A 72,089-nucleotide genomic window follows, 5' to 3' on the forward strand; every position below is an offset into this window, starting at 1 on the left:
GCACATGGCGCATAGACTCATTATCTCCTTCAATACTGATTTTTCTGCCTTGTGTTGTCTCTGCAATTCTCATCATCAAACATTGATAAGGGTCAGGTCAGCTAATAACAAGGCTCCCCTTTTTGGGGGGCCTTATTGTGGAGGAGCGAGTCAACCTGTCGCGCACCGTTGAGACCTGGTTGACTCCGGAAGAGGGAGTCCCCTTTCAGAGATGTGTCCAGATGGATTTAGGGTTTGGGACCAATGAGAAGAGGGGTAGCACTTGTCATCCAGAAATCTCTCTTAGCCTTCCGGGGCCATGCTCCCGGGGTTTATGGTTGCAAGACCATAATCACGAAGATGGGCATGTGGACTCAATTGGGTCTATTGTTACCGTACCAGCCTCCCTGATGTTTAGCTTCTGAAGGCCATCTCAGGGTTGGCAGTATAATTCCCCAGGCTGATGGTCGTGGTGTCAGGGTTCCAAATAGCATCCAAAAGTAAATCAGAGTCCAAGGCAAAGTATTGCTCAAAGTTCCAATTTATCAAGAGAGCCATGTTGGCACATCTGGGGAAACCCGAATCTGAAACCTTCCCGGTTTTCCCCACCCAGTTGAAAGTTCAAGATCTTGCCCCCACACCCACAAGTCCATTACATGGTCTAATCTTCCACTGCCATGCTGGCAGTTCCACCCATCCAGTTCCGGACAGATGCAAAGACAAAAGATGACCTTGGCTTTCTGGAAAGAATGTTGTTATGGCTACACAGCATCTAACGCCATAAAATCCCCCCTCCCATTTTCCCCACAATAGAAAATGCATAGTAAAATAATAGAAAGTGTGGCGGGCCAAAGATCCAAAAGAAAAGATGGCTGCAGGCCTGACACCTGGAAGATCCTGGGATTGATGTCAGAAGCGGCTGAAGAGTTCATGGCCACCATGGAAACCATGGGCCTATCCCAGATCATCCATTGGCCTATCCCAGATCATCCATCGGCCTATCTCAGATCATCTGCCCTTCCAGTTGGGTTTCCAGCCTAGTTAAGAGCCGAGGTGGCGCAGTGGTTAGGGTGCAGTACTGCAGGCCACTTCAGCTGACTGTTATCTGCAGTTCAGCGGTTCTAATCTCACCAGCTCAAGGTTGACTCAGCCCTCCATCCTTCCGAGGTGGGTGAAATGAGGACCCAGACTGTGGGGACAATATGCTGACTCTGTAAACCGCTTGGAGAGGGCGGCATAGAAATATAATAAATTCAATTCAATTCAATTCAATTTATGAAGATGCCGACGACACTTGTCAGAACCACCTTAAATGACCTCACACACAGCACTGGCATGCATAAGAATAGGATGTCAACTTGTTTTTTAAAGGGCATCTTTGGTTTGCGTTTAAAACAACTTCAACACACGCAATGTTTTGATTGCACCACAAACGCAGTAGTCACCCTTACCTTTCACAGAGGCACTGAGTTTTATAAATAGGAGCATGATAGTGTGGAATAATCATATCCAAGGACCAGGGGTGGGTTTCAAAAAATTCTTTGCAACCTCTTCTGTAGGTGTGGCCTGCTTTCCGGGTCCACTGGTGGAACCTCTTCTAAGCGGTTCGGTAGATTTGACGAACCGGTTCTACCGAATAGGTGCAAACTGGTAGGAACCCACCTCTGTTTACAACCCGCTCTAAGCAGTTGAGAGAGTCAGCATCTTGCCCCCAACAATCTGGCTTCTCATTTTACCGACCTCAGAAGGATGGAAGGCTGAGTCAACCCTGAGCCTGGTGAGATTTGAACTGCCAAATTGCAGGCAGCCAGCAGTCAGCAAAAGTAGCGTGAAGTACTACATTCTAACTGTTGTGCCTTAAAATAAACCATATTTACATTCAAAAAAGCTACAAAGGAAACAAAGAGACTAGAACACAGCTTGTCCAAAAACTAACACTCGAATAGGAGGGGATTCACAAGCAAACAATCAAGCAGAAAATAATAACCTGATCAATGAACTAACAAGTGGTTAGTAGTTTCTACTACTACCACCTATCCTCCGCGATCTGCACTGGCTACCTATTAGTCTCCGAATCCGCTTCAAGGTGCTGGTCGCTACCTATAAAGCCCTACATGGCATCGGACCTGGGTACCTGAGAGACCGCCTCCTGCCGATTACCTCTCTCAGACCAATTAGATCGCACAGGTTAGGTCTCCTCTGGATTCCATCTGCCAGCCAATGTCGGCTGGCGACTCCCCGGGGGGAGAGCCTTCTCTGTTGCAGCTCCGGCCTTCTGGAACGAGCTCCCTGTTGAGATCCGGATCCTTACTACCCTCCCGGCCTTCCGCAAAGCCACCAAGTCCTGGCTGTTCCGGCAGGCTGGGGGGGAGCTGAGAAACATCTACCTCCACGGAAATTGTGAATGTTGGTTTTGTTTTTAATATGTTGTCTTTGTCTTGTTTCTCCCCTTTCCCTTGTCTTTTGTGAGCCGCCCGGAGTCCTCCGGGAGTGGGCGGCATACAAGACAGATAAATAAATAAATAAATACTATCCTTATGGAACTGCTGCCCCCGCCTTTGGGCTTTCTGGCAGGGAATTAAAATTTGGCGTGACTGTTTGGCCTGGAGCCCTTAGAGAGAGGGCTCACTGCTGAGGTGGCAGGATAAGACATCCTGTCCATCTTAGTTGCAATAGTTTTTAAATTTTAACATTTTAAGAGGTTTCAATTATTTCTCTATTTGTTTTCTAACCTGCAAGCCACCCACTTGCATTACAGGAGAGATGGGCAGCATCAACATTTAAGAAATATAAGTAAAATAAAGACAAACGCCACACATGGCAAGCTACTGTATATAATAAACAGAGAGCAAATCTCACGTTCCCTAGCATGCATGATGATATCTACCATATTTTTCGGACTATAAGACGCACCTTTTTCCCGCAAAAGGAGCTGAAAATCTGGGTGCATCTAATTCACTGAATACAGCATTTCAGCGGCCTCCTGAAACCCCGCCCCCCCTTCACCAAAATGGCTGTGCATAGCCTTTAGGAGGCTTATAGAGTGCTCCTGGGGGCTGGGGAGAGCAAAATGGGACATTTGTTGCTCGTTTTTGGGGGGAGCCTACCCCCCAGGAGCACTCTACAAGCCTCGTAAAGGCTATTCATTTTTGAGAGGTCGAAGAGTGCAAAAACTTTTTTTTAAGAATTGCCTCTTCAAAATCTTGGTGCGTCTTATACTCCGGTGCATCTTATACTCCGAAAAATTAAGTGGTGAAAAAAGAAAAAGAAAGAAATGTTAACTAAACTGCATTAAAGTCAATCAAGACTTTATTTTACATAAAAATAAAAGGAAAATATTTAGAAAAGTTGCTATTAGCTTAATGGGTTATTTCATTGTCTGCAAGCTTTTTGAAAAATATCCGCAAAATTCTATACCACGGTAAACACAATTAGAAGTTGCTGGATCTACTACTATTACACTACAATTTCTATTATTACCATTTTAACTTTGTCCCTATTTGCTTTTTTATTTTATTATTATTATTTCCTATCTTTTTTTATCTAATTTCTTACTGGTGCTTTGCTACCTATGAGTTTATAAAATAACATGAAAATCTTTAGGCTGTGCCCAGGAAACATAGAAATCTGACTAAATCGATTCTAATTTGAACTACTGACTCTTGGGGGGAAAATATTAGTGAAATTTCCAAGCAAACCTATAATTCTACTTAAGTCAGGTAAACAAAAGATTTTATAAGACTTTTGTTTATCGTACAATATAAAACCAAGACAAAATATTTGATTAAATACCTATGGGCACATCAAGTGTAGCTGAAGATTTGCCAGTAGTGGGATCACTGATAAGCACTGCTTTGATGCCATTTGCCAGTTCTAATCCACGATATTCTCGTTTATCTTCAGGTGATTTGATCATTTCATTTGATCAATCGTTTTGTAGTATGTGAGGAGATGGTGAGGAGACAAGAGGCGGGTGGAAAACAGGCCCAAGGCCTGCACGGACCCTGAGTTGTGGGAAGCAGAGCATAGGGAGCTTAGGGGTTAGGTGAGGTCTTGGGATGCCCTGAGCAGACCATATGAGATTCAGGGAGGGTCTGCAGTATGGGCTTCAGCCAGGCCTGCCCGATCCTTCCCCCACTCCTGGCACTCCTTGCCCCACTTAACGACATCAGGGAGAGCAGGCATAAGGATTGTTAAGCGAGGCTATCATGTAGCCACCTCACGTAACGACTTGCAACCATAATGGACAGGCTCCATTACTGTCATAAATTATAAAGTGGTTTTTTTCCCCGCCACTTACTGCAATTAAACCATATAAATAAAGACACATTTAAGAGATCTCTGCTGCTATCCCAGCTCTGGATGTTACCTGATCTTACAAAAAAAATAAATAAAGCCAAGACTACTAAATAATGATAGTTATTCTTTATTACATTTCAAAATCTGCAAAAACACAAAAAAAATCGAACGAATTACATTTTATAAAAGGCATCCCGTGTTGGTGAGATCTCTACCTATGCAATCTGGGACACGGACTACAAAGCCATGTGCATAACTCAAGCTAAGGAAGGAGAGGCAAGGACGGAGAGAAACAGAAGGAAGATATTGTACATTAGTTGAGACCTCTTAACGGATATTTTGACTTTGGGAGAGATGGAGTGGCCGAATCCTCCTCCTTGGCCTTTTTCAGAAAGAATGCCGGTTTGTTCTCTTTATCCTTTTTGACGCTTCTTTTATGCTGTAAAGTCAAAGAGCTTGCGTTATTCACTTCATTACTTTCACTAAGTGCTGGGAAAGCTTTATATTAGTCCCATTTTATAGTTGTGTCATCATTCTGGCAAATACATCGCCCCAAGACACTTTACTGGCAAACAGAAATACTCTTCGGCATACAAAAATGTCAAAACAACTTATCACCAAAGGTTTTTCAAAAGCAAAACTTCTGGGGGGAAAAAAGTTGTCCAGTGTAATTAGAAAGATCCTCTCATTAGAAAGATAATTAGTAATTAGAAAATCCTGTTTTATTTACAGGTGGCGCGGTGGTTAAATGCAGCACTGCAGGCTACTTCAGCTGACTGCTAGTTCTGCAGTTTGGCTGTTCAAATCTCACCGGCTCAAGGTTGACTCAGCCTTCCATCCTTCCGAGGTGGGTGAAATGAGGACCCGGATTGTTGTTGGGGGCGATATGCTGACTCTGTAAACCGCTTAGAGAGGGCTGAAAGCCCTATGAAGCGGTATATAAGTCTAACTGCTATTGCTATTTCAGGGCAAAGCATCTTTGAAGGGCCAATTGTTAAAGCTATTTTAAAGAAAACCTGATCTCTAGGTATGAGAAGTGATGGAGCTTTTTAACCCTTTGCTGGAAAACATTTAAGACTATGTCCAAATTCCTTTCAAGACAACTAAAATGGACGTGGAGATGGATGTAAAAATTACGACTTACAAGAAAGAGATGGAAATACCAGCTCCACAAGTGGAATTGAATAATCAGTCTACCCATCAAAAAAGACACGGAAATAATGTAACCAAAGAACAATGTGAACTATCCTTTTAAATGGAAATATAAGACATTTACTGGAGGTACAAATTGTCTTAGATCAAGGTGATAAGAACTTCAAGGGAAGGGCAAAGATACTAGAAGAACACGGAATTTTATCCAAGAGATTTAAGGATGGCTGAGTGGAAGAAGGAAAAAAATTATAAAATAATGAGGTGTTATCTTTAGTGATGTTTGATGATCATCTGGATTGGATTATTTCTCTTTTGGAAATGTTCAGTGGTGCAATGGATGAATTTGTAATATTTAGATTACCAATTTTTGATATCTAAATAAGAGGTTTCATTCCAAATGATGTTTGTTTAATAGCTTTCAATTTTTATTATTATTTTTGTAACATTTAATTATTAAGAGAAGGTTGAGGAGGATTTAGACTAAATGGAAAAGAGGATTATATAGTAATATACTGACGGGTATTTTTTCTATTTTTTTTTTTTAGTTCTTTATTAATCAATAAGGAGACCTAAAGATTTAGCAATAGGAAATGGGATGAGGCATGGAATAAAGATTTGGTTGTTGTTTAAGAGACAGCAATACATTATTAATGTTCAATAGTATCTTGCTGCAGAGTTTGAGGGAAGTTTTTTTTACCATTTTTGGTGGTGTTTCCTTTCTACAATTTATCTTTCTTTTTTAAAAAAACAAACACATTCTTGTATTAAGTTCCTTGTTAGTTTTATCTGTATAGTTCTTAATAAAATTACTGAAAAAAATATACATGCCCCAATCAACAGGGCTAATTTTTCCCCCTCCAAATACCTGTGGGGGGATCCGTTTTCAGATCCTCAGTCAGTAAGCTATTAATCTGAATTAAGCCATCCTCTGCTTCTTCAAGGAGTAGGTCTTTCTGTTCGGTAAGCACCTCTCGGTCATTCTCCAAGTGGTCAAGAAGCCTCCGGAGGGCAACATATTCGGCCTCTTTTTGCCTCTTCATGTGGTCTGTCACATTGGCTTCTGATGCGTTACATTTGTCATGGAGATCCTGGAAGCAAAAAATCTTAAGACTTAAAGTATTATGTCAGGAAACCGGATCTGCAACATTATAAACTGCAGGTTTGACTGAATGAAACTTATTGTACTCAATCTATGACAAGAATTTATGGTCCTTTCCAAGTATACGAACCGTCATTATTTCTAGAAGAGAGACTGTTTGAGGGTGGGAAAACATGGCTCGGGTCCTTCTTCCAGGCTTGAAGGCAGACAGCCATCAATAGCCATTTCAGGGAAAACACATTGTATCATATGATCTAAAACACAGGTATCAAACTCGATCGCGTCACGGATTGTGACGCTGAGATGGGTGTGGCATGCACGTTTACCCATATGGCCGCCAGTTTGACATGCCTAGTCTAAACAATTATATACAGGTCATGCTTGACTTACAACCATTTGTTGAGCGACCGTTTAAAATGACAACAGCACTGAAAAACGTGATGTAATCAGTTTTTCCACTTACGATCTTTGCAGTATCCCCAGGGTCACATGATCAAAATTTGGATGCTTGGCAACTGGCATGTACTTATGACAGTTTACACCAGGGGTATCAAAACAGGATTTCTTCAAGGTCTGGATCACAATTGTAGTTCTCCTCCCCCGTGCCCTATTTTGGCTGCCAGAGGGACCGCGGGCCATTTCCAGGCCGGCCCCTTGGGCCAGATTTAAGCACCCCGTGGGCCGATTTGACACCCCTGGTTTACACTGTCTCGGGGTCATGTAATCATGTAACCTTCTCAGCTTTATGGGGATTCACTTAACAAATTCAGTGATTTACTTAACAACTGTGACCAAAAGGTTCATCACTGAGGCGCAACTGCCTCGTTTAGCAATGGAAATTTTGCATTCAATTATGGCCCTAAGTCAAGGACTACCTGGATATACCTGTCATAAAATTCTATGTCTAAAAAGTCTTTGATAAACTTTGTAAGATTTAGAATTACCTTATACATGTTTTGTAGGTGTTCGTTCTGGCTGTTGAGAAACGCTCTCTGTTGATCAACTACACAGCCTATCTCTGCAGTTGCCGTTTCAGCCCAACTAGTTGCTTCTTTGCATGTCTTTCTCAAACTACTGCTCAGATTTTTACAGTAGTTGTCTGATTCCAGGAGTATCTTAACATTATCATGGCTGGATTGCTTGATCTCTTGGGAAAGGTCATCCAGAGCTGGAACCATCTTGTTCTGCTGGGAATTGGCAGAGTTGACAAGGCCAATAGTCTGCCTAAAGAAAAGGATTCAGCCAAGGATTATTCAAGCACTAAAATTTGTGCTTTATCACATACCGTATTTTTCGGAGTATAAGATGCACCTTTTTCCCTCAAAAAAGAGGGTAAAAATCTGGGTGCATCTTATACACTGAATACAGCATATTTGTCCTACCGAAACTATGTCCCCCTTTGCAAAAATGGATGTGCAGAGGGTTTGGGAGGCTTGCAAAGTGCTCTTGAGGGCAGGGAGGGGAAAAACATGGGTCATTTTTGCCCCCCCCCAGCACTCAGAACACTTTACAAGCCTTCCAAACCCTCTGCATACCCTTTTTTGTGCAAAAAACGGACTGATTTTGCAACTTCCCAGGCCCCCGAAGCACTTTACAAGCTTCCCAAAGCTCTGCATGCCCCTCCCCCCTTTTTTTTTGCAAAAAACAAGGTGTGCAGAGGGTTTGGGAGGCCTGCAGAATACAAAAACCTCTTTTAAACAAAAATCACCTCTTCAAAATCTTGTGTCCTATACTCCGGTGCGTTTTATAGTCCAAAAAATACGATAGGCTAAGTCTAAATCAGCAGCCAAATCAGTGTTATCTCTAAACTGCTAATTTCACCGATATTTATGAAAGCATCCAGTCATTCTGGAAGAATCCGTTATGGCATTATTTTAGAGAAAAAGTGGGAAAACATACAGTATTCCATTCCCCCCCCCCAATAAAAATGCTAAAAGCAAATGCATGCAAGCCTTATTTTAATTTGAACACCCTGAAATATTTTTTTAAAGTACTGCCCATCCCTCAAAGATGTCCACCACTGCCTTTGATTGTCAGAAGTGTTATTGAGATGGAGACCAACACCATGCACAATGCATAAAGGCAGTAGCAGTCCCTGGAATTGACACTAGCCAATAAAGGGGATTAGCAAAAAAGACATTTTATTATTTATTTCAATTGATTTTGAGTGAAATAAAATTCTGATTTCTAAATGTCTACCTTGACAATACAGTTATGCAGGTTTAGTCTGAAGCAGGGCTTCCCCACAGATGCTTGAGTCCAAGAAATATCGGAATGAATCTGACTCCCAAGAACTGCAGAATAGTAGAATAATCCTTCAAACATATTTCAGGATAAAAAATAAGTTTAAAAGCCTCCTTACACAATTATATTCTCTTGTACATCACTGATATTCTTCTTTAGGCTTCCACCTTTCTCTAGGAGTTGGCTGAAATTCTGCTGAGCTTGGTTATCGAACACGGTTAGTTGATTTTGCAGTGAAGCAATAAGTTGGGCTGTATTCTAGTATGAATCAAGGGAAATTGGGGAAAAAAATATTACTAAGGAAAAGTATTTTAGTAGAAGAGTTTGAAAGCATGCAGGAAACTCACATGTATTCAAATGTACTTTAGATGCATTTTTCAGTTAATAGTTAATGCAGAACAATAACTCTTATACAGCTGAATATTTTATTTTAGAGACAGTTCAGGGGGGGAAAAATCCACCTTTCAGGAGACATATGGGATGAAAGACTGCTAGATATGGCCAAATCTCAAATTTCTTTATCCAATCTGCTTCCAATCTCGAAGAAGCTGACTCACAACTCTAAAATGGAATTTATAGATAACCACACTCTATCTCCGAGTTACTATGAAGGATGAAACAAACATAGAAATATAGTACTGCTTATCCTGATTAGCCCTTTTTCAATAAGCAGATTTCCCCCTTCTTAGCTACAGCCAAATTCCCTTCCATTCCTACAAGAATGTGCACAAGAAATGACACATTCACATTTCTCCTTGATGTACTTGGGACACATTTGACTTGGTATGTATTATGTAACTTTAAGAAGAAATACGAACAATGTTAACCTCCATATTACTGGAAGGCATTTGTGCACACGAAGCTAACCTATATCCCCATGCTTTCCTCTCATCCTTCTTTGTTTGGTTGTAGTATTAATAACAGCAGTAAAAGTCCAGAAAACTGTGTCTTAAGAAGGTCCCATATGTAACATGCAATAATAATCACCAGGATAGAGAAAGGAACAATGGTCAGCAGAGCCTAACGGTGTTCCTTAAACAGAGTAGCAATCTATATTTCTCTAAGATCATCACCCCACCACCCACTTCTATTCTAGTGCATTATGGACACCAGCTTCATCATGGAAATGGAAGAAATACCGTTTTCTGTGCCATCTTGGTCAGTTCCACTTCTTCTTGCAGGCTCTCGTAACTATCCTGAAGTTGAGTAAACATTTGGGAACAGTTTTTGTGTAGCTTACTCAAATCAAGAGAATGATCATGGAAGAAGGTAGCCAGCTCTTCTTTGTAGCCTGTAATCTTTCGGTCAGAAAAAGAGGTCATCAGTTTTCAAGGGCACAGAGATATTGACTTTTTCTAAACAATACCAGTTATATGTATTCAACAATAATAGTACTTCAAGCTATGTTTATTACCATTTCTGCCAAGGATGAATTTTTCTTGAAGTGTTCCTGCAGCTGAGAGTTTATACTTTGCACAAGTTGTACCACAGGGGTTAGACTACTCAACGCCTTGTCCAGTCCACACGCGTGTTCCTCCTAGAAGAGCAGACCAGATAGTGAACTCATTGCTTCCAACAAAGAAAACATTTGAGACCCAACCAGAAAAAAAGAATTGCGGAAAGGCCTAAGACATTATAACGGCTCCGAATTAGCCGTTATTTCTCACACGGTAGGAATCGATAAGATCAATTTAGCGTCAGCCTTCATTCAATGCAAGATGTTTTCCCAAGAGCTGACGTGGCACTTCATAAAACTCCAGTGAAAATTTATTGAAGACAATAAGCAAAAATACTTACGAATATGCCAAACACACAATTTTCTGATCCTTCTGTAGAATTGCATTTGAACAGCATTCTTATTTGCATCCTGCTGTAACATAGGAACTTGCCCCGTGTTTCTAATCATCAAATTTCCTAGCTTTTATGCTCATGACGCTGGATGAAGAAAGGCTGGGCCAAAAATCGGTCTTATTGTAGTCATAATGTCTACATTGTCCTTCATTTGAAAACCACACGAGATAAGTGTAAAAGATACAAGTATATGAAACGTATAAGTATAAAAAGATAAAAAATAACAACAAAAAAAAGCTTCTTCCAACATGTTAAAAACAAGAAAAAGGTTAAGGAAACAATTGCTGGGAGAAAGTGGCAAGAAGGTGACAAGCAACAGGGAGAAAGCAGAACTATTTAACTCATTTTTTTTTTGCATCTGTCTTTACACAAAGGGATAAAACAGTCCAACCTATCAAAAACAGCACCACAAAAATCAGATTAGAAACACAAATTGAAATAGGGAAGAAAATGGTAAGTGAGCACCTGTCTACCCAGACGAGTTCAAATCACCAGGACCGGACAGATTACACGCAGGGTTTTGAAGGAACTGGCAGATGAGATCTCAGAACCACTGAACTATATCTTTCAGAGATCCTGGAGCACCGGGGAACTGCCAGAGGACTGGAAAAAAGCTGATGTGGTTCCCATCTTCAAAAAAGGAAGAAACAAACAAACAAAAAAAATAGATCCAGGAAACTACAGACAAATCAGCCTGACCTCAATACCAGGAAAGATTCTGGAAATCATAATCAAGCAACAAATTAGCAAACACCTAGAAGCAAACAAAGTAATAGCCAAAAGCCAACATGGGTTTGTCAAAAACAGATCATGCCAGACTAATCTTATTGCATTCTTTGACAAAGTGACCAAATTAGTGGACCAGAGGAATGCCACCGATATAGTTTACTTGGACTTCAGTAAGGCATAAATTAGAAGAATGTGGGTTGGACAGCATCACCACCAGATGGATTCCTAACTGGCTGACCAACCACTCTCAACGTGAAGTCCTCAATGGAACTGCATCTACATGGAGAGAAGTATGCAGTGGAGTACCCCAAGGCTCTGTTTTAGGCCCAATACTCAACATCTTCATCAATGATTTGGATGAGGGGAATAAATGGGGAACTCATCAAATTTGGAGATGCCACCAAGCTGGCAGGAATAGCCAACACTCCAGAAAACAGGCTTAAGATACAGACGGATCTTGACAAACTTGAACATTGGGCACTATTTAATAAAATGAAATTCAATGGTGAAAAGACTTTTACATTTAGGCAAGAAAAACGAAATGCACAGGCACAGTATAGGTGGTACCTTGCTCAATAGTAGTAACTGTGAGAGGGATCTTGGAGTCCTAGTGGACAAGCATTTAAATATGAGCCAGCCGTGTGCAGCAGCTGCCAAAAAAGCCAACACAGTTCTAGGCTACATAAACAGAGGGATAGAATCAAGATCATGTGAAGTGTTAATACCATTTAAAATGCCTTGGCAAAGCCACACTTGGAATACTGCATTCAGTTTTGGTCACCACCAGGTAGAAAAGATTCGGAGACTCTAGAAAGAATGCAGAGAAGAGCAACAAAGATGATTAGGGGACTGTAGGCTGAAACATATGAAGAATAGTTGCAGGAACTGGGTATGTCTAGTTTAATGAAAAAAAGGACCAGGGGAGACATGACAGCAGTGTTCCAATATCTCAGGGGTTGCCACAAAGAAGAGGGAGTCAAACTATTCTCCAAAGCACCAGAAGGCAGGACAAGAAGCAATGGGTGGAAACTAATCAAGGAGAGAAGCAACTTAGAACTGAGGAGAAATTTCCTGACAGAATAATGAATCAGTAGAACAACTTGCCTCCAGAAGTTGTGAATGCCCCAACACTGGAAGTCTTTAAGAAGATGTTGGATAGCCATTTGTCTGGAACGGTATAAGGTTTCCTGCCTAGGCAGGGGGTTGGACTAGAAGACCTCCAAGGTCCCTTCCAACTCTGCTATTTTATTGTACACGGAACCTCCAACTCTGGGGTAATCGCCCCTTTCTTTTTTTCCTGGCTTATACTTTAACAGCAAACAACCGAAACATTATTCGACTTTATGCCACTTGTACTTACCATCATTTTCTGGAGGTCATTTTTATTTTGGGAGGTTAGCGTGTCCTGAGTCAGCATTTTTTCGGCAGCCAGGGAGACTTCAGTCGAAACCATTTCCTTTACCGAAGTGAATGCTGCATTGATAGCTGCCGCGGTGACTCCAAATGTCGATAAACTGGTGGTGAGAAGATCATCTAATAAGAAAAAGACGAGTTGTTAACAATTTGGCCCAGTCCCTTTCTTCCTAGAAGGCAACGGTGGTTTGGTATAACGGTTCTGATTTCTCACACACAAGTCTGATCAAGGTTTTGGCATGTCAGGTGTAGGCGTGTGCGTTGGTTTTATTGACGTGTGAAGTTGAATAGGAACACTTACCAACTGAGGAGGTGTAAGAGTTTAGCATCTCTTGCTGATTCCGATAGTTCTTTCGCACAGAGCTCTGGATTTGGTCGAAGTGTACGTTCATGTGCTCCATAAAGGACCTCTGAGCTTCCGCATTATGCTGCTCAACTGCTTTCTTCCGATCTAATTTTGCATGCAGACCAGACACGTCACCGGTAGTTTCTTCAACTGTAGTAAGCAGCTACGGGGGAAAAAAAGAAAAAGATTGATAGTCTTCAAATGTCACCTCCCCGCTCCTCCCCTTCCTCTCGCAGTTCCACCACAAAACCGCGGTAGACAAAAGCGCGCTCGACGAAAGTGCGTACGTGACGTCATCACAGCGCGACGAAAACATCGTGCTGTGATCGATAAATGTAAAATTAAAGCGAAAACCTTACCCTAACCCCCCCAAACCTAACCCTAAACCTAACCCTTAACCTAACGCTAAACCTAACGCTAACCCTTAACCTAACGCTAAACGTAACCCTAACGCTCTAAACCTAACCCTAACCCTTAACCTAACCCTTACCTTTATGTGAATCGGCTTGCTTTAATTTTATTTTTATTTCAATTTTTAATTTTTTTCATCGCGCTGTGATGACGTCACGTACGCGCTTTCGTGGACCCCGGTTTTGACGGGTCACGCTCTCTCTCTCTCGCACACACATACAATGTTCTCCTTATTGTCTCTTCATAGGATGCACTCTTTTCTGATCGACAAAGACATGCTGACTTCATCAAGAATGACCCGAAAAGTCCAATATTCTTTCAGAACTGTAAGAGCTACTGCAACTCTTCCATGGTTTATCTCTCTCTATTGAAAGTACAATTATTTTAATCTACCGTGTTTCCCCAAAATTACGACATGTCCTGTTAATAAGGCCATGCCATATTTTTCCTGTGGGCAAAAATATACGCTCTCCCTCAATAATAAGTCCCCTGGATAACCCCCCCCTCCAGCCAGGCAGAGCACCACTCACCAACCTAGCGATACCCCAAAGGCGCAAAGCCACAGGAGCTGGGGAAAGGGGGGGGCAAAGGCGCTCACATTGCTTGATGCCTTTGGGATACCGCTAGGTTGATGGGTTGCGCTGTGCCCAGCTGGAGCAGGGGGTTGCGGGGCGGCTGCTCTCACGAGCAGCCACCCGGCAACCCCCCTTTCTAGCTGGGCAGAGCGCCACTCAATGACTCAATAATATCCCAAAGGCGCTAAGCCGCGTGGCGCTCTGCCCAGCTGGAAAGAGAGGTTGTATGAGTACTTGTTCTGCCTCCAGCTCGCGTGCCTCCCAGTCTCACCATGCCCAGATCTCCTTGCAGGCACCACTGCCGCCACCACTGCCCCGCTCCCGCCGCCATGCTCCGAGAATAACCGGCTTCCAAACTCCGGAGATCCGCTGCCGAGTCTGTATGGTTGTGGGCTGGCTGTTGGAAGGACACGGAGAGCTGGGCATGGTGAGGCTGGGAGGCACGCGAGCTGGAGGCAGGACAAGTACTCACGCAACCTCTCTTTCCAGCCGGGCAGAGCACCACGCGGCTTAGCGCCTTTGGGATATTACTGGGTTGGTGAGCGGCGCTCTGTCCGGATTAAAAGGGGGATTGCCGAGTGGCTGCTCATGAGCGTGGTCACCTCATGGCGGCTTTGTTGCGCTGCTGCGACAGTGCAACACAGCTGTTTGCCCCTGAGGCTGGGCCCGGCTCTTCGGGGACCCGCTTGCAAGAGAGCAGCCACCCGGGAACCCCAAACCAATAAGCCCACCCCCGATAATAAGGCCCAAGCAAAAAAAAATGGGGGGGGGGTGTTTCCAAAAGAAAATAAGACCATGTCTTATTTTCGGGGAAACACGGTAGCAACCAATTTATTTTTAAAAAAGGATATTGGTGTATGTTGTTTTAAATGTGTTTTTTATTTTCCATTTCATTTTCATACAGTCACATATATACTGTGCATAACCGGGGCCATATAACATTAAACAATAAACACAGCCATTCCTCTTATCAGCAGTACCCCCCAAAATAGAAACCCAATGTACCTCTTCGACCCTCCATACACCTCTTTCTTTCGCCCCCCTCCAACTTTCCATCTTCCCTCCATCATTCCCCCCTACCCTACTCCCCCTCCCCCTCTACCACTCCTCTCTCCCAGTACACTCCCTCCCTTCCTTCTCCCCCTCCCTTCAGTCCTCTCTCCCACCCTCGCTACTCCTCTTTCTTCTATCCCTCTACTCTTCCCTTCGGTGTATTTCTACAATCTATTAATATATCCAGCTTGTCCTATTTTTACAGTGAAATTAAAGAGCAACAGTATACAAGTGCAGTCGCGTTACTTTAAAATCTAGCACATACTATATATCCCCCCCTCCCCCCTAACACCCCACTTCCCTTCCCCCCCCGACTTCCCAGAGCCCGTAAACGGTATAGATTTTCTCTATCTGGGGAAGAAGATAGGTGCATGTTACAAGGTCTGACCTTGGTAGCGGTGCCATGAAGTTTGTCTTCTGAGCTCTCTAAGGTTGAGGCCACATATTCTTCTTTAGCAAGAAGAACCTTGGTGATATCCGAATCTTCCTCGGTATCTTCCAGTTCCATCTCCCTGGCTTGTAGGATTGCCTGGAACTTTTCTATTTTAGCTTTTTGTACAGTAAATAACTCGGTAACCTGCGTCAAGACAAAATATACTTGCAAAGTTAATGAGGGTAAGCACAGGCCACCTGCAGTCCAAATGCAGCCTGTAAGGATCACTCGCTCTTCCTTCCTGCTGATTGTACAGCAAAAATTAACAAAAGCTGACATGGCTTGTTCATTAATATATACAGTACGTACATACATATGTATATATTAGTGTCACAACCCCTGGTAAGCCCCAATTATGGGAGGAAGCTAACTGCTTCCAACATCTGTCAATCGGCTCGTCACAAGAGTCCATCACGACAGAAACCCAATATTTTTACTGTTGCCTTTTGCACAAATAAAAACATACATATGCATGTACATACGTATATGTGTGCATGCGTGTGTGTAAGTAAAATAATGCTTTTCTAAGAACAGGTAGTCCTCAAGTAACAGCCACAATTAAGCCCAAAAACTATGCAGTAAATATTTAAACTCCAATGTTTGCAATCAGGAGAAGAGCAAAGTTACTCCTGCAAACAGACTAAATGGTTTTAAAACAAAGGAACCTCTGGAGGTTGCTTTTGCTGATTTAATAGCAATAGCAATAGCAGTTAGACTTATATACCGCTTCATGGGGCTTTCAGCCCTCTCTAAGCGGTTTACAGAGTCAGCATATCGCCCCCAACAACAATCCGAGTCCTCATTTTGCCCACCTCGGAAGGATGGAAGGCTGAGTCAACCTAGAGCCGGGGAGATTAGAACCGCTGAACTATAGCAATAGCAATAGCAGTTAGACTTATATACCGCTTCATAGGGCTTTCAGCCCTCTCTAAGCGGTTTACAGAGTCAGCCTCTTGCCCCCCAACAATCCGGGTCCTCATTTTACCCACCTCAGAAGGATGGAAGGCTGAGTCAACCCTGAGCCGGTGAGATTTGAACAGCCGAACTGCAGAACTGCAGTCAGCTGAAGTAGCCTGCAGTGCTGCATTTAACCATTGTGCCACCTCGGCTCTTAATAGGACCTAAGAAACCCAGTTTGGGAGGTGCCTGCTATGTTTTGAGTATCATGGATGATTATTCAAGATACGGTTTCTGTTCTTTAATGAAAAATAAAACAGAAACATTTCAGCATTTCTTTAATTGGCTGAGGTTTGCGGAGAGAGAGATGGAAGCCAAGCTTATCACTTTAGTTACTGATAATGGGACTGAGTTTACAAACCAGAAATTTCAAACGATGTTAAGATCAGCTGGTATTGAGCATAAATGTTCTGCTCCTTATAGGCCACAACGTAACTCGTTTGTAGAACGAAGGGGGCAACGAAGGAGGCCATGGCTTGAACTATGATAACTGATTCAGGTTTGCCGGAAACACTGTGGGGTGAAGCTATGATGTGTAGTAACCATGTTTTAAATAACGTGGTGTGTACAACAACCGGTGAATTGCCATTCACTAGGTGGCATGGCAGAAAACCTGATTTAAGTTATCTACAGACATTTGGAGCCCCAGCATGGGTGCATAACAAGTAAGACTGAAAGGGCAGAAAAGAGCTCGACGGTTATTTTTCGTAGGTTACGAGGCCAAACATAGATTGTTTAGATTTTGGGAGAAAGGCACAACTAAGGTTCACTGTAGCGCTAGTGCTAAGTTTATAGAACACGTTGGGTGGAATAAATTAGAACCAACTGACGATGTAATTATCTACACCCAGGTAGTCCTTAGTGATGAAATAGTAAAACCAGCAATTAAAGAGGAAGTGCAGGTACAGGAGGAACTAGAAGAACGGGAGCAGGTGAAACAGGAGAGTCCACTGGTGAGCCCTGAGTTGCCTAGACGTTCAACACGTGTAATCTAGCTAATCTAATTGTTCTCTTTGTAACAGATATAGCTGAATAATAATTGATATTGATAGTAATGTATATAATGTGGAGTCGATATGATAAATAACAATTGGATATGAGAAAACATTTTTGGATTATACATAAAGAGTATTAATTACAATAGCTACCACTATTATAAAAACTAAATAAAATACATGCAATTAAATGTTAATCAACACTGGGAAAATGTTATGATATATGATATAACTAAATATTATGGATGTTCAGCTAAAATAGGATATGAGGATTTGATGTAATTAGAGGACTTTATAAGTAGTAAATGAAATGTCAGCATGTGTTATGGATTAATTCTTTGGTATAGCTAAGGATGAAGGATGTTTAAATAACTATAGGTAATTAAAACTGGAGGTATAATGATGTTAATATGGTAAACATTTGAGTTAAGATATTTGAATTAATATGAATTAATGGAAGAGAAGCACCAAAGCATGTTGTAACCAGCTGAGATACTTCTTTTTTTTTTTTTAATAGATACCTGTGTTTTGTTCTTTTTCCCTGCCTGTCGTGTTTTTGTTTTTTTTTTGTCCTATTTCCTTTTTTCTTTTTCCCTTTTCTTTTTGATTTTTCTTTTCCCACTGGTGTGGGCAGGTATTGTTCAAGATTATTACTTGTATTAATACTTTTAAATAATAATTACAGTTAAATGAAAATGGATATATAATAATGCTTAAGTTAATATGAGTTATGTTTGTTGACCGTGGAGGATCTGTAATCGATTGATACATTTTCTACAGATGTAAAGAAAGATGCTGTACTTGTTTCAATTAAAATTAAAAAACATATATATATATATATATATATATATATATATATATATATATATATATATATATATATATAAAACTAATAAGAAAAAAAACAAAAAACAAGTGTAGATGGGATTGTTACCCATAAAGCCAGATTGGTAGCACAAGGGTTTGCTCAGTCAGCCAATGACTATGATGAGGTATTTGCACCTAGTCTAAACGCTGCAACATTATGTGCATCATTAGTTTGGGCAGCTAAGCATGGATATGTAGTGAATCATTTACATGTTGAGACAGCATATCTCCATGCACCGTTGCAACATACTGTATATTTAAAGAACCCTTTAGGGTTAAACACTGGTAATAACACTGATTGCCGGACGTTAAAAAAGAGTCTTTATGGCTTAAAGCAATCAGGCTATGAATAGAATAATGTATAGTTAAAAGAGTTAACTAAGATGGGTTTTAAAGCTGGCATAGCTGATCCATGTTTGTTTAAGAAAGATTTGTGTGATTTCATTGTTGCTATTGTTCACTGATGACATAGCATTAATCACTAAAACTGATCAAGAAGCTACTGAGATTATTACGCTGTTGAGAACGAAATTCAGTATAAAACATCTCGGTGAGATTAGGCAATATCTTGGTTTAAAAATAGATAAAACTAGGGGAAGATACAAAATCTCACAAACTGAGAAGATTAACCAGCTACTCAGAACGTTCAGGGTGGAACTGTGTAAACCAGCTAAAACTCCAATGGGCCTGGAATTTAGTCATGATGATGTAAAAAGCCCTGTGTTTGATAAGGGCATCTATCAATCATTAATTGGTAGCTTATCTTTTCTGAGTAATTGATCAAGGCCCGACATAGCATACAGTGTAAATCAATTAGCCAGGTTTAATGCTGAACCTACTGAAAGGCACTGGCAAGCTGCTAAAAGGATATTAAGATACCTTAAGCAAACGATGCATTATGCATTGTATTTAGAACCTAGAGATGATCTGAGCTTAACCGCATATGCTGATGCAAATTTTGCTACAGATGTGTCTACCCAGAAATCAACATCAGGGTTTGTTGTATTCCTGGGAAAGGCACTAATTAAATGACAAAAACATTTAAGTCTATCGACAATGGAGGCTGAGTTCTCATGTCTGTCATTATTATGTACAGACTTGGTGTGTTATAAACAACTCCTGCTGGATATGGGAATAGACATACGAAAGCCTATTGTTGTTTATGAAGACAATCAAGCAGCAATTCAGATGGCATCCAATCTTGCTGTAAAAACTAGGTCAAAAGATACTCATACAAGATATCTGAATGTACTGCAAAGTGTGAATAGTAAATTAAGTTTCATTGGAGTATTGTATGTTTGAGGACAACATTGCAGATCATTTTACTAAGGCCCAAGGTAATATAAAACATAAACGTTGTTGAGAGGAATGCGGATTAAGATTGTAAGATTTATATATTGTCCTACCCAAAGGGGAGAATGTTAGGAATATAATCTAACGATTGGGTTGGCAATATATAAATCATGGTTTACTGTTGTAACTGTTTCTTTAAATCATATTGTAAAATGTGATTGGGTGCTGTATTTCTCCATCAGCCATAAGAGGGAGCCAGAATGCCTGCTAGCTCTCTCTCTCTGTTTGTTAGATGCTGGGCTGATCTGAGTGCCGTGAGCTATTGTAAGTTTTGCAACTGCTAGCAAACTTTGAGTACTGAACTGATTATATGATACTGGACTCTGTTATTTGGATTATCCCTTAACTGAAAGACATTGATGACTGACTGTCTTATCCGTGTATGACTTGGACTGTTTGATGGACTCTGATACTTCTATTTTCACGAAAGTAAAAGCCTATTTAAACTGCAGTGTCTCTGTATGCTGGTTTGTGTGTTCTCCAACACAACTCTTACAACACTTCGCTGAATGTACTCGCTCTCCCAAATGGGCAGCTTACCTAACAGCTCTTGCTAAAGGAAAGCCACTCAAGAAATTCATCTACAACTGGAAGCTTTTCACATGATTATTTTTGTGAAAAGATGAGCAAGCTAGCGCTTCCTAACCATCTGAGAATCATCCCAAAAGATAAGAGAAATGTACTGGGTTCACTTACATTTTTCAATTCTTCCTCCAGGGCGGTGATTTTCTCAGTATAGTCTGCAATTTGCTCTTCCTGAATTGTCATTTTCCCATGAAGAGGACTAAAAAAAGTCAATTAATGTTAACAATGATGTAGTGTTATTAATTTCAAACAATGAAATAACTTTAAGAGCAAATGGAAAGAAATAGCTGTTCATTTCTGATCACTAGATTGTTCTCATTTTTCAAGTATCATCCTTAAAGTTCCCCATATTGCTAACTATTGATAGCCATTTCTGCCTGAACTATGCATTTATCTTATTAGTATTGGACACATTAGATACTGCTTATTAAAAAAAATCTAAAAGCAGTTCACAATAAACAGAAATGACCATTTAACTAAAGTCAATGAGATTATACAAGCGTAAATGATCCTATAACGTACCTCCTAACAATAGAGCTAGGAGTTATGTTCTATTTTTTTAAGCTATACCAGGCTTCCATAAAGGGGAGTTTTCTCTTCAGTATAATTGATAAATCTTGCAGTATATTAGTTATATCTGAAGATGCTTTGAGCCAAGAGACTTATCAAGAGACTTATACCTGATCTATGCATTTATCTTATTGGTATTTAACACATGTTTTTAAGGAGAGTCTAGGTCAGTGGTTCCCATCCTGGTGGTGGGGCATGGCCAAAAAAAGGTTGGGAACCACTGGGGTAGACAAACAGACACTTACCTAAAATGGTTTAGATTCTCCTGCCTGAGCAGGGAGCTGGACTAGAAGACCTTAAGGTCCCTCCTTCCAGCTCTATCCTACTCTAAGACTCGCAGTCTCCTTCAACAAAGCGGCATTTCAATGGTTGGGACTTGGGAGGGACTAGATCCAAGACTGGCTCATCTTGGCAGCGCAGCCCACCCGCAGCCCCGGGGGACGCAACTCCTCCATCCCGACTTGAGTCCTTTCTTATTTATTTTATTTTATTTTTTATTTTATTACATAGTTTATTAGGGACTACGTACAGTTAGATAGTTAGCATATATTTTACAAATAAACAGAACAGCAGGTTGCTACTTTCAAAAATGTCCAGCCTTAGAAAGCCAGTGGTGGATGACCACATATTGACTGATTCTCTGTAGCTGCAGTTGAAGGTCACAGTACAGGCAGTCCTCTACTTACAACAGTTCGTTTAGTGATGGTGCCAAATTACAACTGGCACTGGGAAAAAGTGATTTATGACAATGTTTCAAATTTGCAATCTTTATAGCATCCCTGGGATCAAAATTCAGTTACCGATCAGTCTCCAGATACGCTTCAAGGTGCTAGTCGTCACTTATAAAGCCCTTCATGGTATTGGACCTGGGTACTTGAGAGATCGCCTGCTGCCAATTATCTCCCACAGACCCATTAGATCACACAGGGCTGGCCTCCTCCGGGTGCCGTCTACCAGCCAATGCCACCTGGCTACTACCCGGGGGAGGGCCTTCTCTGTGGCAGCTCCGGCCCTCTGGAATGAACTCCCCGCAGGGATTCGGACCCTCACCTCTCTCCAGGCCTTCCGAAAAGCCGTCAAAACATGGCTATGCCGGCAGGCCTGGGGTTGATGAGTTCCCTTCCCTTCTCGACATGTATGGTTGTGCGACTGTTGTCGACTTTTATTATTTGTATTTTGTCTTTTATGTTCCCCCTTTTTTCCCCCTTGAATTGTTCGCTGCCCTGAGTCCTCCCGGAGAAGGGCGGCATACAAATAATACAATACAATACAATACTTGTATTGAGCCGAGGTGGCGCAGTGGTTAGGGTGCAGTACTGCAGGCCGCTTCAGCTGACTGTTATCTGCAGTTCAGCGGTTCAAATCTCACCGGCTCAAGGTTGACTCAGCCTTCCATCCTTCGGAGGTGGGTGAAATGAGGACCCAGACTGTGGGGGCGATATGCTGACTCTGTAAACCGCTTAGAGAGGGCTGAAAGCCCTATGAAGCGGTATATAAGTCTAACTGCTATTGCTATAGTTCAGCGGTTCTAATCTCCCCGGCTCAAGGTTGACTCAGCCTTCCATCCTTCCGAGGTGGGTAAAATGAGGACCCGGATTGTTGGGGGCAATATGCTGACTCTGTAAACCGCTTAGGGAGGGCTGAAAGCCCTATGAAGCGGTATATAAGTCTAACTGCTATTGCTATTGCTATTAATACAATACAACACTTGCAACTGGTTCATAGTTATGACCGTTGTTTTTTTTAACTTTCAAAAGTTTTATTTCTTTTAAAACACACTCGAGTCCTTTCGAGGAGCCTCAGACTGGCTCGTCCGTAAACGCGATCGAATCCGGAGGCAGACCAAGCGGGGAAGAAATGCTGCAAGCCTGGAGGTTAACCCGGATCAAACCCGGGCGAGGAGGAAGGAGGAGGACCACCAAAAGCAAAGGGAGAAGATGCCTCGCCGGGGGCTTACCTGCATCTCACCACCACCTGGGTGTCCTTGCCTTCCTCCTCTTCGACGGAAGAGCTCATGGTCGCTTCGTCCCGGGGAACCGGCGCTTCAGCCACGGCGCGGCGGGGAAGGTCCGGACTATTCCCTTACTCCCCGAGGGATCCCTTCGAGAGGGCCGAGGGAGGGAGAGGAGCGCAGCCGCCCTTCAGCGGACACCTCTCGAGCGGCTCTTCACGCTCCGCAACCAACTTCGCGGGAGAAGCGAGCCAAGAGCGAAGCCGGCCATTTTTGAATAAGCCGCGCGGCGCGCCAGCCAATCGGCGGGAGGCTAGCGGCATTTTCGCAGAGGACCACGGGACTTTTTTTCTTCTTCAAATATGCGGGCGTTTATGACATCATCGCTAGGCGACGTAAAGGATGGTGCAGCTAGACGTATATAAAAAGACATGAGCAGATAGGCCCGCAGTGTTTCTCAACCTTGGCCACTTGGAAGCCCTGTGGACTTCAACTCCCAGAATTCCCCCAGCCAGCTATGCTGGCTGGGGGATTCTGGGAGTTGAAGTCCACAGGGCTTCCAAGTTGTCAAGGTTGAGAAACACTGAGATAGGGGGTTGGACTAGAAGACCTCTAAGGTCCCTATGCTGGCTGGGGGATTCTGGGAGTTGAAGTCCACAGGGCTTCCAAGTTGTCAAGGTTGAGAAACACTGAGATAGGGGGTTGGACTAGAAGACCTCTAAGGTCCCTATGCTGGCTGGGGGATTCTGGGAGTTGAAGTCCACAGGGCTTCCAAGTTGTCAAGGTTGAGAAACACTGAGATAGGGGGTTGGACTAGAAGACCTCTAAGGTCCCTATGCTGGCTGGGGGATTCTGGGAGTTGAAGTCCACAGGGCTTCCAAGTTGTCAAGGTTGAGAAACTCTGAGATAGGGGGTTGGACTAGAAGACCTCTAAGGTCCCTAGGACTTCAAGTTGTCAAGGTTGAGAAACACTGAGATAGGGGGTTGGACTAGAAGACCTCTAAGGTCCCTAGGACTTCAAGTTGTCAAGGTTGAGAAACTCTGAGATAGGGGGTTGGACTAGAAGACCTCTAAGGTCCCTAGGACTTCAAGTTGTCAAGGTTGAGAAACACTGAGATAGGGGGTTGGACTAGAAGACCTCTAAGGTCCCTATGCTGGCTGGGGGATTCTGGGAGTTGAAGTCCACAGGGCTTCCAAGTTGTCAAGGTTGAGAAACACTGAGATAGGGGGTTGGACTAGAAGACCTCTAAGGTCCCTATGCTGGCTGGGGGATTCTGGGAGTTGAAGTCCACAGGGCTTCCAAGTTGTCAAGGTTGAGAAACTCTGAGATAGGGGGTTGGACTAGAAGACCTCTAAGGTCCCTAGGACTTCAAGTTGTCAAGGTTGAGAAACACTGAGATAGGGGGTTGGACTAGAAGACCTCTAAGGTCCCTAGGACTTCAAGTTGTCAAGGTTGAGAAACTCTGAGATAGGGGGTTGGACTAGAAGACCTCTAAGGTCCCTAGGACTTCAAGTTGTCAAGGTTGAGAAACACTGAGATAGGGGGTTGGACTAGAAGACTTCTAAGGTCCCTAGGACTTCAAGTTGTCAAGGTTGAGAAACACTGAGATAGAGGGTTGGACTAGAAGACCTCCAAGGTCCCTTCCAACTCTGCTATTGTATTGTATCGTTGTACATGATAGCAGTCTTCCAATATCTCAGGGGTTGCCCCAAAGAAGAGGGAGCCAAACTATTCTCCAAGGCAACTGAGTGTAGGACAAGAAGCAATGGGGGGAAACTAATCAAGGAGAGAAGCAACTTAGAAGTCAGGAGAAATTTCCTGACAGAACAATTAATCATTGGAACAGAAATTACCTCCAGAAGTTGTGAATGCCCCAACACTGGAAGTCTTTAAGAAGATGTTAGATAGCCATTTGTCTGAAAGGGTATAGGGTTTCCTTCCTAGGCAGGGGGTTGGACTAGAAGACCTCCAAGGTCCCTTCCAACTCTGCTATTGTGTTGTATAACAATAGGTTGTACAGGTGTCCGAAGCTTCTTGAAATGAGCTTGGGATGCTCTTTTTTTCCTTCCTCGCTCGCGGAATAAAAAGCAGAAAAGGGCTGGCCAATGACCATCGTGGGGGGGAAGTGGGGAAGCAGATAGGAATCTTTCTCATTCAGGTCTTATAGCATTTTGAAAACGTGCCTCAGTTCAAACTGCAGCTTGCAATATATTTCATTCCAAGAATAGCTCTGCATATTGGACTCATGGGGCCTGCATAAGCGCATAAGGGGCGTGCATAAACGCACCATCGTGCCCACCATCCCTGTCCTACTGCCCCCATTTATTCGTACCCATTACTCATGTTTATTCTTACACCTATTACCTTGTAAACGATGGACAAATCAAATAAATAAAATAAATGTTGGGGTATTTTCATCCACATATCTTGGGATGTAATTCCCAGAGCTGATACCCAAATAGCCAATCAGTTGCAAATATCTTCTGCTAACGTACCTTTGGGGATTTTTACAAGCGGACCGTACAGCTCAGATTTTTTCCAAACTTGGCAATTTTAACAGGTGTGGACTTCCAAGATGCCGGTTGAGGAATTCTGGGAGTTACAGACCTAGGAGGGGATTAAGCTATTTTTCAAGGCACTTGAAGGCCAGACAAGGAAGAATGGATGGAAACTGAACAAAGAGAGATTCAACCTGGAAATGAGGATAAATTTTCCAACAGTGAGGACAATCAATGGAACAGCTTCCCTTTGGAGGTTGTGGAAGCTCTATCACTGGAGGCTTTCAAGAAGAGATTGGACTGCCATTTGTAGAAATAGTGTAGGGTCTCTCCTGCTTGGGTAGGACTAGATGATCACAAGATCCCTTCCAACTCTGTTAATCTGTAAATCTATAAACCTCCACTGTAAAGTGCACCTACGGTATAAGTAAATGTGCCAACATGGCTCTCTTAATAAATTGGAACTTTGAGCAATACTTTGCCTTGGACTCTGATTTACTTTTGGATGCTATTTGGAACCCTGACACCAGGACCCTCAGCTTGGGGAATTATACTGCCAACCCTGAGATGGCCTTCAGAAGCTCAGGCTGGATGGTTGCTAAACATCAGGGAGGCTGGTACAGTAGCAATAGACCCAGTTGAGTCCACACGCCCATCTTCGTGATTATGGTCTCAAAACCATAAACCCCGGGAGCATGGCCCCGGAAGGCTAAGAGAGATTTCTGGATGACAAGTGCTACCCCTCTTCTCACAAAAGAAAAATATAGCCAAGACTACTAAATAATGGCAGTTATTCTTTATTACATTTCAAAATCTGCAAAAACACAAAAAAAATCGAACGAATTACATTTTATAAAAGGCATCCCGTGTTGGTGAGATCTCTACCTATGCAATCTGGGACACGGACTACAAAGCCACGTGCATAACTCAAGCTAAGGAAGCTGGCAAGGACGGAGAGAAACAGAAGGAAGATATTGTACATTATTAGTTGAGACCTCTTAACGGATATTTTGACTTTGGGAGAGATGGAGTGGCCGAATCCTCCTCCTTGGCCTTTTTCAGAAAGAATGCGGCTTTGTTCTCTTTATCCTTTTTGACGCTTCTTTTATGCTGTAAAGTCAAAGAGCTTGCGTTATTCACTTCATTACTTTTACTAAGTGCTGGGAAAGCTTTATATTAGTCCCATTTTATAGTTGTGTCATCGTTTTGGCAAATACATCGCCTCAAAACACTTTACTGGCAAACAGAAATACTCTTCGGCATACAAAAATGTCAAAACAACTTATTATCAAAAGTTTTTCAAAAGTAAAACTTCTGGGGGGAAAAAGTTGTCCAGTGTAATTAGAAAGATCCTCTCATTTTGGGAAAATCCTGTTTTATTTACATTTCAGGGCAAAACATCTTTGAAGGGTCAATTGTTAAAGCTATTTTAAAGAAAACCTGATCACTGGGCGTGAGAAGTGATGGAGCTTTTTAACGCTTCGCTGGAAAACATTTAAGATTATGTCCAAATTCCTTTCAAGACAATTAAAATGGACGTGGAGGTAGACTTAAAAATTACGACTTACAAGAAAGAGATGGAAACACTAGATCTACAAGTGGAATTGAATTGTTTAATAGCTTTCAATTTTTATTATTATTTTTGTAACATTTAATTATTAAGAGAAGGTTGAGGAGGATTTAGATTAAATGGAAAGGAGGATTATATAGTAATATACTGACAGGTATTTTTTGCTATTTCTTTTAATTATTTATTAATCAATAAGGAGACCTGAAGATTTAGCAATAGGAAATGGGGTGAGGCATGGAATAAAGATTTGGTTGTTATTTAAGAGACAGCAATACTTTATTAATGTTGAATAGTATCTTGCTGCAGATTTTGAGGGAAGTTTTCTTACCATTTTTGGTGGTGTTTCCTTTCTACACTTTATCTTTCTTTTTTTAAAAAAAAAAAATACAAACGCATTCTTGTATTAAGTTCATTGTTAGTTTTATCTGCATAGTTCTTAATAAAATTACTGAAAAAAATACACATGTCCTGATCAACAATCAATACCAAAAGACATACATTACTTTCTTTATTTCTTTTTTCTCAATAGATTTTAGACTGTGTTTGTTAAAAACCCATACCGTGTACGGGTTCTGGGAAATCAGGGGGGGGGGGAAGGAGGAGGGGGGTTGGGGGGGAGGGTGGAGGGAGGGAGGGGTATACATTAGGCTAGACAAGAATTTGGTGGTAAACTAGAACTATTTTGACACACACAAAAATTGTACTTCGATGTCTTACTGATTGAGGAATGATGAAATGTTTGTTTTAAAAGAAATAAAACTTTTGAACCAGGAAAAAAAAAAAATTACTGAAAAAAATATACATGTCCTGATCGACGATCAACACCAAAAGACATACATTACCTGAAAGAAGGGCACCCCATTAGTCTGAATACACAAGCTGGTCTTCAAGTAGGATTTTTCACTGCAAAGGCTCTCGTCACTTTCTCTTATCTCTTCTTCGTCCAAAGAATCCTTGGGACAGACAACAGTTAAAGCCAGTTGTGGCCGTGTAGATAAATCATTTCTACAAGTTAAACACACAATAGGGCAGGAGCAGTCCTCTGCACAGCGTGACCCGTCAAAACCGCGCCCGACTAAGCCGCGCCCGATTAAACCGCGTCGCTGACGTCATCAACAGGGCGACAACAGCCAGCGCGGAGAAAGAAGGGCGCTTTAAATAGCGCTTTGAAAGCAAGCCGATTCAACTTAAGGTAAGGGTTAGCTTTAGGGTTAGGGTTAGGGTTAGCTTTAGGGTTAGGTTTAGGGTTAGGTTTAGGGTTAGGGTTAGGTTAAGGGTTAGGTTTAGGGTTAGGTTTAGATTAAGGGTTAGGTTTAGGGTTAGGTTAAGGGTTAGCTTTAGGGTTAGGGTTAGGTTAAAGGTTAGGTTTAGGGGGGTTAGGTTTAGGTTTAGGTGTTAATTTTAGGTTTAGCGTTTACAGCGTGCTTCTGTCTCCGCGCTGTTGTCGCCCTGTTGATGACGTCAACGACGCGGTTTAGTCGAGCGCGGTTTTGTGGTGGAACCCTGCACAGTTAATTCACCCTATAGCAACGTAGCAGTTTAAGCACCACCCGTTGGGAGAAGCAAGCTGTTTCTCCATCTTTTACTCTCTGTAGTTACCTCATATAAGAAGTCAGTCTTCGTGGCTTCAGCAGCTTTCAGAGTAGACGTCAGCTCCATCTGCTTTTGCCTTAATTTTTCAAGCAGGATATCGCGTGGTTTTGTTTTCACCACCGTCACTGGGTAGCAGTAGTCCTTCCGCTGTGGAGTGTTTCCTTTAGGAAAAGATCCATTTAAGAGATAATTAAGGCAGCGCACTACAGCCACCCTTTTCTTATTGGATTTCAAAACTGATTTGAGGTAGCTCTTCCTCTCGTTTTTTTAGGCTTCCTCCAAAGTTTGCAGGGCTAATTTTTTCCCCCCTCCAAATACCTGTGGGGAGATCCGTTTTCAGATCTTCAGTCAGGAAAGCGTTAATCTGAATTAAGCCTTTCTCTGCTTCTTCAAGGAGTAGGTCTTTCTGTTCGGTAAGCACCTCTCGGTCATTCTGGAAGTGGTCAAGAAGCCTCTTGAGGGCAACATCTTCAGCCTCTTTTTGCCTCTTCATGTAGTCTGTCACACTGGCTTCTGATGCATTACATTTGTCATGGAGATCCTGGAAGCCAAACATCTTAAGACTTAAAGTATTATGTCAGGAAACCAGATCTGCAACATTATAAACTGAATGAAACTTATTGTACTCAATATATGACAAGAATTTATGGTCCTTTCCAAGTATACGAACCATCATTATTTCTAGAAGAGAGACTGTTTGAGGGTGGGGAAACATGGCTCGGGTCCTTCTTCCAGGCTTAAAGGCAGACAGCCATCAATAGCAATTTCAGGGAAAACACATTGTATCATATGATCTAAAACACAGGTATCAAACCCGATCGCGTCACGGATTGTGACGTATTGCATTGTCTTTTGCCTTTGTGGAGCTGAGGTGGGTGTGGCCTGCACGTGACCCATATGGCCGCCAGTTTGACATGCCTAGTCTAAACAATTATATACAGATCATGCTTGACTTACAACCATTTGTTGAGCAACCGTTTAAAATTACAACAGCACTGAAAAACAATCTTTGCAGTATCCCCAGGGTTACATGATCAAAATTTGGATGCTTGGCAACTGGCATTTATTTATGACAGTTTACACCAGGGGTATCAAAACAGGATTTCTTCAAGGTCTGGATCACAATTGTAGTTCTCCTCCCCCTGTGCCCTATTTTGGCCGCCAGAGGGACCGCGGGACACTCCTTTGCCATTTCCAGGCCGGCCCCTTGGGCCAGATTTAAGCACCCCGTGGGCCGATTTGACACCCCTGGTTTACACTGTCTCGGGGTCATGTAATCACTATTTGTAACCTTCCCAGCTTTATGGGAAGAGGGGGCAGATTCACTTAACAAATTCAGTGATTTACTTAACAACTGTGACCAAAAAGTTCATTGATGAGGCGCAGCTCACTTAACAACTTCTTCGCTTAGCAATGGAAATTTTGCATTCAATTATGGCCCTAAGTCAAGGACTACCTGGATATACCTGTCATAAAATTCTATGTCTAAAAAGTCTTTGATAAACTTTGTAAGATTTAGAATTACCTTATACATGTTTTGTAGGTGTTCGTTCTGGCTGTTGAGGAAAGCTCTCTGTTGATCAACTACACAGCCTATCTCTGCAGTTGCCGTTTCAGCCCAACTAGTTGCTTCTTTGCACGTCTTTCTCAAACTACTGCTCAGATTTTTACAGTAGTTGTCTGATTCCAGGAGTATCTTAACATTATCGTGGCTGGACTGCTTGATCTCTTGGGAAAGGTCATCCAGAGCTGGAATCATCTTGTTCTGCTGGGAATTGGCAGAGTTGACAAGGCCAATAGTCTGCCTAAAGAAAAGGATTTAGCCAAGGATTATTCAAGCACTAATCTTTGTGCTTTATCACATACCGTATTTTTCGGAGTATAAGACGCACCTTTTCCCCCCTCAAAAAACAGGGTAAAAATCTGGGTGCATCTTATACACTGAATACAGCATTTTGTCCTATCGAAACTACGTCCCCCTTTGCAAAAATGGATGTGCAGAGGGTTTGGGAAGCTTGAAAAGTGGTCTTGAGGGCAGGGAGGGGAAAAACATGGGTCATTTTTGCCCCCACCCCCACCCCCTGGCCTCAGGAGCACTCTACAAGCCTCCCAAACCTTCTGCATGCCCCCTTTTTTTGTGCAGAAAATGGGCCGTTTTTTGCTATTTTTTGGCCCTTCCCCAGCCCCCAGGAGCATTCTACAAGCCTCCCAAAGTTTTGCATGTCCCCCTTTAAAAAAGAAAAAAAAGAGGTGTGCAGAGAGGGTTTGGGAGGCCTGCAGAATACAAAAACTTTTTTTTAAATTTACCTCTTCAAAATCACGGTGCACCTTATAGTCCAGTGCGTCTTATACCCCCAGAGATCCAGACCTTGCCCACTCTCATGGCCTTCAGGAAAGCTGTTAAGACCTGGCTATTCCGGCAGGCCTGGGGGTGTTGACCTCACTGTTGAGGTCCAGCCCCGATCAGAACGAATGCATGTGTTGTGATTTTAAATCTTTTCTTTTTACAATTTCTTTCTTCCCCTTCTTTTTGTAAGCCGCCCGGAGTCCTTCGGGATTGGGCGGCATATAAATCCTATTAATAAATAAATAAATAAATAATATAGTCCAAAAAATACGGTAGGCTAAGACTGAAGCAGCAACCAAATCAGTGTTATCTCTAAACCGCTAATTTCACCGATATTTATTAAAGCATCCAGTCGTATTTTGGAGTAAAAGTGGGGAAACATACGGTATGCCATTTTTCCCACGATAAAAATGCTAACAGCAAATGCATGCAAGCCTTATTTTAATTTGAACATCCTGAAATATTTTTTAAAGTACTGCCCATCCCTTAAAGATGTCCACCACTGCCTTTGATTGTCAGAAGTGTTATTGAGATGGAGACCAACACCATGCACAATGCATAAAGGCAGTAGCAGTCCCTGGAATTGACACTAGTCAATAAAGGGGATTAGCAAAAAAGAAACTTTATTATTTATTTCAATTGATTTTGATTGAAATAAAATTCAAATCCTGATTTCTAAATGTCTACCTTGACAATACAGTTATGCAGTCTGAAGCAGGGCTTCCCCACAGAGAGCCAAGGTGGCGCAGTGGTTAAATGCAGCACTGCAGGCTACTGCTAGATCAGCAGGTCAGCGGTTCAAATCTCACCGGCTCAGGGTTGACTCAGCCTTCCATCCTTCCGAGGTGGGTAAAATGAGGACCCAGATTGTTGGGGGCAATATGCTGACTCTCTGTAAACCGCTTAGAGAGGCCTGAAAGGCCTATGAAGCGGTATATAAGTCTACTGCTAAGTCTACTGCTATTGCTTGAGTCTATGATAAGGAATGTGAGAGTTTTAGCCCAAGAAATATCGGAATGAATCTGACTCCCAAGAACTGCAGAATAGTAGAATAATCCTTCAAACATATTTCAGGATAAAAAAATAAGTTTAAAAGTTTCCTTACACAATTATATTCTCTTGTACATCATTGATATTCTTCTTTAGGCTTCCACCTTTCTCTAGTATTTGGCTGAAGTTCTTCTGAGTTTGGTTATCGAGCACGGTTAGCTGATTTTGCAGCAAAGCAATAAGTTGGGCTGTACCCTAGTATGAATCAAGAAAAATTGGGGAAAAAAATATTACTAAGGAAAAGTATTTTAGTAAGAGTTTGAAAGCATGCAGCAAACTCACATGTATTCAAATGTACTTTAGATGCATTTTTCAGTTAATAGTTAATGCAGAACAATAACTCTTATACAGCTGAATATTTTATTTTAGAGACAGTTAAGGGAGTGGGGGAAATCCACCTTTCAGGCGATATATGGGATGAAAGACTGCTAGATACGGCCAAATCTCAAATGTCTTTATCCAGCCTGCTTCCAATCTCGAAGAAGCTGACTCACAACACTAAAATGGAATTTATAACCACACTATCTCCGAGTTGCTATGAAGGATGAAACAAACATAGAAATATAGTACTGCTTATCCTGATTAGCCCTTTTTCAATAAGCAGATTTCCCCCTTCTTAGGTACAGCCAAATTCCCTTCCATTCCTACAAGAATGTGCACAAGAAATGACACATTCACATTTCTCCTTGATGTACTTGGGACACATTTGACTTGGTATGTATTATGTAACTTTAAGAAGAAATACGAACAATGTTAACCTCCATATTAGTGGAAGGCATTTGTGCGCACGAAGCTAACCTATATCCCCATGTTTTCCTCTCATCCTTCTTTGTTTGTTTGTAGTATTGTTCTTACAATAAAAGATATAGAAGTAGAGAATATTACATGGGAAATAAAAACAAACAACTGAACATTTATGAAATGGAGCCAACCAGAACTATGTATACTGGACACTATGGGAATCATTGCCAGAAGCCTGGAGCCAAACCAATTTTTGTGTCGGTGATGGAAACAGAAATATAAAGTTTCAAAGAGCCACTAAGACAAGGGTAGAGAACCTGCTGTCCTCCAATTAGTTTCAAGTGCAAATCTTGTGTAATTTCAACTGGGCAGAACAGCGGTAAAAGTCCAGAAAACTGTCTCTTAAGAAGGTCCCACTGGACCATATGTAACATGCAATAATAATCACCAGGATAGAGAAAGGAACAATGGTCAGCAGAGCCTAACGGTGTTCCTTAAACAGAGTAGCAATCTATATTGCTCTAAGACAGTGATGGCGAACCTATGACACGTGTGTCAGTGCTGACACGCGTAGCCATTTGGGGTGACACGCACAGGATTTCATGCGATTCATCCTCGGCTCCTGCACGGCCGCCGAGGATGAAAGAATCTGTGCTGGAGGAACGGGGGGCGTGGGACATGTGATCTCCCCCGCCCACACTCACTTACTGTATCGCCGCCGCCCCTTTCTGAGCGCAGGGGCTGCTGGTAAGGCGTGCGTGCCGTGCGCACACACGTCATCAGTGTGGCGAGGGAGGACCCGCAGGAGAGGAGCGCGGGAACAGTGCGCGCCTCTCTCCAGTCAGGCCGGCACAGAGAGTCTACTCCTGGGACTGTCGGTTACGACCGCACCACAGCAGGGAACAGCGGAGTGCCAACGGGAACTGTGAGCGCCATTAGCAGCAACTATTGGGGTGCCATGGACTTGTAATTGCCCACAATAACTGAGATAAGCGAGGGGAATATAAATAGACATTTTGAAACTAATCATTCCCAGCTCTTGGAAAAAAGTGAGGATGAAAGGAGGGAATACATTTCCAGGAAGCTACACCTTTATAAGAGCCAATCTAACTCCATCCTTAAATTTATGAAAGGCTCTACAAATTTAAACTCTGCAAGTTTGAGCACTGCTCACTCCATAGCTCAGCATGCAAAAGCGCTTAACAAAGAAGTTACTAAGCAGGTATGTTAAATAATTTGTTTTTGGTTTATTAAATACAATTATATATTGCAATTATACATTTTTGTAGTTTAAACTATAAATTGCGCAAAATTATGTTTTTGTCGAAGTGACACACAACGCGAGTTATGCTCGATTTTTTGCCGATTTTTGACACACCACGCCAAAAAGGTTGCCCATCACTGCTCTAAGATCATCACCCCACCACCCACTTCTATTCTAGTGCATTATGGACCTCCTATGGACACCATTATCATCATGGAAATGGAAGAAATACCGTTTTCTGTGCCATCTTGGTCAGCTCCACTTCCTCTTGCAGGCTCTCGTAACTATCCTGAAGTTGAGTAAACATTTGGGAACAGTTTTTGTGTAGCTTACTCAATTCAAGAGAATGATCATGGAAGAAGGTAGCCAGTTCTTCTTTGTAGCCTGTAATCTTTCGGTCAGAAAAAAGAGGTCATCAGTTTTCAAGGGCACAGAGATATTGACTTTTATCTAAACAATACCAGTCTGATGTGTATATATGTATTGGAAGTTTTTTTTAAAAGAAACATGGCAAGTTCTATTCATTTAGGTGGGACCATTGATGTCACAGCATGATGACGACATGTTAAGATATGCACGGCAACATCATAACACAGACTCCAGATATAAGTCCCAGGGTTTGTGTCGTGATGTCACGATTATATGCTTGTCACCCGTCCTGCCAAATACCCATGAGCAGATCTGAAATATTTCAGTCTTCTTCAACCTGGAGTAGAAATATCAGGACAGGAGAATTTGAGGTTGACAAAAGCTCTCCTAAAAATGGGGTGGGAAAGAGGATCCAACTTCCAGATGCTCAAGAGATAAATAAGGCAGGGAATTGGTAGACAGCTCATTTCAAAAAGCACTGCCTGTTTATAAAGTGTTCATGCAGGAGAAAACAGGAAATCGTTCCTTGGATTTTCCTGTCAGCAAATGGTAGAGTTTATACCATCATCAATGGCCTGGTGATTTCTCCAAAGACAAGCACAAGTACGATTGAGGGGTCTCCGTCTGAATCACTTCTAAACTCCACCGCTCTAGACAAGTGTGACTGTTCAGTGCCCTTCCCAAGGGGGCAAAACAACTAAAAGTGGATTACAAATGAAGTGGTTTACTAGAGGGAGGAAGGGCCACAATGAAGGCTCTGGCACCTTGGTGTTTCTTCTCATGGATTTGATTAGGTAGAAAGGCTAAAGCAGTGTTTTGTTCAATCTTGGGAATTTCAATTCCCAGAATTCCCAGTCAGCATGCTGGGTGTTGAAGTCCACATATCTTCAAGTTCCCACGGTCCCTAACCTTGTGCTAGCAGCATTCAACAATGCTAGTACTTCAAGGTATGTTTATTACCATTTCTGCCAAGGATGAATTTTTCTTGAAGTGTTCCTGCAGCTGAGAGTTGATACTCTGCACAAGTTGTACCACAGGGGTTAGACTACTCAACGCCTTGTCCAGTCCACACGCGTGTTCCTCCTAGAAGAGCAGACCAGATAGTGAACTCATTGCTTCCAACAAAGAAAACATTTGAGACCCAACCAGAAAAAAAGAATTGCGGAAAGGCCTAAGACATTATAACGGCTCCGAATTAGCCGTTATTTCTCACACGGTAGGAATCGATAAGATCAATTTAGTGTCAGCCTTCATTCAATGCAAGATGTGTTCCCAAGAGCTGACATGGCACTTGATAAAACTCCAGTGAAATTTTATTGAAGACAATAAGCAAAAATACTTACGAATATGCCAAACACACAATTTTTTGATCCTTCTGTAGAACTGCATTTGAACAGCATTCTTATTTGCATCCTGCTGTAACATAGGAACTTGCCCCGTGTTTCTAACCATCAAATTTCCTAGCTTTTATGCTCATGACGCTGGATGAAGAAAGGCTGGGCCAAAAATCGGTCTTATTGTAGTCATAATGTCTACATTGTCCTTCATTTGAAAACCACACGGAACCTCCAACTCTGGGGTAATCGCCCCTTTCTTTTTTTTCCTGGCTTATACTTTAACAGCAAACAACCGAAACATTATTCGACTTTATGCCACTTGTACTTACCATCATTTTCTGGAGGTCATTTTTATTTTGGGAGGTTAGCGTGTCCTGAGTCAGCATTTTTTCGGCAGCCAGGGAGACTTCAGTCGAAACCATTTCCTTTACCGAAGTGAATGCTGCATCGATAGCTGCCGCGGTGACTCCAAATGTCGATAAACTGGTGGTGAGAAGATCATCTAATAAGAAAAAGACGAGTTATAACAATTTGGCCCAGTCCCTTTCTTCCTAGAAGGCAACGGTGGTTTGGTATAACGGTTCTGATTTCTCACACACAAGTCTGATCAAGGTTTTTAGCATGTCAGGTGTAGGCGTGTGTGTGTGTTGGTTTTATTGCCGTGTGAAGTTGAATAGAAGCACTTACTAACGGAGGAGGTGTAAGAGTTTAGCATCTCTTGCTGATTCTGATAGTTCTTTCTCACAGAGCTCTGGATTTGGTCGAAGTGTACGTTCATGTGCTCCATAAAGGACCTCTGAGCTTCCGCATTATGCTGCTCAACTGCTTTCTTCCGATCTAATTTTGCATGCAAACCAGACACGTCACCGGTAGTTTCTTTAACTGTAGTAAGCAGCTACGGGGGGAAAAAAGAAAAAAAAAAGATTGATAGTCTTCAAATGAGCCGAGGTGGCGCAGTGGTTAGGGTGCAGCACTGCAGGCCACTTCAGCTGACTGCTATCTGCAGTTCAGCGGTTCAAATCTCACTGTCTCAGGGTCGACTCAGCCTTCCATCCTTCCGAGGTGGGTGAAATGAGGACCCAGACTGTGGGGGCAAGTTGCTGACTCAATTTGCTAAAAAACTTGTAAACCGCTTAGAGAGGGCCGAAAGCCCTATGAAGCGGTATATAAGTCTAATAAATAAATAAATAAATGTCACCTCCCCGCTCCTCCCCCCCCTCTCTCTCTCTCGCACACACATACAATGTTCTCCATATTGTCTCTTCATAGGATGCGCTTTTCTGATTGGCAAAGACATGCTGACTTCATCAAGAATGACCAGAAAAGTCCAATATTCTTTCAGAACCGTAAGAGCTACTGAAACTCTTCCGTGGTCCATCTCTGTCTATTTAAAGTACAATTATTTTAATCTAGCAACCAATCTATTTTTTAAAAAACGATATTGGTGTATGTTACAAGGTCTGACCTTGGTAGCGGTGCCATGAAGTTTGTCTTCTGAGCTCTCTAAGGTTGAGGCCACATATTCCTCTTCAGCAAGAAGAACCTTGGTGATATCCAAATCTTTCTGGGTAACTTCCAGCTCCATCTCCCTGGCTTGTAGGTTTGCCTGGCACTTTTCTATTTCCGCTTTTTGTACGGTAAATAACTCGGTAACCTGCGTCAAGACAAAATATACTTGTAAAGTTAATGAGGGTAAGGACAGGCCACCTGCAATCCAAATGCGGCCTCTAAGGGCTTCTGCGTGATCGCTCGCTCTTTCTTCCTGCTGATTGTACAGCAAAAATTAACAAAAGCTGACATGGCTTGTTCATTAATATATACAGTACGTACATACATATGCATACACATATGTATATGTGTGCATGCGTGTGTGTAAGTAAAATAATGCTTTTCTAAATAACAGGTAGTCCTCAAGTTACAGCCACCATTGAGCCCAAAAATCCCTGAACTTTGCAATGAGAAGATGTGGCTTAGAGACCTAACAATGAGGAAGGAAAGAAAAAGTTGGGCTGTGAATGACTGTCACCGTTGGGGGGGGGGGGGGGGGTTGTATGTTTAAAACGGTATTTGTATCTGTATGTTTTACGCTTAAAAAAAAATATGTATAACTAATGAATGCCGATACAAAAGGCTGTATATTTACTTTATATTGTTATGTATGATTTGTCTTTCTTATGTTGTTGTATTTTTCTTTCTGTTTTTTAAAGGTAATAATGTTTAATAAAAATTATATTTAAAAAAAAATTATGTTGCGAAGTGAAACACTTGTTAAGTGAGTTTTGCCCATTTTACGACTTTTCCCACCACAGTTGTTAAGTGAATCGTTGCATTTGTTAAGTTAGTAACACGGCCGCTTGTCAGAAGGTCGCAAAAGCGGATCACGTGACCCGGGGACATCGCAACCATCATAAATGTGAACCAGTTGCCAAGTGCCAGAGTTTTGATCACACAACCTTGGGGAATGTTGCAACGGTCGTAAGTGTGAAAAACGGTCAGAAGCCACTTTTTTTCAGTGCCATTGTACCTTTGAATGGTCACTAAGCCAACTGTTGTAAATTGAGGACTACCTGTAGTAGTTTTTTCTGACTGCTGGCAGGGTTTTTTAAGGTACTACAGCTGCTTGAAGCAATGTTCCAGCTTAATTACCATCTCATATCTCATATTTCTCTTAATTGTCTCGTTTCTACTTGGTAATGACTTTCAAACTGGTGGACCTACGAAATGAAAGCTAAGTGATATTGGATTAAAATTAATAATTTCATTCAAATAATCTTGAAAAGTAATCTACAGTTCAGACCAGAGAGCTAATGTTAGGCTTTAATGGATAAAGTGCTGGGGAAAAACACGCAGCGTTTTACTTTTATATCTAACGACTTTGTGACTTTAATATATCGAAAGACTTTGTGATACCTACTATAGAGGAACATTTAATAAGAACTGCCAACAATGGTTAAATCATTGGCTCTTGCTAAAGGAAAGCCACTCAAGAAATTCATCTACAACTGGAAGCTTTTCACATGATTATTTTTGTGAAAAGATGAGCAAGCTAGCGCTTCCTGACCATCTGAGAATCATCCCAAAAGACAAGAGAAATGTACTGGGTTCACTTACTTTTTTCAATTCTTCCTCCAGGGCGGTGATTTTCTCAGTATAGTCTGCAATTTGCTCTTCCTGAACTGTCATTTTCCCATGAAGAGCACTAAAAAAAATCCAATTAATGTTAACAACGATGCAGTGTTATTAATGTCAGGCCAAACAATGAAATAACTTGAAGAGCAAATGGAAAGAAACAGCTGTTCATTTCTGATCACTAGATTGTTCTCATTTTTCAAGTATCATCCTTAAAGTTCCCCATATTGCTAACTATTGATAGCCATTTCTGCCTGAACTATGCACTTATCTTATTAGTATTGGACACATTAGATACTGCTTATTAAAAAAAATCTAAAAGCAGTTTACAATAAATAGAACTGACCATTTACACTAAAGTCAATGAGCTTATACAAGCGTAAATGATCCTATAACAATTGAGCTAGGAGTTATGTTCTATTCTTTTAAGCTATACCAGGCTTCCATAAAGGGGAGTTTTCTCTTCAGTATAATTGATAAATCTTGCATTATATTAGTTATATCTGAAGATGCTTTGAGCCAAGAGACTTATCAAACAGTTAACTTATTCCCGCAGTTCTATCCTTTGTTTCAGTTATGTTTAAATTTCCATAGTTATTCATATTGCCACATTCCCTTGGCCAGATTTTTTTTTTCCTTTTTCAAATATCAGACTTTATCCAATCATGTTGCCTCTTCACTTCTGACTTGGAGTGGCCGTGTTTAAAATCTTATTTTGTTGCTCCTCACTTCGGTTCATTAAAGAGGGAATAAGTGGGACCAGCCAGTATATATTCTGGCTTTTCATCTGGACATCCAAAAGGTTTAAAATCCAATTTGCTTGCTAGCAAGTTTACGTTTTAACCTTTGAAATTCCTTTCTTGTCCAAATAATATTCAGTATGGCATAGCCACAAGTAGCTTAATTCACTATAACTGGGGATTTCCCTTTCTTTCAACGACCCACAAGATCTCACAGGTTGGGCCTCCTCCGAGTGCCGTCGACCGGACAATGCCGGCTGGCGGTTCCCCAGGGGAGGGCCTTCTCTGTAGTTGCGCCAGCCCTGTGGAACGATCTACCCGTTGAGATCCGGACCCTCACCACTCTCTCGGCCTTCCGCAAAGCCACTTAAGACCTGGCTATTCTGGCAGGCCTGAGGTTGTTGATCAATGTCCAGCCCCACTTAGATAGAATGGATGGTGTGGAATTTTAATCAATTGTATTTTGTCTTTTAAATTTTTAAATTGCTTTTTATCTGTTTGTAAGCCGCCCAGAGTCCCTAGGGAGTGGGCGGCATACAAATTTTATTAAATTGAAATTGAAATTTCAAAAAGTAAAAAATAAATTCTGCATTTCAATATACCTTAGGATTTTCCTCCAAAATGTTCTCATTTCTCAATAGCCAACTCACCATCTAAGCTTATGTTACTGAATGAATTATTTTTAGAAATCTGCTCATAATGCCTACCCTTGCCCTACTCTTCTGAACGTGGTCCTCAACCCAATTCTTTTTTGCCCTGTTCTGATTAGTAGCATTCAAGGTTTTTCAATGAGAAATGGGTAGCTACAATTGCTTTGGAACAATGATGGTGTAGGAGGCATATGACATTCCTCTCAAATGTGACATTTGAACTGCAAACCTGTCGCTCTACCAGATTCTACAAATTACATTCTACCCACATTCTGTCAGGAAACACAACAGTGTGCGATCTTGCCTGACTGGGAAGAGAGCCGAGGTGGCGCAGTGGTTAAATGCAGCACTGCAGGCCACTTCAGCTGACTGCAGTTCTGCAGTTCAAATCTCACCGGCTCAGGGTTGACTCAGCCTTCCATCCTTCCGAGGTGGGTGAAATGAAGACACGGATTGTTGTTGGGGGTGATATGCTGACTCTGTAAACCGCTTAGAGCGGGCTGAAAGCCCTATGAAGCGGTATATAAGTCTAACTGCTATTGCTATTGCTATAGTTCGGCGGTTCTAATCTCACCGGCTCAAGGTTGACTCAGCCTTCCATCCTTCCAAGGTGGGTGAAATGAGGACCCGGATTGTGGTTGGGGGCAATATGCTGACTCTGTAAACCGCTTAGAGAGGGCTGAAAGCCCTATGAGGCGGTATATAAGTCTAACTGCTATTGCTATTGCTATTATTATTATTATTATTATTATTATTTTAAAGAAAAAAATGATCATGAGGTCATGTTCAGTCTGAGCTGCCGGTCTTTGTGGAGAACCAAGTACTCACTCATAATTTTCCAGAGAAATATAGACACCATTTTTCTCTCGGGCTGCAGAAAGATCTCGTTTTAAACGTTCAATCTCTTCGGTATACTCCTGTGAAAAATATCAGCACAGTGCTGGAATATCTTCTGAAGCATCTGGAATCCATAAATCCCATAAGCTTATATTTTTTTGGCCTGGCCAGTTAAAAAACATCCAATCCACTATCATGCATTCAACACTGCAAGGCAGCAGGGGAAAAATGTAGAAAGCATTTATACTTAATGAAGGCATACTGAACCTTAATGAGGGCCCGCTTTGTAAGTTTCTGATTCACTTCAGGCTTATTCATGATATTCTTTGCCCTGTGAGCATATTCTAGAGTACTCAGAGTTTCCTGCGGTTAAAAAAAAGACAAAATAAATGAAAAATAAATGACAATGAATTTGAATATTTTTAAAAGTTAAAAAAAAAAAAATGCTGAGCAATTCATCTTTTTGTAGCCACTTGTGTATAAAAGAAAAAAATAATTGTTGAAAAATACAAGGAGGCTCACTTCAGAAATATCTTGCTGGGAGAATAACCTATGCACAATTTTGGAAATCTACTACCATACCGTCGGAAGATGCCATAATTAAAAAGATCTATGAATGTTGCAGAAATGGACAGAATGACGGGTTGGCTGAGGGACAAAGGAGAAACGGAACATTATCTTAGCCGGAACCTATAGTATATGTGGGCGACAAGGAGAACAGCAGGGACTTAAAACGGGGAAAGTCAAATAGCAGTTGTTAACAATGTTAACAACGCAACTGCACGTATACTGTTGCTCTTTAATTTCACTGTAAAAATAGGACAAGCTGAATATATTAACAGATAGTAGAAATACACCGAAGGGAGGAGTAGAGGGATAGAAGAAAGAGGGGTAGAGAGGGCGGGAGAGAGGACTGGAGGGAGGGTGAGAAGGAAGGGAGGGAGTGTACCGGGAGAGAGGAGTGGTAGAGGGGGAGGGGAAGTAGGGTAGAGGGGAATGTTGGAGGGAAGAAGGAAAGTTGGAGGGGGGCAAAAGAAAGGGTGTATGGAGGGTCGAAGAGGTACATTGGGTTTCTATTTTTGGGGGTATTGTTGACAAGAGGAATGGCTGTGTTTATTGTTTAATGTTATATGGCCCCGGTTATGCACAGTATATATGTGACTGTACGAAATGAAAATGGAAAATAAAAAACACATTTACGAGAACAATGGGAACTAAAAGTGAACATGGGTATTGTAATAGATCCCTGAATTTTGTAATGAGAAGATGCGGCTTAGAGACTAAACAACGAGGAAGGGGAAAAAAAGCTGGGCTGTGAATGACTGTCACCGCCGGGGGGGGGGGGGGGGTGTATGTTTAAAATTGTATTTGTATGTTTTACTCTTTAAACAAAATTGTATAACTAATAAAGATTACTTTAAAAAAAAAAATATATCTTGCTGGGTTTCTCTACAGAGAAATGGCATTTCGTGTGATTTACAAAGCATTCTACCAACTCTTCTTCTGCCTGGGAAAAACTCTGTTCTGGAAGACGGCATATAACTCAGAATTGCTGTCTGCACATCATTTATTTTTGATTGCTTCACTGTTTTGTTATTGTTTTATGTACGTTTTTATAATCTTACGTTTTACTGTTGTATGCTGCTGAGAACTGCCCTGACAGTGAGAGATGCAGCAATAGTACTTAAAACCCAGAATAGATCAGGACCCCATTAATAGAACTTTTATTAAGTCTTTATTATTATGTCATTATGTCCCAAGACAATTTTAACCCTTGCAAGTAAAATGATAAGATTTTCTCCAAGAGAAGACTGTCCCCAACTTGTCCCATCAGGCCTTCCAAAGGTACAGCCATCCCTGCTGTAATTGAATCCACCCATCCTAGTGCTGATTCTTCTCTTCTTTCTCCTTCCACTTGTTCAAATTATTTTCTAGAGATCTGTCTTTGTCTGTTTGTTGCAGAAATCACATCCAGAAAGCACACACAGATCACTGGCTCAGCAAGTTTCATTAGCTTCTTTATTTATTTATTTATTTATTTATTTTTTAATTGGTTTGTATGCCGCCCACTCTCAAGAGACTCAGGGCGGCTTACAGGTAAAAAAAGGAAGGGGGGGACATGGAAAAAATAAAAAACAACAATTAAAAATTCAACAACATTCATAACTTAGGACGGGGCTGGATAATTCAACAGCCCTCCAGGCCTGCCGGAACAGCCAGGTCTTAGTCGCTTTGCGGAAGGCCGGAAGGATAGTAAGGGTCCGGATCTCAACGGGGAGATCGTTCCATAGGGCCGGAGCAGCTACAGAGAAGGCCCTCCCCCGGGGAGTCGCCAGCCGACATTGGCCGGCAGATGGAATCCGGAGGAGGCCTAGTCTGTGCGATCTTATTGGTCGTTGGGAGGTAAATGGCAGGAGGAGGTCTCTCAGGTAGCCAGGTCCGATACCATGTAGGGCTTTAAAAGTAACGACTAGCACTTTGAAGCGGGTCCAAAGACCAATGGGAAGCCAGTGCAGCTCGCAGAGGATAGGTGTAACGTGGGTGTACCTAGGTATGCCCACTATCGCTCGCGCGACTGATTCTGGACTAACTGAAGTCTTCGAATATGGCAGCCCCATATATACGTAACACATGAATAAATGTACAATAACAACAGCAGATTCTTTCAACATGGCAGAGAAGAGAGGTTGGTTTCTAGTTTCAATTCAGAGAGCAGACTAGATGAGTTCTTTTGCACAGATGCAGAGCTACATAGGTAAGCCACGCCCAGGCTCTGAGCCATCTGGCAAATAGTTCCCATTGGTTGATATAGTTGCCATGCCTCTACATTGGCTGACCTTGTTACCATGTCCTATTCCAGCCGGTCCCCAATGGCTGACCTGTTGCTATATCCTATTCCAGTTCCTGAATATTCTGACAATCTTCTCATCGTGCTTATTAAATCTTAACAAATTTCTAAATGTTAATTTCATCTGGAAGTCCAAACGGATGTCACTCATAACGCACGACCTGAAAGAAAACACCCTTACCTCAAGATTGATTGACGCAGGAGAAACAGTTGCAATTATACATGTTTTTGTGCGTCCTCCGAGAGAGTCCTGTAGGATTCTGGTGAGTTTTGACTCTCTGTATGGAATATGTGGAGTTCTTTCAACAAGGGCGGTAATAACTCTACCCAGAGTCAACAGAGACTGATTGATATTTCCAGCTTCACGAGCTCTTTTGTCAACGGCTCCAGAACGGCCAATGTTCTCGCTCCCTGCCAGATCAACCTATAAATAAGAAACAACTTGTCCAAGTCACAATTAGTGTGTATAGTCACAAGGAGAGGTCTACAAATTATATTCAGCTTTGGTAATTGTTCTGTCCCCCTTCACGGCTCTTAACAAACGGCAAGACCAATAAACTTAAAGGGAACTTTCTTTATCAGTTCTCAGTTCAAACTGGCTTCGAGCCCAAAAATAACAGAAATACAGTCTCTTTCAAGCAGATAACAGAATACAAAACAACTCTTACAAGCAATGCACTTCTTCCAAAGTCTCCACCAATCAGGGTTTACATGAAACACCAAAGCACTTATCCAAGTGTATCAAGCAATGTTGTACGAACCCAGGAATGCACGAAGGAACGTTGACTCCTGCGACTAGGGCGTGGCAGCATCGTCCTTTTATCTCCAAACCTGCCTCTAACAAGCCCCAGCTGCAGAATGAATCTTGTATCCCGAAAAGACTCACAGCAGACATCTGCTGAGTCACAACAGGTAATCAACAATGACTGCTAAGAAGTAACCACAAGTACATCTGAGGGTATTTGGATTTACCATTCCCAACGTATGTAGGCAATGTGGCCCATAGTTTAGTGTTGTGACTCGGCTAGAGCCTTGGGAGCTGTTATCAGACTCTGATAGCGAGGGGGCTTTTGAGTCGTGTTTGGAAGAGGAGGAGGGTTCTGGACAGGGGTCTGCCTCCGAGCAGGGCTCAGAGAGACTAGTTGGTCCCCAGGTAATGACTGAGCCTTGGGCCAGTGGGGAGGACATAAGAGAGACTGAGCCTTGGAGCAGTGGGGAGGACACAAGAGAGACTGAGCCTTGGAGCAGTGGGGAGGACACAAGAGAGACTGAGCCTTGGATCAGTGGGGAGGACACAAGAGAGACTGAGCCTTGGATCAGTGGGGAGGACACAAGAGAGACTGAGCCTTGGCGCAGTGGGGAGGAGACAAGAGAGGCTGAGCAAGAACCCTTCTGTGAGTCTTTTCGGGATGCCCGTAGGAGACGAGCTGACCGACGTCAGGCACAACGGAGGACTCCGAGGAGGTGATTGCAACCAGAGGTGCCTCGTTAGAGGCTTCCCTTAGGGATAAAAGGACTGGTGGTGCCACGCCCTGCTCGCAGAAGTCAACGTTCCTTGATCCTGGATTGTGGTTCCTTTGCTGTGCCCTTCAAAAAGTGGTGTGACTTCTGTCATCCTGATTCGTAGAGACTTTGGGAAGAAGGGCTTTGCTTCCGTTTGATTCATCTTGTATTTGCCGTAAGAAAGATTTATGTTTGAGTCCGTTATCTTCTGGCAGAGACTTTAATTAGTTTAGTTTGGCTCGCAGCCATTTTGAAACTGAGACCTGATAAAGAGAATTCCCTTTCATTTGCCTGTCGTCTGTTAACAAGTGAAGGAGGAGGGAACAGAACAGTTTAGGATGCTATGATATGCAATCAACAGTTGGAGAATTACACCATGAGGTAAAGAGAGAAGGTACCTGCATTAGTAGGCAGAAATCTGAGATGATAACAGGATATGGGATTCAAATGTCAAATCTCCAAAAATGGAATTCAACTGGAAAGATCTGTTCTCTTATCGCCCTAAAGGGCAGGACACCTACTAGCATTTTTAAAATCACAACAAATGTCCTGGTTTTGTGACTGCTTACTGTTGCAATGTAACTTCCCCTTCAGACCGTGGCCAAAATAACACAATCTGGTATTCTGCCATCTCTGCACTATTGAGCATAATCTGAATGCGGTGCAATGCCATGTGTTGAAACTCACCAAGTTTAGCTTTCCAATTTTCACAAGCTCTTCTCCATCTGTTGTTTCTTTCATGTGCAAAGTGATGGAAAACACTGAATGGGATCGGCTACAAATTGAGAGAACAGAGACACACGTTCTAGTGAATATTATAATCTTTTTTCCATGTGATTTTTACCTGTTGGATAGCAATCACGAGCAATAGTCAAATGCTAAACCAACTTCAGATCCATGACATCCGAAACAATTTGGAGAATAGAAAAGACATTCTGAATCTTTTCTCAGTCTTCTAAACTAGCAATAGCAATTAGACTTATATACCACTTCATAGGGCTTTCAGCCCTCTCTAAGCGGTTTACAAAGTCAGCATATCGCCCCCACAGTCTGGGTCCTCATTTCACCCACCTCGGAAGGATGGAAGGCTGAGTCAACCTTTGAGCCGGTGAGATTTGAACCGCCGAACTGCAGATAGCAGTCAGCTGAAGTGGCCTGCAGTACCGCACCCTAACCACTGCGCCACCTCGGCTCCTAGGCTAACTAAAGGGTATATGGCCATGAATTGATTGAAGTAAAATGTTAAGCACGTCATAAAATGCTACTAAATGAAGAATGCTTCACTGAGCCAATCAAAATGGTTCATTCACTTGTTAAAGAAAAAAGGTTTAACTGATGAACCTAGGATTTGTCAGAGTTTGCAGTAGAAATCACATCCAGATAACTGATTCAGCAGGATTCATTAACTTCTTTATATACATAATAACACATCAATAAATGTACAATACCAACAGCAGATTCTTCCAACATGGTAGCGGTTACAAGCAAGCACAAGGCAGAGGAGAGACTGGCTTCCAGTTTCAATTCAGAGAGCAGACTAGATTATTTCTTTTGCACAGACTCAGAGCTACATAGGTAAGCCACGCCTAGGCTCCAAGCCATCTGGCATGGCTATTCCAGCCAGTCCCCAATGGCTGACCTGTTGCTATGTCCTATTCCAGTTCATGAATATTCTGACAGGATTTCCTTCCCAAATAAAGTTAAAAGTGAACCTCCAATGAACTTTCTGACACCACGCTATTTGGAAGCAAATTGATTTGCCCCCGAGATCTCTGAATTAACCAATCGAAGCTCGTTTCCCACCCTTTTCTAATTTCAAGATATGAGTTAGAAACAAGCATAGGACAATTTGTGCTGAGTTTTAGAAAAGAACAAAATCAAGACCAGGATCCCACATGTTGGTAAGAGAGAGGCCAGGAAATGTACAGTCAGTAATGCAGCTAAAAACCTGTTGATCCCAACGAAATCAATTTTGCTTTTTGGTTTCTATACAAGCCAATTATTTTGACAAAAAAAGAAGAGTTTCAAACACTGCAAATTGTCCTAGTCTACATATTACCAATCCACATTGTAGAATTATGCAGTGGTTTCTAAGAATTATCTACTTATTTTTTTTGGTAAGCAGGAAATACCCCAATTTCATGTTTCTGGTACTCCTAATTAGCTGACTATTTCAAATGAATTTTTTGATGCAAGCAAGTTGGAAAAGGAATCTGAAAATCTTTACATTTCTCAACCAGACTTGACCAAGAAGAAATTAAGTTTAGGAAAAAAAAATGTTCTTCGGGCTGATTGCCCCAATTTGCTCAGCAAAAGAGCAGCACATCGGCAAGGATTGTTGCCTGAAGGACATCCAGAATCTTAGAAGATTCACAGTATTGGAGCACATTATTTGCAGCTGAAATAGTCCCAAAAATAGTCCCAAAGTCCTGTATTATTCTTACTGAATTTTTATCTTGCAGTATTTGAATGACACTAAGAAAAAGATTGTCTAAGAATGGCAAGACAACTGTCATTTTCTGCTTTACTTCTGCTTTACTCCCTGTTGTTGAGGCCTTCTAAAATATTTTATTTATTTACCTGGAATACTGGTTCAGGTAAGTAGCAGCTGTGGTCCTTTTTGCTGCTCCTCTTTCTAGGATTTGATATACTTCATCCTTGTTATGGACAGTCATTTCTTCTAAGCCCTTGATTATTACACCTCTCTGTCGAAAGCAAAATGCTGAAGTTACCCATTCTAATTCAGAAGTTTATAACTTTGAAGGAAAAGGACACAACTGGTGTTGTTGTTTTTTACCTTGTTGCGTGGGTCATCAAATAGTTGCAACCTTTCCCCAACATCTGGAGATGGACTCAGAAGATCAAACAGCTCCTCATTGTAGATTTCCAACAAAGAAACTTTCACAGAAAATTCTGTACCATTCTCTGCAAGTTTTTCAAAAATTTGATGCAAAGTACGTGGGATTACACCTGCAAGCGGATCCTACAGAAAAATAATATCACATGTATTAACTGACTCTTTTTAGAATCCAGGAATTCAACCGTAGAATGTTAGCAAATAAATATGAGTAGATACTCAAAGAACTTGTGGATTTGAGGTAGCTGTTAGGACATAAGAATGTGTTGGCAGAGGGTAGGAGTAGGGGAGAAGTAAGAGAAGGAAGAAGGGGAAGGAGAGGAGGAAGGAAGGAAGTAGAGAAGGAAGGGAGGGAGAAAAGAAAAGAAAGAGAAAATAAGGTGAGTTGTGGAGGAGAGGTAGGGGAAGAAGAAAGAAGTAAGGAGAGGTGGGTAGGAGGGAAAGAGAAGGAGAGGAGGGAGGAAGAGAGAAAAGGAGAAGGCGAGAGAGTAGGAAGGAGAAGACAGAGGGTAGAAGTAGGGTAGAAGTAAGGGAAGGAAGAAGGGGAAGGAGAGGAGGAAGGAAGGAAGTAGAGAAGGAAGGGAGGGAGAAAAGAAAAAGAAAATAAGGTGAGTTGTGGAGGAGAGGTAGGGGAAGAAGAAAGAAGTAAGGAGAGGTGGGTGGGAGAGAGAGAAAGAGGAGAGGAGGGAGGAAGGAGAAGAAAGAGGGGAGAAGTAGGGGAGAAGGAAGGGAAGGAAGAAGGGGAAGGAGAGGAGGAAGGAAGGAAGGAGAGAAGGAAGGGAGGGAGAAAAGAAAAGAAAGAGAAAATAAGGTGGTGTCATAGCAGGTGTGAAGGATGGTAAACAATACATTCCAAATTATACCTTATACCCTTTTAAATGGAATAACAATAATATAAGAATGGCAAAGAAAAAGAATAACTATGTGAATGTATACCTATAATTGCATGTAAGAGAATAGATGACAGTAAAAATATAAAGCACAATGTAGGTAAATAATACTTGATCATAAATAGCTAAGTATAAATAAATAAAGAAATGTATATAAAAATGGATAACGAATAAGGAGATTAAGAACGCAAGATAGAAATGTATAGAAGGGAAAACACTAACTGCAAAGAAACCGATTCGGAACTGCGGTATGATATACGATGGAACTTATTGTTCCTATGTTGTTTTTTAAGTTATGTGGTTATTTTTGTTAATGTGTTTATGTGTTCTGTTGATGTGCTTATATGTATAAAATAAAATAAAATTTTTTAAAAAAAGAATGTGTTGGCATTATACTTGGAAGGGACTAAAATATTTTTACCTCTTCCCATGTATATTCTCCATTAGGTGATCGCTCCCCTTCCATAGTGAAGGTCTTTCCTGTACCGGTTTGACCATAACTGTATAAAGGAATTTGAAAAATTAGCTTCAATAATATATTTTAAAGTACAACAAAAAATAAACACAATACTCACGCAAAGACAGTGCAGTTATAGCCCATAAGTACTTCATCCAAAATTGGATATACAACGGTCCGGTACACATCGATCTGTTTGGCCTGGGATCCAAACACCTGTTTTATTGAATAAAAGAAACTGTTCTTACCTTGAGACTAGACATAAAAATGGACTTGTTAAATGTTCTTTAGTCACACTATCTCCTACCTGAACTGGAATAATCTAACAAACCAGATTAAAACTATATTTCAGAATTATTTGCAAAATGAATATATTTCAGAAGTTTCCTTAGAGAGGAGTTCAGACACAACAGTTACGTTGTTGAGACACAAAAGTTGTATTTTAACATGTGCTATGTTTACCCATTCCACTAAGCTTTACGGTGGCTTATCTAGGTTCGGTTTAGTATAATGCATTAACAGATCCATATGTTATAAATTGTACTTTCCAATAAGAGTGAGCAGCCTTATATACTAACCTCTAGTTTAAGGCTTTTTGTTGTATGATCCAAGCTGCTATGATTTGTACAAGACCAATATATGTGTGTGTGTGTGTGTGTGTATATGTGTAACTCTAATAGATACCTATCACCCTGGCTCAGCTGATAAGGAGTCGAACTCTGTGGCTTAGTGGTTAACACATCTGCCTAAGATGCAATACAGCACAGGTTCGAATCCCAGTAAGGGTATGGCTAGCTGACGAGAGCTAAATAGCTTGAAATAGATCTATACTAGTCTCCCTTTATTTATTTATCGGCAGAAATGCAACACAAATGTAACAAAGGCAACAGTAAAAATATTGGGTTTCTGTCTGGATGGTCTCTTGTGACGAGCCGATGGACAGAGAATGGAAGCAGTGAACTTCCTCCCATAACTGGGGCATACCAGGGGTTATGACACTAAATACATACCTATTTCCCTGGCTCAGCTGATAAAGGAGGAGAACCTTGTGGCTTAGTGGTTAACACATCTGCCTAAGAGGCAATACAGCACAGGTTCGAATCCCAGTAAGGGTATGGCTAGCTGACGAGAGCTAAATAGCTTGAAATAGATCTATACTAGTCTCCCTTTATTTATTTATCAGCACAAATGCAACACACACACACACACACATTATTTATATATATATATATATATATATATATATATATATATATATATATATATATATATATGAAATATTCTTATTAAATACTTTGTTCATTACATAGTTGAATGTGCTGACAACAAAATCACAGAAAAATTATCAATGGAAATCAAATTTAGCAACCCATGGAGGTCTGGATTTGGAGTTACACTCAATATTAAAGAGGAAAAAAACACTACAGGCTGATCCAACATTGATGTCATGTCCTTAGATGAGGTTCAATAATGTGTGTGGCCTCCACGTGCCTGTATGACCTCCCTACAACGCCTGGATATCCTCTTGATGAGGTGGCGGAAGGTCTCCTGAGGGATCTCCTCCCACACCTGGACTAAAGCAGGTGGGGGCGAGCTTATATTTTTGCCCACGCGAAAAATGTGGCAAGGCGTTAGTTTCAGGACGGGTCATATTTTCCGGGGGAAACACGGTATATTGAGCTTTATGTGAAATTATATCAACATCTCTCGTTGTTTTTTTTCTGTTTCTCTAATAAATATCTTTCTTTATACAACACATTTGATATTTATTCTAAAAGTGACCTTCCCTATGATATCTTCTGTATACGTAAGTTGCACAATTACTTTGTAGGCTGTCTAATAAGCAATAGATCAGTGTTTCTCAACCTTGGCCACTTGAAGATAGAGGGTGAGAACTGAGATGAAGGGAAATCTCAGTTGGAGTGCATCCTTTTATATATTGCCCCCATTGGGACGCCCTCAAGGAAGAGTCTGCCTTGTTTTTAAGCCTTTAAAAAGAAAAAATGTCATTCTAATCAGAAAGCTCCAGTTACTCAAAATGGTAACAGGAAGAGATCGAGACTATAGCCATAACACTGAACCCTAGTTTGACAATATATTCAGTACCAAACTAGCACCTGTCCCTGCTCCTAACAATTCCTCGGGCTTTCTTGACTTCTCACTGCTTGCAAAGAATTCCAGTTGATTGGCATCATTAGCCGCCCGGAGTCCCTACGGAGTGGACGGCATACAAATACCATTAAAGTTTGAAAGTTTGAAAGCTCCTTTAGCGAAGGTGCCAGGGCTTGAACATGGAAACGAACTCTTTATTCAACACCCTTTAGCATCTGAGGTTCATTTTTGCCTTAGCTTTTTATGCAGCCACTGGAAATTGTAAACATGATGCTCCTAAACTCCCAAAATTGGGGGGAAAGGGCCCTAATCATTCCTCTTAAGCAATACGTAGGCATTCCTACTAAGACTTACCATATCAAACGTATAGGTCTTCCTTGATGTTTTATCGGCCATTCCTCCAGTGCGAACATTAACTTCTTTCCGTCCATGATCACATTCCACTACAGGGTAGGAGTTAGCTTTGCACTCAGATACGTTGAAGGGCCTTTAAAAACAGTTTCCCATATGTTAGTTGAAGTAATTGTTTAAGCCTAGTTTCAAATCAGCATGAGATCGATAAGCCTGTTTCCTTGGCTTCTGAGTTCAGTTTAGTTGGCATCCATGCAGCGTGACCCGACAAAAGGGCAAACGACAAAACCACGCCCGACTAAACCGCGTCGCTAAAATTGCAACATCACCAACGCATCGACAACAGCGCGGAGAAAGAAGGGCGCTTTACAACAGTGCGTCGACAGAAAGCCAATTTAACTTAAGGTAAGGGTTAGGTTTAGTTTTACAGTGCGCTTCTGTCGCCACGCTGTTGTCGCCGCGATTCAGCGCTCATTCGTCGGAGCGCTTTAGAACACACGGTTTTGTCACCGCGGTTTTGTCGGGCGCGGTTTTGTCATTCGCCCTTTTGTCGGTGAACCTCCATGCAGTACTATAAGATTCCAAAACCTGCTTGAAGATGGAACTGAACAGGATATTAGTATAATACCTTAACCACTGTACAACACTGGGTTTCATGGTTCCACCACAAAACCGCGCTTGACTAAACCGCGTCGCTGACGTCATCAACAGGGCGACAACAGCGCGGAGACAGAAGCACGCTGTAAACCCTAAACCTAAAATGAACCCCTAAACCTAAACCTAACCCCCCTAAACCTAATCCTAAACCTAACCCTTAACCTAACCCTAAAGCTAACCCTAAACCTAACCCTTACCTTAAGTTGAATCGGCTTGCTTTCAAAGCGCTATTTAAAGCGCCCTTCTTTCTCCACGCTGGCTGTTGTCGCCCTGTTGATGACGTCAGCGACGCGGTTTAATCGGGCGCGGCTTAGTCGAGCGCGGTTTTGACGGGTCACGGGGTTTCATTTGTTCTAATACTGTTCCTGTACAAAGTACAGATCTACATGGATGCTCATAGATCCGAGGGTAGGTTTTACACCTAATCCATCTGAAACTTCATCAAATCACAAAAATCTTCAATTTGACTTTGAACTTCAGGCAGTCCTTGACTTACAATAGCCCATATAGTGACTGTTTGACGTTACAACAGCAGTAAAAAAATGTGACTTATGATCATTTGTCATACTTATGACCATTGCAGCATCCCCATGATCACAAGATCTACATTCGGATGTTTGACAACTGACTCACATATATGACGGTTGCAGTATTCTGGGATCATGTGATCACCTTTTGCAACCTTCTGACAAGCAAAATCAATGGAGAAGAGATTCACTTAACAACTGTGTTAGTAATTTAACAACTATACGAATTCACTTAACAAAGATGGCAAGAAAAGTAAAAATGGGACAAAACTCACTTAACAAATGTCTCAACATAAATTCTGGACTCAATTGTGGTTGTAACTCGAGGACTACCTGTATTCAGTCAAGGAACCAATTATCAAGGTTCAAGGTTCATTTTACTTATATGCCGCCCTATTCCCGGCGGGACTCAGGGCGGCGCACAAACCCAAGGGAGGGGAAGGGAAACACAAAGAACTATCACTGTATGAAGTTTCACATCTAAGGCATAGATTGCAGCTCTTATTTTTTTTGATGGGATCCACATGAAGCCATCAAATCACACAGTATCAACACAAGACTGAATCATTATAAATATATGAAACAAATATATCTTGGGCCCAAAATTTAGAATGAACAGATCTAGTGATTTTACATGGGATTTATCTGCAACCACCATGAAACAGCATATAACTTTCTGTATGCTGAAGCATTACAGTTACATTTTTTAATTATGTTAGATGCTGTAAAGGCACAATAATGTGGATGCAAGGGGTCGATACCATTAAATATTCTTTAAAGATAAAACCCACCCAAAACTATTATTAAACAACAGCATTGAAAGACATTTATGATTTCCACGATGCAAAGTTATGGAGCTGAAACACAGATTTTTAGATTTTGAAAATCCTTACACATGAGCCATTTGAAATTAGGATCAATGTTTAGATGGCAACTATCTCCACTGCTTGAGCCAGAAAATTAACATATCTGGCCATTTTGGATGTTATCATAACATTAATAACCTTCAAAAGATAGACAACACATACACCAATTAATTTCAAAGAAAAAAAAAACAGAGCTGTAATTATTTCTATTCTGTCCGAGAACATACTACAAACACTTTGATTTTGTACTTTAGGATACAAGTATGGCATAAAAATAATTCTTTGGCATGGTTCATCCAAAAAGACTCAGTTAACCAAAATCTGTTCATTTAAAACATACTGTATGAACCATTTAGGTTTTTTTTTTAATATGGTAAAATGATCTGGAAAGGTTTATATCAGCATCAACAAAAATCGCATCACAACAAAGATCTTACGCTTCACATTGCACAACTCCACATAAATTCTCTTCAGATTCAAGTTTTAGCCTCATGCCAATGCCCCCCAAATGCAGCAAATTAATTAGGATTGTGTTTTAGCCCAAAGACGTGGGTACCATTTGAGACGCTTAAAACAGATCTTTATCCATATTAGATTATACTGATTTTTATATTTTGCATTGTTATCCTGCTCAGTAAGTTACCTAGAGAAAATCTACTGACTGGCAACCATCTAAATGTGACAACTGTTTGCCCATCCAAGTGATGTAGTCAATGATATAATCATTATAAAACTTTCCAGCTCAAGCATCTACCATATCATTAAAAAAAAAGCCTAAATATTACTGTGTTTTTTAAATTAGAGTCTTTAACAACTATTACCTTAGCTTTTTACATTTTTATAGAGCGTGAGGGTGAAAAGGAGTCTGTCATTGGTGCCAATTCAAATACATCTAAATAAAGTGGATATGTACGGGTACATGAAATAACCTCAGTCCGTACATAGCAGGACAATCATGTCTGCTCAATAATCTTTTGTCAAGCTGAAGATGCTCTCCCCAGACTGATTCCGCTGCCTTCATAATTTTAATAAAAAAAAAACTAAATAAAAAAAAACACCCCACCTTTGGGAAGCTTAAGAGCACACTTAATAGTGAATTAAGTGCTATTGTTTCCAATGGAAGGTACTCTGAATACATACTCTACATGGAGCCATAGTTCAAGATGCATGATAATAGGGCTTTACTCCCCCTTTAGCGACTCTTAGGAATATACTTAATGATGAATACACCATATTGTTTCCAATGAAAGGTATTCTGAAAACGAATGAACACTGTAGGTAGAACTATTGTAACTAATGGGACTTTACTCCTAGTCAAGCTTGCCTGCAGAAGTCTGTGGGATCACTGGATGTTTTTAAGGAGAGTCTAGGTTCCCATCCTGGTGGGAATCTCTTCCTGAATTGTCATTTTCCCATGAAGAGGACTAAAAAAATCCAATTAATGTTAACAATGATGTAGTGTTATTAATTTCAGGCCAAACAAGGAAATAATTTTAAGAGCAAATAGGAGAAAAACGGCTGTTCATTTCTGATCACTAAATTGTTCTCTTGTTTTTCAAGCATCATGCTTAAAGTTTTGCTAACTATTGATAGCCATTTCTGCCTGATCTATGTATTTATCTTATTGGTATTTAACACATGTTTTTAAGGAGAGTCTAGGTCAGTGGTTCCCATCATGGTGGTGGGGCATGGCCAAAAAAAAGGTTGGGAACCACTGGTGTAGATAGACAGACACTTACCTAAAATGGTTTAGATTCTCCTGCCTGAGCAGGGAGCTGGACTAGAAGACCTTAAGGTCCCTCCTTCCAGCTCTATCCTACTCTAAGACTCGCAGTCTCCTTCAACAAAGCGGCATTCCGATGGTTGGGACTTGGGAGGGACTAGATCTAAGACTGGCTCATCTTGGCAGCGCAGCCCACCCGCAGCCCCGGGGGACGCAACTCCTCCATCCCGACTCGAGTCCTTTCTTATTTATTTTATTTTATTACATAGTTTATTAGGGACTACGTACAGTTAGATAGTTAGCATATATTTACAAATAAACAGAACAGCAGGTTGCTACTTTCAAAAATGCCCAGCCTTAGAAAGCCAGTGGTGGATGACCACATATTGACTGATTCTCTGTAGCTGCAGTTGAAGGTCACAGTACAGGCAGTCCTCTACTTACAACAGTTCGTTTAGTGACCGTGCAAAATTACAACTGGCACTGGGGAAAAAGTGATTTATGACAATGTTTCAAATTTGCCATCTTTATAATCAAAATCCAGATACTTGCAACTGGTTCATAGTTGTGACCGTTGTTTTTTTTTTTTACTTTCAAAAGTTTTATTTCTTATAAAACACACTCGAGTCCTTTCGAGGAGCCTCAGACTGGCTCGTCCGTAAACGCGATCGAATCCGGAGGCAGACCAAGCGGGGGGGGGGGGGGGGGGGGGGGGGGAAGAAATGCTGCAAAGCCTGGAGGTGAACCCGGATCAAACCCGGGCGAGGTCTTGGAGGAGGAAGGAGGAGGACCCAAAAAAGCAAAGGGCGAAGATGCCTCGCCGGGGGCATTACCTGCATCTCACCACCACCTGGATGTTCTTGCCTTTGTCCTCTTTCTTGCCGCCGACGGAAGAGCTCATCGTCGCTTCGTCCCGGGATACGTCCAGAAGGCGAGAGCCGGGGGGGGACGGGGACAAAGGAGGCGAGAGAGAGAGAGAGGAGCGCGGCCGCCCTTCAGCGGAAACCGCTCGAGCGACTCTTCACGCCCCGCAACCAACTTCGCGAGAGAAGCGCGCCAAGAGCGAAGCCAACTTTGAATAAGCCGCGCGGCGCGTCAGCCAATCGGAGGGAGGCTAACGACGTTCGCGGAGCACTATGGGACTTTTTTTTTTTTAAATATGCGCGAACTCCTCCGTGTGTTTATGACATCATCGCTAGGCGACATAAAGGATCGTGCAGCTAGAGCCAGTGTTTCTCAACCTTGGCAACTTGAAAGATGTCCGGACTTCAACTCCCAGAATTCCCCAGCCAGCATTCGCTGGCTGGGGAATTCTGGGAGTTGAAGTCCGGACATCTTTCAAGATGCCAAGGTTGAGAAACACTGAGCTAGACGTATATAAAAAGGAGTAAGCAGATGTCTATATACAGAAGAGATCTAGAAGTATTAAATATTAAAAGTATTAAGTATTAAAAGGTAGACCATAACCTACTACTAGATAAAGTAGAAGAATGTGGGTTGGACAGCATCACCACCAGATGGATTCATAACTGGCTGACCAACCGCATTCAACGTGTCGTCCTCAATGGAACTGCATCTTCATGGAGGGAATTATGCAGTGGGGGACCCCAAGGCTCTGTTTTAGGCCCACTACTCTTCAACATCTTCATCAATGATTTGGATGAGGGGCTAAATGGGGAACTCATCAAATTTGCAGATGACACCAAGCTGGCAGGAATAGCCAACACTTCAGAAGACAAGCTTAAGATACAGAAGGATCTTGACAGACTTGAACATTGGGCACTATCTAATAAAATGAAATTCAATGGTGAAAAAAATAAGGTTCTGCATTTAGGCAAGAAAAACGAAATGCCCAGGTACAGTATAGGTGGTACCTTGCTCAATGGTAGTAACTGTGAGAGGGATCTTGGAGTCCTAGTGGACAACCATTTAAATATGAGCCAGCAGTGTGCAGCAGCTGCCAAAAAAGCCAACACAGTTCTAGGCTGCATAAACAGAGGGATAGAATCAAGATCATGTGAAGGGTTAATACCATTTAAAATGCCTTGGCAAGGCCACACTTGGAATACGGCATTCAGTTTTGGTCACCATGATATAGAAAAGATGTGGAGACTCTAGAAAGATTGCAGAGAAGAGCAACAAAGATGATTAGGGGACTGGAGACTAAAACATGAAGAACGGTTGCAGGAACTGGGTATGACTAGTTTAATGAAAAGAAGGACCAGGGGAGACATGATAGCAGTCTTCCAATATCTCAGGGGTTGCCACAAAGAAGAGGGAGTCAAACTATTCTCCAAGGCACCTGAGTGTAGAACAAGAAGCAATGGGTGGAAACTAATCAAGCAGAGAAGCAACTTAGAACTCAGGAGAAATTTCCTGACAGAACAATTTAATCATTGGAACAGCTTGCCTCCAGAAGTTGTGAATGCCCCAACACTGGAAGTCTTTAAGAAGATGTTAGATAGCCATTTGTCTGAAAGGGTATAGGGTTTCCTTCCTAGGCAGGGGGTTGGACTAGAAGACCTCCAAGGTCCCTTCCAACTCTGCTATTGTATTGTATAACAATAGGTTGTACAGGTGTCCGGAGCTTCTTGAAATGAGCTTGGGATGCTCTTTTTTCCTTCCTCGCTCGCGGAATAAAAAGCAGAAAAGGGCTGGCCAATGACCATCTGGGGGGAAGGAGGGAAGCAGATAGGAATCTTTCTCATTCAGGTCTTATAGCATTTGAAAACGTGCCTCAGTTCATAATGCAGCTTGCAATATATTTCATTCCAAGAATAGCTCTGCATATTGGACTCATGGGGCGTGCATAAGCGCATAAGGGGCGTGCATAAGCGCACCATCGTGCCTACCGTCCCTGTCCTACTGCCCCCATTTATTCATACCCATTTCATTCATACTCATGTTTATTCTTATATCTATTATCTTGTAAACGATTGACAAATCAAATAAATAAAATAAATGTTGGTATATTTTAATATTGTGAGATGTAATTCCCAGAGTTGATAGCCAGGACGCTTAGATTTTATCAATCAGTCGCAAATATCATCTGCTAATGTACCTTTGGGGGATTTTTACAAGCGGACTGTGTAGCTAAGATTTTTTCCAAATTTAGCAATTTTAACAGGTGTGGACTTCAAGATGCTGGTTGAGGAATTCTGGGAGTTGAAGTCCAAACATCTTAAAAGTTGTCAAGTTTGAAAAACAAAATCACCTTGAGTTGGGCTCGACTTAAGCGAGTCTTTCTCTTTCTAAATGCAGGTGCTGTATTCGTGAATAGGTTTTAAATTCGGAGATAGAGAAAGAAAGAAATTCCACAATTCTATGTCAAGAAACTCCAAGCCTACACAGGGGTTCCTTGTGGATAATAAAACGTCGGCTTGTTGACAGAACAGAAGCATCCTGGAAATTGTAGTTTTAGTTGCCTGTATCATCAGTCATCCAAGGTAGCCAATGAGACAGGAAGAAATTTAAGACTATTGAACTGGTTCTCGTATAATGTAATGGCAAAGCCTTCTCGTGCCTCTCCTATGCCCAATGTCATTGGTACACAGAAGTAGCTCGCAAAGGAGAGAGAACGAAATGCAGAGTTTCTGTACAGATCATTAAGATAGAATGCTACAGAAGTGAAAGATTTATTTTCACCTTTCTTTGGAGCAATCAAAGAAAAAAATATCTAAGGGTGACTTATATATCCAGAACCCCACAGCATTTGTAATATATTTAAAAGAATGATTAAAATCTCACCAAGGCCTGAGCAAATCTTTTAAATACATTAGAACTATTTACCGAGTGGATATTAAAATTAGGGTATTAAATTTGAGTGTTAAAATTGGGATTTTAAAATATTTACACTTCCTTTAATGGCTATGTTGTTTTCTGAACCATATGTTATTTTAAATTTTTTAACTTTATTTTATTTTATTTATAAAAATGTAGGTATATGGCCATCCAACTCATTCTCAGTGACTCTGATAAAGGATAAAAACCCAATACAAAGTTAATGAAAACCAGGTCTTCAGGGCCTTGCAAAAGAATGTCAGAGTAGGCCCAATCGTATCTGCACGGGGATCATGACCCACAGTGAGGGAATCATCATGGAGAAGGCCCTTTGGGAGTGGGGGGAGCATTAATTTTCTCCCCACAAGAAACTACATGAGGAACTGGAACATTGTGGAGGATCACTGCTACCCATCCTCCTGATGCTGCCCTGCGCCCCTGCTCAAGTCTGATAGTGGGGGTACCTAGGTACACCCACGTTACACCTATCCTCCGTGAGCTGCACTGGCTTCCCATTGGTCTCCGGACGTGCTTCAAAGTGCTAGTCGTTACTTTTAAAGCCCTACATGGTATCAGACCTGGCTACCTGAGAGACCGCCTTCTGCCATTTACCTCCCAACGACCAATAAGATCACACAGATTGGGCCTCCTCCAGGTGCCGTCGGCCGGTCAATGTCGGCTGGCGACTCCCCGGGGCAGGGCCTTCTCTGTAGCTGCTCCGGCCCTATGGAACGATCTCCCCGTCGAGATCCGGACCCTTACTACCCTTCCGGCCTTCCGCAAAGCGACCAAGACTTGGCTGTTCCAGCAGGCCTGGGGCTGTTGACTTTGTCCAGCCCCATCCTAAGTTATATGAATGTTGTGTAATTTTAATGTCTGTTCTTTTAACTTTTATATGTTCCCCCTCCCTGTTTTTATCTGTAAGCCGCCCTGAGTCTCTCGAGAGTGGGCGGCATACAAATCCTAATAAACCGTAAACCTGTTCTAAACGAACCTCCTTAGGGGACTTTTCCTATCTCCCCACTCTGGTGGATTTGGAAGTTGTGACCGGGAAAAGATGGTCTTTCAGGTAACCTGGTCCCAAGCCATATAGGCTTTGAAGGTGACAACCAGCATCTTGAACTAGATGCAGGAGCAAATTAGCAGCTAATACCACTTCCGCAGGAGGGATAACACATTTAGGCCTTCAGAAAGCTACATGTGCCACTGCATTTGATCCAACTGAGGTTCCCAGGTATTTTTAAAGGGCAGCCTCAGGTAGAGATCATTGCAATAGTGCAATGTGACTAGGGCGTGGGTGGCTGTGGATTCAGGAAAGGGGGTAATGAGTAACAACTCACAGTTGCGCAAAGGCGAATGGTTGAAAAATTACCTGCATGGAAAAATTACAGTGATTATTTTATTTTTATGGTGTACTTTCTAGGTGTGGCTATCAACGTAAGTTTTTGGAGTGCAAGCTGTCCATGTCGTTAATCCAGTAGTTTACAAGAAATAGTAAGTTACTATGCCAACAGTACTTTGGAAATAATTTATACGTGTGTTTATAAGATTTTGTTCTGTTTTTTTTTCCCCCAGCTGAAATGCCACCATGGATTATTGCTTCAGCCCTGCCTTATGCCCTAATAGCAGAGGCGTGGTACAATTTTCATTAAAGCAAGATTCATCAGCCTTTGAACAACATGCTGGAAATCTCTTTGCAAAAGGAGATGGGGCCACATAGAATAATTGAATCATAGGAGGTATTTTGCTGCAACCCCCTGCCTGGTTCGGGAATATTGACATCATCTATATAATTTATGCAATTTACATAATTATAAACATACTTCAAGTGTAGGTTGGGACTTCATTGCTACAGAAACCCATTAACAGAATTTTAATATCACTTTTGTTAGATACTAGCTTCAGTTATAGTGGTTTCCACCAAGGTCCTCTGTTCCCGCCGGTCCTCTGTATCTCCGGCGGGAACAGAGGTTTAATCTCATTGGTTGAAGGGTCTGACAGCTCCCTAAAAATCGCTGGATTGTACATACTTGTTCTGTTACAATAAAGAGCTGTTGTTGCCTTTAGCCTTGTGTGCATTTCCATTACCCGATCTAACAACTTTTAATAACTGTAATTACTTAACTATTTATATATACAGATATTATTGCCCTTCCCCTCACAATATTAATTCCCAAGTTTAATATAAATTGTATGTGAACACAATTAAAAAAACCCTCCCATTGTCATTCCCTCTCATGCACCACACATATACATGTGCAGAGGGGCATTCGCCCAGGTTCGCCTGGTGCGCCAGTTGCGGCCCTACCTGAATCGGGAGGCTCTCACAACAGTCACCCGGGCCCTTGTGACCTCTAGGCTGGAATACTGCAATGTGCTCTACATGGGGCTGCCCTTGAAGAGCATCCGGCGACTTCAGCTAGTACAGAACGCGGCCGCGCGAGTGATTGTGGGTGCACCTCGGTTCACCCACATAACACCTATCCTCCGCGAGCTGCGCTGGCTGCCTGTCGGCCTCCGGATGCGCTTCAAGGTGTTATTAGTCACCCATAAAGCCCTACATGGTAGTGGATCCGGATACTTGAGAGACCGCCTCCTCCCAATTACCTCCCTGCGACCAATAAGATCACATAGATTAGGCCTCCTCCGTATTCCATCGGCCAGCCAGTGCCGGCTGGCAACTACAAGGAGGAGGGCCTTCTCAGTAGTAGCCCCGACCCTTTGGAACGAGCTCCCCGTGGAGATTCGTACCCTCTCCACCGTCCAGGCCTTCCGCACAGCCCTTAAGAACTGGCTAGCCCGTCAGGCCTGGGGATAAGGATAGCCGCCCCTCCCGAATGATGAGTGTATGTTGCTTACTATTTTATTATATGTCACTATGTCAATGTCTGTATTCCCCCTCCCTGATTTTATGTGAGCCGCCCTGAGTCCCCTCAGGGAAAAGGGCGGCCTACAAATATTAATAAAATCAAATCAAAATCAAATCAAATCAGAGAAGACAGCAGGATTAGGCAAAGAGGTGTGACATGAGAGAGGAATTTGTTAGTGAGTTCGTACCAGTTCGCACCTATTCAATAGAACCGGTTCGTCAAATCCACCGAACCGGTTAGAAGAGGTTCCACCAGTGGACTCGGAAAGCAGGCCACACCTACAGAAGAGCTTCCAATTTTTTTTGAAACCCACCACTGGTCCTTGGATATGATTATTCTACACTATCATGCTCCTATTTATAAAACTCAGTGCCTCTGTGGAAGGTGAGGATGACTACTGCGTTTGTGGTGCAACCAGAACATGGCGTGGGTTGAAGTTGTTTTAACGCAAACCAAAGACGCCTTTTAAAAAACAAGTTTGCATCATATTCTTATGCATGCCAGGGCTGTGTGTGAGGTCATTTAAGGTGGTTCTGACAAGTGTCGTCGGCATCTTCATATCCAGTCACATGGGCAGCAAGCCACTCCCATCCGGTCACATGAGCAGCAAGCCACTCCCACAAAGGAGGCCACACCCACAGAGTAGGTTCGAACAATTTTTGAAACCCACCACTGGTTACACCAGAGCCACTGGAAATGTAGATGTGGTAACACACATGAGTTTTCACCTGACCCACTGGTGACTTGCTTCTAAAGGCTCTGATCAACATTGTTTTGGCCTCTTGTATGTTTTAGTTCTGTATGTTCACCTTGTGACTACTATTGTATGCAAAATGACCTCAGGACAGAAAGTACATGGCTCACTTAATTAAAATGTATGTTCCTCCCAGTGGTGGGTTTCAAAATTTTTTTGAACCTACTCTGTGGGTGTGGCCTCCTTTGTGGGAGTGGCTTGCCGGCCATGTGACCTGGTGGGAGTGGCTTGCTGGCCATGTGTTTTCTTTTTCTTTCTTTCTTTCGCTCTCTCTCTTTCCTTCCTTTTGTCTCTCTGTCCCTTTTTCCTTTTTTTCTTACATCTCTCTCACTTTTTTTCTTTTCTTTCTTTCTTTCTCTCTTTCTTTCTTTCTTTCTCTCTCTCTCTCTTTCCTTCCTTTTGTCTCTCTGTCCCTTTTTCCTTTTTTCTTACATCTCTCTCACTTTTTCTTTCTTTTTTCTTTTATTTATTTATTTATTTCTTCCTTTCTCTTTCTCTCTCTGTGTGAGTCTGTGTGTGTGTGTGTGTGTGTGTAGTGAGTTTCAAAAAATTTTGGAACCTCTTCTGTAGGTGTGGCCTGCTTTCCGGGTCCACTGGTGGAACCTCTTCTAACCGGTTCGGTAGATTTGACGAAACGGTTCTACCGAACTGGTGCGAACTGGTAGAACCCACCTCTGGTTCCTCCCCACTCTTGCTTTCTGAGACTGTTTAATAGTATATTAATATAGATCCCTTTGTCTTGCTGAAACTGACCAATGCTCGCAGTTATTGGGCAAAGGCTTTTGAAGATTGCTGCAACAGACATGGGTTGATGACAAACAGCAGCAAGTGATTTGCACAATCAGTAATCACCTGGGTGTAGAGGCAGCTTATTCCAACAAGCCCCAAAGCTGCACTCTGTAAACAGTTCCACATCTTCAAATTGATGCTTCAGACACAGAGTATTTTTTTTTAAATGAAGTTATTTGTAGAAGAGCCAGAATTTATGATGTCCTGACTTTCCATCTATAAAATTTTAGTCAACACTGTTGCTCCTCAGGACTAAAGTCCCAAAGGTGCTTTTTATTTCAAAAGGCAACTAGACTTTCTTTTTCCTTGAAGACATTTCACTTCTCATCCAAGAAACTTCTTCAGTTCTGACTCAAGAACTGACTGAAGTGGACTCAATGAGAAAGGGTGCTAATGAATAGATGACTACAAGGAATATAAATCCTTCCATCCTCCATGATACAGTCGGAACTGAAGAAGCTTCTTGGATGAGAAGGAAAACATCTTCAAGAAAAAAACAAAGTCTAGTTGCCTTTTGAAATAAGTACTTTTGGGACAACCATTATTTGGATGATTGAGAATCTCCATAGACACTCAGGACTAAAGACATGACATTCCGAAGAATAATGCAGTGTGACTACAGATTGGCCAGAAAATGTATCTAGAGCAGTGTTTTTCAACCTTTTTTGTGCAAAGGCACACTTTTTTCATGAAAAAAATCACGAGGCACACCACCATTAGAAAATGTTAAAAAAATTTAACTCTGTGCCTATATTGACTATAGGCAGGTGTTTTTCCCACGGCACACCTTACACTATGTCACGGCACACTAGTGTGCCACGGCACAGTGGTTGAAAAACACTGATCTAGAGCACTTAAATCTTAAGTGACACAGTTCTTAATATTAGTAATTAGTTTATTAATTATAGCAGCCTCTCCCAATATGGGAGCTTCTATGTGGGAGAAGGTAGAAGAACAGCATTGGGAGCATAACAAAAAGAAGGATGTGTGGGTTTTGTTGATGTGCGTCAATCACATTCTTCTTAAATCATTTTCATCTGGATCGTCTTCCGTGGGGAACTGAATCATCCTTGACATCTCAAAAGGTATGGGGGGGGGGAAAGGTTAGGGTTAGGGTTGCTATATTTACTCTATTTGTTCAAAAAGGCATAAGACCAAAGGGACTGCTTCAGAAATAAAGCAAAATCAAATGAATAAGCTGAAGATCATTTCTCAAAGCCAATCAGGCACAGTGGAAAGACATTCGACAGAACATGGTTTGGCCGTCAACAGCCCTATTTGCTTTCTTTGGAGTCTTCAAGATGTGCTTTTATAATTAAAAGATAATTCCCAATTGTTTTCAGTGGAAGCAAAAGAATGAAGATATCCAGAGCCTCCAATAAAATTAATATATCTTACACTTCAGAAATAAGAAATGTGCGCTCCCCTCAGTTTTGGGGAATGTGATGTTGATATCACCAGTGATGGCTGTTGCATAATAGCAATAGCAGTTAGACTTGTATACCGCTTCATAGGGCTTTCAGCCCTCTCTAAGCGGTTTACAGAGTCAGCATATCGCCCCCAACAACAATCCGGGTCTTCATTTCACCCACCTCGGAAGGATGGAAGGCTGAGTCAACCTTGAGCCGGTGAGATTAGAACCGCTGAACTGCAGATAACAGTCAGCTGAAGTGGCCTGCAGTACTGCACCCTAACCACTGTGCCACCTCGGCTACCCTCCTCTATTCATTCCTTCATATCTTTCACAGTTTTGTGCATGTTTTTTTTTTAAATTTCACACTGGGATTCTTGCCGTTTTGAACTATTAAGCCCCCCCCCCCCCTTTGCTTATTTTTCAGTATTTGCTTTCGTGGTGAAAGAAATATTTCCCTATATTTGTATGAAGGAAGGCAGATTAGCATTCTTTATAGGAAAAAAAAAATTTCTATGTACATTTAACCAAATTGAATCTCAAGAAGGAAAACAGATGCCGAAGCAATCATCGATCTTCTAGAAAGCACCGTTCCCTTCCATTCCTTAAGATGACTTCACGGAACACATTATGAAATATTTAATTGCCAAATAGTTAACATCTCACATTGGTAGAAAACAGACGAAGGCTACTAATAGGGTTTTTATTTTTTAAAAAAGCAAAGGAACATTGGTAATAACATACTCAACGGGATAAGGATTGTTAATTTGTTTTACCTACGATGCACTGTTGAAGTATCCAGCCCCACGTTAACTATGAATGTTGTTGGATCTTAAATTGTTGTATTATCTTATTTATTCCCCTTCCCTCTTTTATTATAAGCTGCCCGGAGTCCTTCGGGAGTGGGCGGCATACAAAATTAATAAACTAAACTAATAAACTAAACTAAACTTTTATCACTTTGTGCCTCTCCTTGTCATTTTTTTACCACGTGTGGCCATAAGAAGGTCTCTGAGGACTTATGAAATGGGTCAGAGGATGTTCATTTTATCTTGCTCGGCTCATTTTAAGAGCCGAGGTGGCGCAGTGGTTAGGGTGCTGTACTGCAGGCAATAGCAATAGCAATAGCAGTGGACTTATATACCGCTTCATAGGCCTTTCAGGCCTCTCTAAGCGGTTTACAGAGTCAGCATATTGCCCCCAACAATCTGGGTCCTCATTTTACCCACCTCGGAAGGATGGAAGGCTGAGTCAACCCTGAGCCGGTGAGATTTGAACCGCTGACCTGCTGATCTAGCAGTAGCCTGCAGTGCTGCATTTAACCACTGCGCCACCTTGGCTCCTAAGGGCACTTCAGCTGACTGTTATCTGCAGTTCGCTGGTTCAAATCTCACCGGCTCAAGGTTGACTCAGCCTTCCATCCTTCCGAGGTGGGTGAAATGAGGACCCAGACTGTGGGGGCGATATGCTGACTCTGTAAACCGCTTAGAGAGGGCTGAAAGCCCTATGAAGCGGTATATAAGTCTAACTGCTATTGCTATTGCTATTGCTTGCAGGCTGTGGGTTATGCCTGTTCTACAATAGTAAGCAGCACATCCAGGAGTGTGTGATTCGCCAAGAACTTTTTAGTGATTAAAATAAATTATTGTACCCGATTATTATATTTTCAGCACTGGGTGCCCACACAGCACCCATCCAAACTGCTGACCTACTTAAATACTAATTGTTATCTTTAAGGTATGTCTTGTTTTTTCTTCACTGATGGTTTGTAATGCCTGTTACCTGTTGAAATGTAATCCACTTGAGGTGGCGCTAATGTTACATAAGCTAATTATACAAATTATAGAAATTAAGGGATGCGTTGCTTAAAAGACAAAGTAAACATTCAGTAACCATTTCTACGTATATTATCCAGTTGTAATTAATTTACTTTGATATAACTAAGGGCACATCCTTGGAGCCTCTGTGACGGGCTTCACCCTACTACTGCCAAAGTGGTATCCAAATTAATGTAATTCTTTTGCAAAGGTGGCCACCTCTCTTTCCAGCTATCCAGTTGGTCCACATAAAGATGAAAGCCAGTTGGTGCTCTGTCCCCATTTTTTAACTTCCTTTTCCTGGAAGGGAGGGGGAGAAATGGGGTGGGAAATCTCAAAATAGGCATTGTGCAGGGGAATAGTAAAGTTCCACATCAGAATAAATTGAAAGGACAGGGAAATGGTGGGAATGTCTTGTTTGCACAAAGGAATGAGAGGTCCAGGAGCAAGGAATTTCTACTATAGAAAAATGTCCACCTCTAAACTCCAAAGGAAAGTTTGCAAATGGTTCGGAAGCTGAGTCAATAGGTAATTCAATCAGCTTTCCAACCCAATGGCACTAAATGGCAATTGACAGACTCAGATCCCAATCCCTTCAGTTGAAAGGATATAAGCATAATATATTAAACTAAAGTGAGACATCCCTGCACACAATTAGCAACTGGTTCTCCTTATAGCGAAGAAAGTTGGTAAAATATCCATGCATAGGATTCCAAACTGATTCACTGCATTTCAGCTAAGAAACGGTTCCCCAATCTGATGTAGTATCCTCTAAATAGGACTGTCTCCCAGAATTCAATCTTTGACCGTACTAGATTCAAAATTGTTTTGCTTTGTACTTAATAAGAGCATATTTTTGCATATTAGAATTGAACAGCCAATACGTCTAAAATAATAATAATTGAAAATTTAGATTTGAATTGAAAAGTCATAAGATAGCAATAGAAAACACACGTCAGCTCTGCAAAGAAGCGAGGTGGCGCAGTGGTTAGAGTGCAGTACTGCAGGCCACTTCAGCTGACTGTTATCTGCAGTTCGGTGGTTCTAATCTCACCGGCTCAAGGTTGACTCAGCCTTCCATCCTTCCGAGGTGGGTGAAATGAGGACCCAGACTGTGGGGGCGATATGCCGACACTGTAAACCGCTTAGAGAGGGCTGAAAGCCCTATGAAGCGGTATATAAGTCTAACTGCTATTGCTATAAGCTGAAGAAATAGATCATCTAATTAGCTGCTGCAAGATCTCACAGACTAAATGCAAACAATGGGCATGACGAACAACAACAATGAAGTAACACTTGGCTGCAGGCAAGAGCTGGTGGGAGCACGAAATGAAGTAATAGAAAATGAAAAAAAAAATTAAAAGTGCTCTGGGACTTTGCTATTATTTATTGTGGAAAGAGAATATGTGGGAATAAGTTTTTATTTTTTTAAAAAAATACTGTAGCCATTGTGTGAACTTTTGATGAGGACGCCGGTATCTGGTATCTCTTGTACATTGCTGAATTCACACATTGCACTAAATCTTAAAGTGGCTTTTTAAATATTTGCTTAGCCCGTTGTGTGATACCAGCTGTTGTAGATTATAAGCCTCAAATTGTATTATTTCTCAATCAGGTACTTTGAGCTGGCATACCTGAAAGAATTTGTAACCAGGAAACCACAACATGCTGTACATAAGATACACTCAGTGTACACTTTTCCCTTATAGAAGTTCCTTCCCATTTGTTGCAATGGGAGGGACATTGTAACGTAGCGTGACCCGACAAAAGGGCGAACGACAAAACCGCGCCCGACTAAACCGTGTCGCTAAAACCACGACGTCATCAACGCGTCGACAACAGCGCGTCGGCAGAAGGGCGATTTAAGTTAAGGTAAGTGTTAGGGTTAGGTTTAGAGTTAGGTTTAGGGTTAGGGTTAGGTTTAGGGTTAGGTTTAGGGTTAGATTTAGGGTTAGGTTTAGGGTTAGATTTAGGGTTAGGGTTACGTTTAGGGTTAGGGTTACGTTTAGGTTTAGGGTTAGGGTTAGGTTTAGTTTTACAGCGCGCTTCTGTCGCCGCGCTGTTGTCGGCACGATTAAGCGCTCATTCGTCGGAGCGCTTTAGAACACGCGGTTTTGTCACCGCGGTTTAGTCGGGCGCGGTTTTGTCGTTCGCCCTTTTGTCGGTGAACTGTAACGTAGAGTGTCTGATATACCGGTAGTACACATTGTCCCCAATTCCTGAATGACTTTAGAAGAGCGATAGAAGTAAGGTTCCAAGCCTTCTATTACATCTCAGAAAAGTACATATCCTGTTTCTACTAATGGAGCTTCCGGATTGGGTGGTTAAGGCTGCTGTTTGCTGCTAGAGTTAGGTTTCTGCCTCTAAGAGGTACATTCCTTTCTCACTGTCTATAGCACCTGCAGTTTGTTGCGATAAACATGCCCTGACAATCTTTTTCCTCTTGATTACATGAATTCTCATGTATCATCAAAGAGTTGAAAGATAGAGAAGCCCTCTCTTCTCTGATCTCTAGCCAACCAGCGCTATTTCTCTTCCTACACTTGTGCTCTTTCCTTTGGGCTTCTGAATTCCTTTTCAACTGCTCCTATTCTGGGAACCAACTTTTATCCAGGCTCCAAAAAGGTAGCGATGAAAGCTGGTATCTGTTCTTATAAAGTGAATAAAAATCCAATTATTAAATATTCCAACTAATTTTGATAATTTAAAAAAACTTTTCAGATTGTTTCTAAAGCATGTACAATTATCATGACTTAGTTTTAAAAAATAAAAATACAAAGTTAATGCATCAATTTGTAATAATTAGGACTGAAGGAGTATAAGACGTAACTGGAGTATAAGACGCACCATGATTTTGAAAAGGTAAATTTAAAGAAGTTTTTGCACTCTGCAGGCCTCCCAAACCGTCTGCACGCCTCATTTTTTGCAAAAAAAGGGGGGGCATGCAGAGCTCCTGGGGACAGTCTGATCCTCCCCAGCTCCTAACAGCACTCTGCAAGCTTCCCAAACCCTCTGCACATCCATTTTTACAAAGGAGGCGGGGTTTTAGGCCAAAAATGCTGTATTCGGTGTATAAGACGCACCCAGATTTTCACCCTGTTTTTTTTGGGGGGGGAAGGTGCGTCTTATACTCTGAAAAATATGGTAAATTAAAAATGTTAGGTACTTCTCTCAAATTCCCCCTTTTTAACTCATGTTTTCCAGAATTTGACTTCCCCATTTCTTTTAGATGGGCTATTGTGGGAAAGTATGGCAAGAAAGATAAAATAGAAAAATTATTTTCTTTTACAGTAATGCATTTAATTTAACTGATTGATAGATCCAAATTACTACATTTTGGGCTGGGTTTACATGGCTATACTATGACATTGTTTCTTTTAATAGATAGTTAAGATAGTTGTGATCGCTATTTTTATATGCTGCTTTGTATGTGAAGGGGAAAGAATATTAGTGCCACTGCCACCCCTATTAACAGTACTGTATTCTGACATGCTGTTAGAGCGGTGGCGCAGGGGTTAAATGCAGCACTGCAGGCCACTTCAGCTGACTGTTGTCTGCAGTTCAGCGGTTCAAATCTCACCGGCTCAAGGTTGACTCAGCCTTCCGTCCTTCCGAGGTGGGTGAAATGAGGACCCGGATTGTTGTTGGGGGCGATATGCTGACTCTGTAAACCGCTTAGAGAGGGCTGAAAGCCCCATGAAGCGGTATATAAGTCTAACTGCTATTGCTAACTGCTATTATGCAGATGCTTATTTTGAGAGATAGCAGCCTTGTTAAGTCTCTCGCTGCAATGTTTACAAAATTTGGAAGGTCAGTCTGTATCGCTTCCCTCTGGCTCTATGAAGTAAGAATAGCACAGCAGCTGCTCAGGGTCAGGTTTTTTTTCTCCAGGATTTTACCAATTGCATAATCATAGGAGAGACCTGCCTCTCTTCTCTTTCGGACTATTTCTGGCCTACTCTTTCCCCCCCAGGTTTATTTCCCATTACTGGAAGCAAAAACAGAGATTAGCAATAGGTACGATCAGTTTTACACTGGAATTAATCAGTGCCAGCTAGAAGAAGGATGGATAGTGCTTTAATTCTCCCTCCTCCTTTTTGAGGAGGAAGCAAAGATCCAAAATATCCTAAGGCTTCTGAGATGTTCCCTGCAGACCGCGGCATTATAGCCTAATTTTTTTTAAAATCGTCTGTACTCATGAGCTTCAATTCATTAATAAAATAATTCTTAATGTCTTGCATAAAGTTTAAAAAAAGGTTTAAGTCTATATTAAAAACCTTTCTACGGTATTGCTTGTGTAGGTTTCTTGATGCTTCCACATATTGTCTTGTGGAAACATCATTAGCTCTTCATGAAACATTGTCTGTACATTTAGTTCAGTGTTTCTCAACGTTGTCAAGTTGAAGATGTCCGGACTTCAACTCCCAGAATTCCCCAGCCAGCATTCGCTGGCTGGGGAATTCTGGGAGTTGAAGTCCGGACATCTTCAAGTTGCCAACGTTGAGAAACACTGATTTATTTGCTTAGATTTAGATTGACTATTCGTCTACAAATCAAATTCTGTAAAAAAAACAAAAACTGCAATTCAGGTTCTAGAGAGGAAGGGTCCCACATATTTTGGAAACATTGTTTAATGGATTGCGTATTTGATTCACTCGTTCCCATTTTATGGATACCAATATACATTGAAAACAACATACACATAAGCTATGTGATCGGTTTCATTAACTTTCTGCAAAAGTGAGCATGAAACTTTACCCACAGCTTTTATTTTTTCAGGCTGGCTATGCAAATTTCCAAGCCAAGCATTTAGTAATCATTTAGTGTACAATTGCAAACCTGTGCAGTTTACGCAGTGTTCACCCCATGTGAGTTATTACATTTCATTT

General features: G+C 41.7%; 2 protein-coding genes across 2 annotated transcripts; both read right to left on the reverse strand.

The window, feature by feature from the left end:
• Positions 1-4,632: 4,632 nt before the first annotated feature.
• LOC116518517 (kinesin-like protein KIF11-B) lies at positions 4,633-23,164 on the reverse strand. The gene is made up of 11 exons (XM_032231980.1): positions 22,869-23,164; positions 20,453-20,540; positions 15,540-15,728; positions 13,068-13,275; positions 12,714-12,886; positions 10,188-10,310; positions 9,913-10,071; positions 8,892-9,031; positions 7,474-7,753; positions 6,296-6,518; positions 4,633-4,717 (listed from the first exon to the last, which is right to left on the reverse strand). Exons 1-11 carry the CDS (start codon positions 22,925-22,927, stop codon positions 4,713-4,715), a joined length of 1,647 nt encoding a protein of 548 aa, XP_032087871.1. The 5' UTR covers positions 22,928-23,164; the 3' UTR covers positions 4,633-4,712.
• Positions 23,165-26,142: 2,978 nt separating this feature from the next.
• KIF11 (kinesin family member 11) lies at positions 26,143-56,856 on the reverse strand. Its single transcript, XM_032231970.1, has 22 exons — positions 56,613-56,856; positions 52,010-52,142; positions 49,662-49,759; positions 49,508-49,586; positions 48,137-48,322; positions 47,920-48,044; positions 46,027-46,114; positions 44,018-44,260; positions 41,256-41,351; positions 40,980-41,068; positions 38,744-38,831; positions 37,098-37,286; positions 36,320-36,527; positions 35,962-36,134; positions 35,256-35,378; positions 34,159-34,317; positions 31,977-32,116; positions 30,050-30,329; positions 28,843-29,065; positions 28,531-28,685; positions 27,774-27,884; positions 26,143-26,471 (listed from the first exon to the last, which is right to left on the reverse strand). The coding sequence occupies exons 1-22, from the start codon at positions 56,678-56,680 to the stop codon at positions 26,346-26,348; spliced, it is 3,180 nt and encodes a 1,059-aa protein (XP_032087861.1). The 5' UTR covers positions 56,681-56,856; the 3' UTR covers positions 26,143-26,345.
• Between the last annotated feature and the right edge of the window lie 15,233 nt (positions 56,857-72,089).

The sequence above is a fragment of the Thamnophis elegans genome, chromosome 15, assembly GCF_009769535.1.
Source record: "Thamnophis elegans isolate rThaEle1 chromosome 15, rThaEle1.pri, whole genome shotgun sequence".
Lineage (NCBI taxonomy): Eukaryota > Metazoa > Chordata > Lepidosauria > Squamata > Colubridae > Thamnophis > Thamnophis elegans.

Bases quoted from the DNA above. Each gene is read 5' to 3' on its own strand.
- LOC116518517 (XM_032231980.1), bottom strand. From the start codon at position 22,927: ATGAGCTCTTCCGTCGAAGAGGAGGAAGGCAAGGACACCCAGGTGGTG. The intron at 20,541-22,868 runs GTAAGCCCCCGG...GACTTTTTTTAG, and splicing joins CAGGTGGTGGTGAGATGCAG to TCCTCTTCATGGGAAAATGA. The intron at 10,072-10,187 runs GTAATAAACATA...TCTGACCGAAAG, and splicing joins ATTCATCCTTGGCAGAAATG to ATTACAGGCTACAAAGAAGA.
- KIF11 (XM_032231970.1), bottom strand. From the start codon at position 56,680: ATGAGCTCTTCCGTCGGCGGCAAGAAAGAGGACAAAGGCAAGAACATC. The intron at 49,587-49,661 runs GTGAGTATTGTG...TCCTTTATACAG, and splicing joins TATAACTGCACTGTCTTTGC to TTATGGTCAAACCGGTACAG. The intron at 35,379-35,961 runs GTAAGTACAAGT...CTGCTCTTCTAG, and splicing joins ATGACCTCCAGAAAATGATG to GAGGAACACGCGTGTGGACT.